The following is a 62,432-nucleotide window of genomic DNA, read 5'->3' on the forward strand; positions in this document are numbered from 1 at the left end:
TGATCTTGATCATTCTTGGGGAGTTTTGAGGTTATAATGGGTGTGTGGGGAATCTTCAGTCTAGAGCGGGTGACATCATCAGCTCAAGTGGGAGAGGTTGTCTGAGATTTACACGCTGCTCCCAGCCACAAAACACACTCCACACACATGATTTTTTCCACATTTGTAGATGAACTTATTGTCTTTCTCACAATGTGCTGAGCAAAGCAGAGAGACTGACAGAATTTGAATAATGAGCCTCGGAGCGAGCCCAGTTCCATCCAGCTGCCCCTTGACTCCGAGACAAAGTTTTGAGTCGATTTCAGGAGAAAAACAGAAGGACGTCAGTCTTTTAGCTTGTGAAAGTTTTTTTTAAAAAGTGTTTACTCTGGAAAACCAAACCAACCCTAACACACACACACACACACTTAGGTAACCTCATGTGATTACAGTTAGGGATGTTTACGTACGTAAGCCTGAGTTTTAGAAGTACACTTGAACTAAATCTCACTAAGCAGGTATCATCACCATGTAAGGAACGTCTAGGATGTTTGTGGTTTGTGTACTTTATGATCAAAGTCCAGCACACGCAAATGCACACAGCAGGCTGACAGCTCTATCTGGTCAGTGTTCAGAGAGAGAGATGATCGTGTGTCTCTCTGGTTAGCTCTGTCTGTGCAATGTGTGACTCCGGTCATGGGTTTGATTCCCATGTTGACAGGGATCACACCCTGGCATCTCCCCCTGTGGCACTGTCAAAAAATGTGTGCGAGGACATTTTCCAGCTCAGATTAATACGCAGGTCCTGACCTATGAATCTCTGTCTCTCATGTGGTTGAAATTACATCTCCCCTGCAGCGGCGCAGCGCCTGTTTGACAAAGACTTCAACCAGTGTTTTGTATTTATTTGAACAGCACGCTTGACATATTTTGACATTGTGGATGTTGTTTGGTATTATTTTGGTTGGGCTTTGTTCCTCTGCCTGAACACTTCCAGCTGTTACTTCCTATGTCATTTGTTTTATTTTGAGCAAATGAGTAAAACTCAAAACTAAGACTTTAAAGGGGAATATAACATTCAGCATAAGGCGCATTTAAGTTTATATATTATGACATTAGTTTAAATCATAAAGGTCTGTGACACAGACAGTGGATTTTTTTTTTTTTTTTTTTTAAATATGAATCAGTATTATTGTTATTATTATGCATATTAAAATAAAATGTTGCCATGACTACCTGCCTCACTTACTGTTCACAATCAACCTTCATTCCGGTCCATCCTTATAAACATAGTTATTTCCAACTCTCTCCACCACCTTGCTCTCCAGTGCAGAGCCCACTGCGCAGGCTCCGCCTCCCTGAAAACCACATGCGTCTCCCCACTCTGCTCTCTCCGGTGCCAAGGCAGAGAGATGCGCACACCGAGGAGGAAGACCGCAGCACAGAAATGCGCACAGCTCTCCGTACGTAGCCTGACCCGGCGTTAGCTCCGCATCCCCGGCACCCCTGACCCGTCCCCCAACACAATGGGTTAGAGGGGAACATGGCAAACTTTGACACACTTTGCATGACATGGGAAATGCCTCGCGTTGTCTGGAGAGCTGCGTTGCCGAGCGGCTGAATTGAGAGCACAATAACATAGAGACTTAAAGAGAAAGAGAGAAAGAGAAAGAGAGAGGAGGGGACCTGAATCCAGTCATTTCTAATCCTGGCTCCTCTCCCACTTTGCTTTGGAGAGATGATCACGGAGCTGGTGTGCACCGCCGTGGCTGTGGGTCTCTATCTGAACACGCTGGACGCTGATTTCTGCTACGATGACAGGTAGGTTTCGCCCACAGAGCTCCCACCACCACCACCCGCTCCTCCACTTGTCATCTCCTTGTTACCTCCGCACGGAAGCGGGAATAGGAGGAGGGGAACGGGACATTGCGCCTGCCCGCTTGTTTGCATGTGCTTTTTGTCCGTAGCCTGTAATAAATCACTGCTTATTTGTTAGGCTGTAGTGAAAGGCACAACCACGGGGAGAATGGAAAAAGGGGGGGAAGTGTAGTAGTAGGAACCGGGAGCTGCGGGGTGAAAGTGTAGTAATGTAACCAAAACATGCCAGCAAGTGGTGTAGTCCTGCAACTTGCACTAGTACTGCTCTTTTGCAGCTCACATTGCTCCACACAACAATTTGTAGCATGCAACATTATGTCACCCATCCATTAAGATGCTGCAGAGCTGACAAAGCATCCTCACTGGCATAGTTGAATCATATCCACATCACACACATGGCTCATCTTCATGGTGATTAACAGTAGGAAAAAAAAGAGGTGAAGTTCAACATGTTGTGAACTGGTCCCTTCGCCTGCTGTGCACATGATGTGGTTCAGATGTTCTTTGTGTTGATGAAGCACTCTTGCCTCTTCTAACAATGCCCCGGCCTGAGGGGAATCCAGCTAATTTAAATGGTGGAGGGGAGTGTTTTTTTTTTTTTTTTTTTTACAAACAAACTGCTGAATAAACACGTGAACACACCACTGTGGAGGGACATTGAGAGAAAAGCTCTGCTGAGAAACAGTGATGTACCATAGAGGAATCTGTTCCTGTAACAGATGTGCATCTTTTGTTATCTGTTCATTTTAATGAAGTAATTGTAAACTGTTGTTCAACCTGGTCTCTACAAATTCACTCTACGCCTAAGATTTTCAGTTTGCAATGAAAGAAGGAGTGGATTGGATGAACTGCAATCATAGAATATTTGACATTTTTGCAATGAAATATCCTAAGAAGTATGTTTTTTTTCCCCTATTTTACAGCATTTAAATGTGAAATATAGCGAATATTCTGACCCTTGGGGATCGGATGATGCTTTATTGTGCTTTGTCTCATAGATCTAGAAAAATAGGCTGTTTGAGTGTGAGCGGGTCTGCCTTACATTTATGCTCCACAGCTGTTCCCCTCTGGAAATATTGACTAGACAGGTAGTTCTTCATTGGCTGTTAAGTACTGTATATGGGCATAAGGGGTTTTGGCTCTGTCAGAACTGATATTAATTGGTCTTCTGTTATCAAGTATTAAATCATAGAGTGAAAACTACTGATATGCATGGTATGTGGTAATTTTTTCTTACTGTGGATTAAAAGAATGAACAGACAGTGAACAGGTCGCCTCCCTTTCGTCCACAACTCAGTCTGGTAAGCTTCTCCAGGCACTCAAAGGTCAAAGAGCCCCCCGCCAACCCCCCACCACCCACTCTACTTTTCAGCACCATCGGTGATCCCTCTTGTGTGTTGTGTGTGTGTGAGCAAGACAGAGTGTGTGTGGAGGTGAAGAAGGAGGCGATGTAGTGGAGAAACGTAGCGCGGTGGGAGAAATGAGCTTCGTATGCCTCCATGTCTCCGGTTACATCACACCTCACCACGTATCCCCCCGTAAAAGCGGCCCAGCGGTTCTTCATCTATCAGGCTCGTCCGGGACATGTGACCGTGACACTGCCAGGTTGTCAAAAAAGCCCTCGGTGACAGATTACCCGTGGCACTGCCCCTGCCTGCTCCAGCCTACGCTTGCACTCCATCCCCTCAGTGAAAGTTCAGTATCTGCCAACGCCGTGTATCTATCAACGTCACAGTGGTAATTTACACTCTGGGGGGACAGAAACTGAGGTTTCGGTTCAGAGCTCTCAGATGGAGGAGGTTGAATACCAATCAGAGGTCTGACCTTTCATGGTCGTTCATCAAACGGTGTCCTCGCTCGGGGTCAAGAGTCGTGAGCTCCCGGTCTCTTCCTGTGGGGATTAGAAGAGAGTTATGAGCTAAAGGTTAAAGCGAGAGAAAGATTGTAGCGTGGAGGAGAGCAGCTCTAATCATTCTGCTCTGGAGTTGTGTTAAAAAAAAAAAAGACTGTCTTGGTTTGTAGACAGATTTGTTTTTCTGCATTTATCCGGTGAATGGAGGTTTATCTGACCTTTCACCTTGTAATCAAATTCTTGTTACACATCACATGCAGCTCTTAACATCCTAGACGAGATGGCGAAGCTGATAAGTCGCCTGTGTCTGTGTCTCTCCGACTTGTGGGGATGTTCTGGCTGCTCTCTGCTTTTTCAATCATGTCAAGTGTTTTTCCTGGGCACTGCTCCGGGCCTGGCCAAGCACTGTCTTGGCCAATGGTAATCCCGACGAGAAGCCGATGACTAACTTTTACGGGAGCTGGGAAAGAACTTGAGCCAGACCATTTTTGATTTTGGGGGGGAAAAAAATCAAGATGTGATCTGCTGGTTTACAGTCAGGCTTTTCTTGGGTTTAGTCAAATATAAGGGCAGGCTTTTTTTAACCAATGCTCTCACACTATGTTTGTCCAGGCTTTTGGATTGATTGCCTTGGCACTGTGATCACAGATTGGAAAATGTATTTACCATAACCTCTGATCTCGCTTTTGAATACCTATCATTGTGGCTTTTGACAGGTTAACAAATGAGACTTTGCATGATGCAGACATTGCAGTGATATTGGTTTTTAACAGCACCTTCTGACAAATCGATGCGGTGATGGATGTCTTTACCATGAAGACTAAGGTATTATTCAATAGACACCAAACGTGAAGCAGGGAAGAAGAGATAAAAAAAAAGGCAGCAATGTGAAATGAAATGCATCCTAAGTGGTTTTTGGCGTTCAGAGTGGTGTATCCTGAGACATCTGTGACCCCAATCACGTCACAGTCTCTCTGTGCAACTCAGAAATGCATTATGGTTCCCTGGGGGATTGAAGTGAAAACATCTTCCCTCTTTGTTTCAGAAGAGCAAAACAATTTAATCAGTGGGTGAAGGTCCCGGTATGGAGGAGTTTGGTGGGTGAAGCTTGGATTTCTCTCACTGGCATATTTCCTTTTTACAAGCACCGTGAAATTTAGATTCATTCTCTATCGGAAATATCCTTGCTGTTAAAACTGAAACTGGTCGACCCAAACCGGGATTTAAACAATTAAATAGGCCACGGAGTAAAGTGACTCAAGTGAAGTGCCACAATGAAGCAGAGGATCAGAGAGTCTGTTGGTCGCAACATCTGTTACCTCTCTAGCTTGGTTTCTGAGGTTAACCGATAAATGCATCAATATGGGATTGTCTTAAAGAAGTGTCCTTTCATCATCGGTCAAACCATAGTGATTTGACTTGAAGTGCTAATCAACTGCCTTTATGAATGTTAATGGGGCACATGTTGTTTAACCCATGGAACACACGTATGACACTATGTATAAAACTATAAGTATAAACAATATCTCTATGAAACCTTGCAGAGAGCATTCAGATATGAAAGGAACTCTTTTCTTTCTTCCTCATTTTGATCATTCATGCAACTTGCAATTTGTCCTATACCCGATGTAATAAAAAAACACACTGGGAGCATTTAGCTGCTATAGTGACACATGTTTCCTTGGGACAGTTAACTAGAGCAGGATGTTAACACGGGGCTAAAAGGGGAGCAAACAAATTCAATTCAACAAAAGGCAAATGTATACTACTGTTGTTCTATCTCTCAATTTGTAAGCAGTCACGTTGTGCCCCAAACAGCTTAGCCCTGCATGATAACATATAAAACTCCAGGCCTCACAGTCACGTATCCTCTTTGTTCAAAACCAATAGGCCAGGCCTATGACTGTAGTGTTACCAGGGACTAGCTAAAAAGCTAAAAGATGCAACAAGAGAAGTTATTAGGGTTTTCCATATTTTGGCAGGCAAACTGCTTTTCTGGGCCAAGCTAACATTTCTTCCTCCGAAATGTCAAAGAAAATCTGTTAAAATGGATTAGTAACACAATTATTGTCTAAACATGTAAATTTTAATCTTTTACACCTACTTAGTATTATAATTAATGCACTGCTGCTTTTCACCACAAAGTGTTGCGTGACATTTCGTTTGAAAACATTAATATAAACTTGATTTTTCCTCAAACCACTACTTTTTAAAAGGAAAAAATGTGTTGAAAAAGATATTAGACCACAGCAGTGTTGTTCTATGTTAATTCAGCAGCTCACCAAACATCACTCTGCTCACTTGATGCTTGTATTTGATCACGTTCCACCAAGAGGACCCATATAATCTCTGAATCATCTCTGTTATTGATTAAGGCTCATGTTGTCTTTAATGGGTTGGCACTTCCAAGGCTGACTGTGTTATGTTTCAGCTCACTCTTGTAGATGTTGCCAGGAATTGAGTTTCATTCTATTTATATTTATGAATCATAACATACATTGTCTCAAGGTCGGGACCTTACAGTACAAGCAAGCAGTTGTGGACAGTTGAGAGGAAAATCCCCCTTTTAACATGAAACTGGACTCGGAGTGGGTGGCCAGCCGACTGTCTCGACCGGTTTTGTTGAGAAAAGAGAAAAAGGGGAGAAATTCTCGTGCCTCTTGCGGAATAATTACCTAAAACATGTGCCCCAGTTGTGTTGAGGCTGTTTAAGTTACACTATGTGCTCGGAGCAGACAAATATTGAGGGAAGAAGTAGGCTAATGAAATGAGCGAGTAAAATGTCTTTGACTGAGTTGTGTGTGTGGTTAGTAATACTGTTGAGGTGTAAAAGCTTGTGCCTGTCAGGAGGAATTTTCGCTGTAAGCGTTTTAAAAATGAGTAACATCGCCTCGAGACGAGCAAAAAGTTAAAATGAACAAAGTGGTGTGGATAACCAATGGAAAAAAATCTTCATGAATAATAGTGTGAGATGGTTTTGAGGTAAGAGGAAGAGGTTTCACCGATTTGCGTACATGGGAGGATTATGTGTTTTTGAGGAGGAATGGGCAAACCTCACGAAAAATGTGGTGTGGTGGTGAAAGCTCATCTGGTCATCTGCCACAATTGTATGCAAGTCAAGAATTAACTTATTCTTTTATTTACTGACCATAAGAGTAATGCTATTGATGCATTGTTTTCTTTTGCATACTGTAGCCTCCTTAAATTTAGGGGTGCAGGGCTCAGGCTACCATTCAAACAATAGGAAGGCGGGAGGAAAAAGTCTCTTCTTGATTAGTAGCAGATTTAATTCACGTAAGCAGTTAGTGGTCAACTCAGCAGATGTGGCTTTGAAACTGCTTTAAAAGCCACAAATGAAGGCTTCAGAAACCAGTATGTTGAATGGGCTGATTTTAGAAGTTCTCTTTGGGTTTATAATGGTGTCCAGTTCAGTGCTTAAGGAAAGAAATGGCAGCAGTTGTGCTGAAGACAGGATGAAATGTTAAAGCCCATCTCCTTGTGCTGGGATGTGCTCCAGCTTCTGCAATCCTTAAAAGGGGCAGGAAAAACACTCCTCTGGCAAACACAGCAGCCTGCATGGCTTGTTTTTCATAATGAAAGAGTGGTGAGGCATACACAACCCAGCTTTCTTTCTTTATCAGAGGCATATTATGAAAGGTATTGTCATCATAAGCCGAATCTCTTTCATTAATAAGACGAATCTCCTTCATGTATAGTTCTAAGGTCTGCTGCACCTTGAACTTTTGACTTAAGAACATGCTGAGGGTTTGCGGTTTCTTCCCGCTCAGTGTCCCTGCTTTAATGATGCACACTGATGTGGCCATGGGGGGATTTGTATTTTTGATTTTGAGGTATCTTTTTCTCCTAGCACTTGCTCCAGTTACTTTCAGGGAGTTTTTGAACATTTTTGAAATAATCAGATTATCAGAAAAGCTTCCAGCCAAAGTGAGTCACAGGGTTATATTCACAATCCCTTATTGTTTGTGCTGGATGGGGTCTGGTAGCATTCATAGATGCAACATAATGTAATTTTAGTCAATTAAATTATTCAACAGTGCTTGGTCATTGTCAGCTTGGTGTATGAAGGGCAGAATTTACTCAAGATGAATCAATAAATTGATAAAAATCTTAGGAATTGTTGGTTGTAGTCATAGATTGAGGACTTTGATGAATTTCACTGCTAGGCTTAATAAATGTAATACCTCACAGAACCTCTAAGAGATGGATTTGTTTATTTTTAGTTTGTCCCTCCTTGTCCCACTGGGTCCCAGCAATACACACTGCTGTTTGAGGCTGTTGCTAACCCTTGGCTGGCCTTTATGCTTACCAGGCCACAGTCGACCCACCCTTCTGCCAAGACATGACCGCCAAACCTCAGTCCCACGACCCTCCCTGTATACACTCCTTATGTAGAGATCCCAACACACGGGTATCCACAGACAACATTGCCAGCATCCCGGATGTTACACAGGGCCAAAGCCGTACATTTATCATGTAACACCCATGCTAGATTTGGGGGAATGCAATCCGCAGAACCGCAGATAAAGTGGTGAAAACATAGTCTCGCAAAGCTTCTTATCTGGCCAACTGCATGTGTGTTCATCGTGCTCTTCTTTAACTGAGACCCTTCATAACTGTGTTCAGCAGTGTGGGGTTGAATTTCCACCACAGTGCACTAAACTCACTTTGTAAGCAAAGCTCCTTTTTGTGGCGTTAGATTACACTTCGAAGGCTGGCATCCGCTTTTCCCCTTTAAACTACGAGGTGGACTAAAACAACTTAGAGCAGTTGGGGTGTAATATAAAACCAAGCCCAAGCTGGTGATCACACGAATTTCAAGCAGTTACCCTTTCTGCCTTTTGTAATCAATATCCATTCAGTATCGTCTTTCAGTGACTGTGAAGTTTTTTGTCTGTGGCTCAGAACAGCTGTCAGAACAGAAAATCAAATGGGTGTTTTTTTTGTTTGCTACACTTGACAAAGTGCTCGTATTTCACTACAGCCAACATTAGTTGTGACTGTGAAAAGCACTCTAAAGTCAGCACTGACTTTCATGAACCACTCTGGATCTGAATCTGGAGTGGCCTGTTTGTACATGAGGAGGTGGTTGTGCACTGACAGCCTCTCGCTGGTGATGGTGAAGCTGCTGTTAGTGGATGGTGTAAATGATCAGGTTGACAGAGCAGGCTGGTTTGTATGACCTCTGTGCTGCACATTAGTTATTGGAAGGTGTTGGTGGGTTCAAGGCGGAGGAGGTCTGATGTGGTCAAGGAAACATCTGACATGAGATGTTGATTGATTTGGCTTAGGCTCAACTTAAATAGGTTGAAATTTAGAGAAACTTATTTGCTTTTTTGCAGAGAGGCAAGGCAAGACGGATTAGCATTGCTTACTGTAAAGACAGGAAGCAGGGGAATACTTTAAAAGTATTGGCAGGTGAATTTTGTCGACTGCACCAGTAGGCTATGTGTTCTCTCAAAACTATCTTTAATTTTTAATATTTTAAATTTTTGCTAGTGCTCACCATTCAGAAAATTTAGTTATGAAGAGCTCAGTGAAAGCTACACATAAAATCTTGTGTAAAATGTAATGGGTGTTTAAGCTCTGCTAACATTTTAAGATGACTGCTTATCACCTGCAGCAATAACTTTTTCCAACAGCCTTATGCCTTATGCATTCGGCTGAGTTGGAATAAATTGCTCGAGAAAATAAAATGATATAACACAGTTTCTTGTACTGCCAAACAATTTTTTCGGTATTGCTATAATGTTATGAGGTAAAAGTCATTTTTCAGTGCACACTATGATGAAACTACCATTCATCTCAGCATGGGACACTGAAACTATGCTGTGCCGTAATTATAATTCTAAGTGCCAGTTGCTTCACAAAACCAATACCAATAGAGATTCGTTAGCTCGGCGGCCTTGGCGATGAACCTTAGCCGAGCACAACGCACACTCTTTCCATCTTCATGCATGGCTACTCCGCCTAAGTCTTGTAAAATATACTAATATGCATAAGGCTTTCTGGGTCAGAACTGGGCCAACTGTGGAGTGGCTGGTGTGTGGGGGGAAAATCAGTTTGTGCTTCTCACCTCATAAAAACCTGAGAGGGGGAGATTGAGAGAGTTGGTGTGAGGGCTTTAGGGATTTAAGGTTCAGCAGAGATCAGATGACAGCCCCGCTAGCTTTACTCTAGAGTACAGTTAGTGTTTGCTATTGTGATGTAGGAGGAGTGAAGTGATTATACTGGACGGTTTGTCGCTCAAGTGTGCTACAGTTGCTATTTGTTTGCCCTCAATGTCTTCATAGCATGATGTCAGACATTTATTGCTGAATGGAGGTGGACATGGACATCATACAGATGTTAGGGTATAATTCAACCACTGAACAACAGCAATCAGTCCTCATGTATCTTCTTTTTTTTCCCCTTATCTGCCCAAATTCTCTGTTTCTGGATGGATAAATGTTTTATACGCCATATACTGTGTTCATATTTCATTCCCATCCATTTGATTTACTCTGCGGAGAGAGATAGCCTTACTCCATTTCCTGTTTCCTCCTGATAAACGCCTATAAGTGGACTACCACAATAGATGTTACAGATAGAGGAAGTGTGGAGGCCTCAGTACAGCTGTGTTGTTTTGCTTCCAGCCCAGCGACAGTCAGGCCCAGAGGCATTATGTTTTCAGGTCGTCCATCCATCCCATTCTCATGAACCCAATATCTCTGCAACACCATGAGAGAATGTCTTTATTTGGCGTAAATATTTACTTGGGATTCAAGGATGAACTAACTGATTACCGTGGTCAAAGGTCAAGGTCATAGTGACCTCAGGAAACAGTTTCAGCCTTGATATCTCAGCAATGCCTTGAGAGGATTTGGTGCAAACATCAAGATTGAAGAAGAAATTGACTAGATTGCTGATTACAGGTCATGGTGAGTTTGTAGTCTCATTCTGATTAGTTGATTTGTAGCTTTATTCTGATTGGTTGGTTGATTTTTTGGGTGGTTGGCTGCTCAATGATTTGCAATGCAACCAAAATTGTAGGAGCTGCAATTTCTTCCAATGTGATGTTTTTTTGCATATCGTGCAGCCCTAGTTTATTTATTTGTAGCCATATTTTAATGTGTTGGTTGGTTTGTAGCTCAATTCTGATTGGTTAGTTGGTTTGGTTTGTCTTCTTATAAGTTGGTCAACTAACCAATTTGAATACGGCCACACATCCATCCCATTTTCATGAACATGATATCTCAGTAACCCACGGAGAGAATGTCTTCATATCTGGCTGAGCTGATTTTAGGTTTTCAATCACGAGGCAGCATTTCAAGTCTAAATTTGTTGTGGCAATGTGGCACAATTAAAGAACGTGGAAATTTCTGTTAAAAAAAAAAACAACAACTATAGATTTGTTCAGTTAGAGGCAATCTCCATGGCTGGATGCTAAGCTGCACTCGGTTGGAAAGTGGATTGTAATTTCCTGTTTAACCATATAGCCGCAGTTTTTTGTTTTGTGGTACATCATTTCCTGCCCAATCGAAAACACCAGCTCATTCAGGTCTGGCTCAGTTGGGAAGTTATTATTCTGTGTTCCGAACCATAAAGCACATCATCCTTCAAGTTAACTATCCGCCCTAATTATCTAGGCAGGGTCAGGAAAGATTTAAGCCAATTTTCCCATTTTGATGCACTGCCCTTTTAAGCATTGCCCAGTACTCTGAACCCCTCATTTCTGCTCAGCTAGTCTGGCCATGGTATGAGTGTCTCATTTTTTCAGGTACCTGGAGTTTGCTGGAGATAAGGTGAATCACAGTTTAAGTAAACATGGCAGGTCTTACTGCGAGCAACCCACACTGGAAAGCAGCCTTGATAAATGGGACAAATCTGCATTTGATAATAGCCGTTCTCCCGCCTCGGTCGGCCCGAGATAAACCAGCCGCCGTATTTATCTTGCTACAGAACGTAATTTGTTTCTCACCATCATATTGATATTCATGGATCAATGGCTAGGGAAATGGTAAGGTTATACTGCTTTTATGAAGAGCTATGACAACACTGTAATTTATTTTTGATGCATTTTGCGGGGGGAATTTACCACACCGCACAGTTTTATCTCCACAGTTTACTCTTTCAATTTATTGTTATCTTTTAATCTGGTGGACTGAATTGAAGGTCACTGAATTATGCATGTTGTGCGTTTGAAAAGAAAGAACATGACCAGTTTGTGCTCTGTGGTGCATTTTCTCTTTCATTTTGATGAGAGACATGCAGCAGGGAGCTCGGACTGTCGATACTTTGATTGGGTTCCCCCCATGCCTAAAAAGAAATTCAGTAGCCAAGGGAATCAATCTTTCTTTTTCATGTGAAACTGAACTAAGGAAACATCTAAGGTTGTTTCCCTGTTGTAGACTTGGATCCGTATAGCCACAGTTTAGAAGTCACCACCGAGTGACACGGTGCCAGCTCATCCACCACACTGAGTACAACGCATCAAAAAAAAAAACTACACACATTTTCCCCTCAAGGCTCCCTCCCTTACCGTGACACCACATCCAGTACATCCATTACTGAGCAGCCTGACAACGACAATTTAATCTTCACTCCTTGGCTTCACTGTTTGTTTTCCGTGCTTTGACCAGCAGCATCTTCTTACCGATAGTGTTATCAGAAGGAGAGACATAGGGCTGTACCATGTGACGCTCCTTGTTGCAGACAGGGAGAAGATATTTGTCTGGGAAATGAAAAGACTCGTCCTCTCTCGCCTCTCTCACACACAGATGTGAGGATGCTATCATTTGTTTTTCGAACGAAATGGCTTCCCAGTGTGTTTGCTCCAAACTGTTTGTTCTGCAGCTGTGGGAAAGTTTAAAGAAAAGCCAAACACTCACTTTCTTGCAGGGAGTCAAGATGAGGAGATAGATGCCACTCTGGTGTCATATGGGGATTTTTTTTCCTAAGTGGGTATTAAACCGTTCCTGTGAGTAAAGCCTCATGTCAGTCCTCTTTAAGTATGGAGACAAAAGGGAAGTGTTCAGTTTCTTTCCGTCAGTGCCTTTCGATGCCTGTGATTTGTATGTATATCTCGAAAAATAAGATGAACAACTTGGCTACAAACACTTGTAACCCAGTCCACCATGCGAATGTCGTGATGTTGTAGCATGACATCATGTCTGCTTGTCCCTCCAGTCCATCTCAGGAGGGAATACAGTACTTTTATGATGTTATACGATGCGTTTTATGGATTCATAATGGAGTTTCCTGCTGCATTTTAAACAGAGCCATATATTTTGGAAACCATGCCGATAGTTTGACAAACTTGGATCATATTAACCCTCACCCCCCCTGTGGGGAAGTGCATTTCACATATTTTATTATTGCACTGGATTCTGTCAGTCTCATAACTCATAAAGGCAATAATTATTTATGCCTGCCCTTGTGCCATTGATATAGTTTGTATTGCTAAGTTGTTTCAGAGTTGAATGAAAACATGGCTTGAGTTAAAGTACCCCTGAATCACTTTAGCCAACTTTAGCTTTGTCCTGATTTAAGGGTCAAATGGATGGGGTTTGAACCTTTGGGATGACTTCATTAGCTCCAATGTGAGAGTCGAGTTGAGGCAAATGGTTTCGTTGTACCAGCCGTGTTCAACAGATCACAGATCAGAATTTGAAAAGATCTTAGATAATTAGCAGAGATCATTGAAAAGAAGACAGATTTGGTCGGGGTTGGCCCCCGTGGTACCCCTCTATAGCTGCCGTTTCTCTCTGGCTAATGCTGGAATGTGACAACTGGTCACGGCAGAAGAAAGGGAGGTCTATTCTGGATTGGATACAGTCCTGTACGGTCTTTTAGCGCGGCATACTTGGCCATTACAAATGCTGCGTGTGAATCTGACCACTGAGGGCTTCTAAAGCAGAGAGAGGCCTATAGCTGCCCCAGAATGTGCCACTGCAGGGTGTTGTATTTTCTTGTCTTTACGTACAACGCAAAGGTACAAATCCTCCACATTCTCAAAATAGCGGCATTTGCGATCGGATTACAGACCAATTCTAGTGGAGTATTAAAGTGATTTTTTTTTTCTTTCTATAAATCGGAGACAGAAGGCTTTTGAGCAGAAACAGAATGCTGCTTTGTTTCTCCAGCTGCTCCCCTGGCAGCTCTGCACCAGTCAGATTCTCCTTTGGCTCTGTGATTTGTCATCAGCAATTAAAGTTGTCCTCATTATAATCTCCGCAGCAGATCAAAAATGATCCGGTTTCTCAAAAGAGCTCCGAAGTTTGAGCAGTTGTTCGCTCTTCACAACAGACCGGCATCGCAAAATATAGAGCCCTCATATCCGCATTTGATTAGCCCTCAGCGAATGTACTCTTTACTTTTTTATTCCTGTGTGTCAGGGGAGCACTATTGTTCAATTTTTGAAGTTTGACTTTGACTTGTATTCTTTTTTTTTTGGAGACTGTGAGAAAAGGAACTTTTTTCCTTGGAAAGGAGCAGCAGCTCCAGCTGGACGTGGTCAAGGTTGGCCGTGCTGTTGGTGCTCTGCGTCCACACCTGGTGCTCCTCATGTGTGAGCGTAAATTTGAACATGTGCTCATGCAAATTATTACTGCTGGACTGAGGTGAAAAGTGAGCCGAGAACATTGGCAGTCCTTTTCTGAGCCGTGACTCTTCACGACCCACTGACATTCAGCTATTCCCTGTAGAGATAAATCAATGCCAGGCACCGTATTTGTCCCCGTAGCGGGAGTCGTCGTCACCACCCCTTCCAATTTTAATTCAAGTAAGGAAAGAGCAGACTTCCATAATCATGAGTTTAATCGGGTAGAGGTTCACATTTTTATAGGTCACTGTGCCAACACCCGCAGCTTTACTGGAACTAGGCCAGTTGAATTGATTGTAGGGGCAGAAGGTGGAATGAATTAAAGAGGTGAGGGAGAGGGAGTTGTACCTGGCGCTAAGAAGAGACAGGATCACGTGCTTTATGGTGAAATGGAGCTGTGATGGCAGCCATGGCAGGATATTTGGACAGAAAAATGATTGCCACATTTTCCAGAAACAATAAGTTTGAATGAATTCTTTGTTTGAATTAACTTCACGCAACAGTACGTGTCCGTGTCTGACATCACTCCCCATTTATCGCATACTGACTACAATTTCCTGTAGTATATTGTGAGTGCCTTTGATTTCTGACTAACATAAATCTAGTGTCAGATGGTCAAAATTACAATTATATTGATTGAATGTGTAGTTTTTCCCCCCATATTAACACTTTTTAATTTCTAATGTAATGTAACAGGACTTTTGCTTGTTTTTGTATATTATGATTAGACAGGGAAGCGGCGGATTCAGACCGCACTAAAATAGGATAATTGCACCTAAATTCCAGCAGAAGCAACAGTGTTGTATCTGTGGCAGGGAGCTGAGATACAGGAACATCTGTCTGGAATTTTAAATCATATCCCCAGCCTGTACACAGCTGTGAGTTTTGTATTGTTTGGCTAAGTCAGAGAACGGCGCTCGGCCCGCTTTTAATCAAGCATCACATTTATCACCGTGGATGCAGACGACTCAGGGAGGCCACCCTAATTACCCGTCCGCAGTCAGACGCTGTAATTAACTGCCGAGACCACGCTAGATGCAGAATTTTTGGACAGACTGATTGGCTGCTCATTTGTTTTCTTGCAACGTGCTGGAGGTGTTTTTCTGGCTGGATCCCACCGGTGGGATTCATGGATGGATGGATGGATGGTGTTAAAGTTGGCTGCGGTTTCACTGATAAGAGCTGGATGTGTTGAGAAAGCCACATGGATTTAAGAAACCATATAAGTCTCAGCATTCACTGCTTCTGGATATTGGCTCATTTGAATGTGTTTCTCATTATGGATCCCACCGGGCACAGTACCGTACTGTAGGCATAAGGCATATTTACTGGGTGAGACATTTTTAAAATACCTTTAAATTTCACATTATAAGGGCTCCTATCTTAATGCATGAGGGGCAACATCTGTATGTAAGGAGCTTTGTTCCAAGCAGTTCCTGGTGGTCTTTGGGGTGTTCACGGAGGCGTGAAACTGTAATATGCTCTTGAATTCAACTGTTACTACCCCCAACCTCTGGTTTCTTATGTTTTTCAATTTGACTGCATTCGCAGATTTAGATTTAGATAGCCTACAAATACATACACAACATATTGTCATAAAACCTTGATTAATTCTAAATAATTTTCCTGAATCCCTTAACTTCTAACCCAATTTCCTCCTTCACTGTGTCTGTTATATTTACGCCCTGTGGGAGCGTAGAGCATTAGTTTTATTAGCCATTGATTTCCCGCAGCCTTCCCCCTGGTGGGGCTGAGGATTCATCAGAGCCCTTTTATCGACACCATCACTCAGGGAACGCTGCGGTGGGCCTGGTCACCTTTTTATTTTTTAGCTGAGGCGGCAGTGGTGGCATAGTTGTCAGATCACCTCTATTTTGTGCAAGCGCCTAATGGGAAGTGATCAATCAATCACTTAGATGGAGATAAAGACGCGGCAATCAATCTGGTGAAAAATAGATGAAGGCGCCGCACTCACAATGATTGGGTTCATAATTTTTTAACCACTTGAAATGCAGAGTACTAAAAATGTCTTGGTAAAAAATTAAAATATTTCAGCTGATGACAGTGGACTGGTTTTTAAACCTGAAGTTTCATCTCCAGGTCAGGTGAAATATCGGACAGCTCATCATCACAGGAATATTTTAAATGTAAGCCTTTGCTTTCTACTGATAATGATAGATATTAGAAATACTGATACCACTCTCATGTTTGTTTCTTTAAGAAAGAAGCTCGAAGGTGGTTAGCTTAGATAGCAGAAAGTCGGGAAGTGATTCTTGGTGAAAGCTAACTCCTGGGAATACCAGTGTTGATTTTACATTGTTCCATTGTGTACTGATAAAACAAATGGGATGTAATGTGTTAATTAATGAACTTAAAAGCTATTAGATAATTTATGTGGACTTTGGACAGAGACAAAGTGTTTGCACCTGCTTCAGGCCTTGCGCTAAGCTAACTGCCTCCAGGCTGTGGCTAAAAGGACAGGCCCAAGAGCTGTAGCCTATAAATCTTTATCTAATTTTTCAATAAGAAAACTTATTGTGTTTCCTGCGATGTTGATAACTCCCACTATTCAATACAAGTGCACAGATAAACGTTCCAAATTACTGTTCTGGGATTTTTGCTTCATTATCAGCAAAAAAATTAGGCATGTGTAATTTTTAAACCTACAACAGTCTCAATATTTGGAAGTCCAGGGATGTGAGTCAGTAACCATTACAAATTCCCAATACAGCACTGCACATCTTTTAAAGCACTCTCCATTCACTGATTGTTCCGGCCTCCAGCTGCTAAACTCCTGGCTCTCAGTCAACGCTTTTCAGACTAATGAAAGTGAGACCATGTTTGATATTCACTTAAAGGCCATAAAACTGGTATAAATAATCGTTTATTTGTCTTACCATTGATTTTAAGACATTGTCGATGTCTGTTTAAGTGCAGACTGTACATTTAACAGTGAGCAGCACGGTGAGTTGTCTCCGGCCTTTTCAGAGTTCGCTGTTCAGCTAATCAGGAAACCGGCTTCACAGGGGACATGAAAGAAAGTCCGTGGCCTGACAAAAGAGAGACAGCCAACTTCCTGACGCTTTGCTCAGACCGTTTCAGCCTCTTTGAAGCCGAGAGCCCCCGGAAGAAATCTGTTTGTCCCGATTGGGACTGAGGATGTAGAGGAGACTTTATCTTAATCAGCTCCGAGTTGAAGCTGTTGATGATGAAGCTAAAACAGCTGGATTTTCAGTGATGAGGAGCAACTATACAGACGTGTGCCCCTTTGATCACTGCAATTAAAGTCACAAATTCTTATGTTACTCAGTTGGGCTTGGGCCAGATGTTGATGTGAGTGGAACGTAGAAATGTTTGTAACTGTAACCTACTCCCTCTGCATAGCTGCTGCCTCCAGGCACCTCTCCACACTCTCTTTTTGTGTGTTTCTGGCGGGTGAGTGATGGCGCTCTGTGTGAAACCATGAACACAGGGGGCTCTGGATTGTGGTTGAGACCTTGGTAGCACTTTATTGGCCGGAAGACAAATCTCATCTCTGCAGCTGTGCCCCACACTGGCTCCAAAACCTTACAGGGTAAAGTAAACAAAGCATATTCCATTGTAAAAATAAACGATTTGAAACTGAAATTAACATATAACCTTAAAATAAAGATTAGTGTATGTTTAGAAAAACCACAGCACTTGACAAAATGATTTACTATTGTGCAATACATTACCGAATAAAATATACAAACAAGTTCTCAACCAGTGTACAATAAGATCTCACCACTCAATCTTAACAAACACTGTGCTCCTGATATTTTATGGTGATATATCCTGCCTTTGTTTACCTTATGAGGTAGTGAAAGTTAACTCAAAACATGGAGCCCTACAAATATCAGAACTACGGTGTCTTGGGAGGGTCAAAAAGCAAGGGAAGCTGGATTCTCTAGGGATTAGACAGCACATCACCATGACCTAGCAGTGGAGGCTAATGCCCTTCAGAATGATCCTCCCTCTTTCATCAAGTTGAATGAAGTTATTCAGCATTTTTGGAGCATTGTGTGTTCTTTAGTTGCTCTTGTGCAGCTTGACAAAGACAGGAAACTGATTTCTATTAATAGCTTTCACAGCTTTCATCACAGAAGCTTTAGACTACATTCACATTCATTGAAATCTCCTCCTATTAAATGTGACAGCTCCAAATTGATGCTTTTCTTATCTGTTGTTTAGACAAATCAATATTTTATTAACATATTTTGACTCTTTTATGGCTTTTTACCAACAACATTATAGTTGTTCAGTCACAAACAATATCAGCAGATTCATTCATAAAGAAAATATTAATGTGTTGCAGGCATAGACTCTGTTTAGGTTTGAATAATATTAACTATTTGACTAATTTAGTATGTTAAATCCATAATAAATGGCAAAGAAATACCATATTAAATGAAGTAATATACAGACAATGACCAAAAACTACCACTGTAACTCTGATTCCAGATACAAGGTCAAATATCTATGTGAGAACATGTACTGTGCAATATTAGCTCTGCTTTAAGCCTGCATGTAGGAGTGAACCCATGCACCTGTTGTGTGTGAATGAGCCTGTATGCTTTTTGTGCGCATTAATTCTGCGCTGCAGACAATGACACATGACTCAGTCGTATTTTCATTGTAATGCAGAACTCCAGACAGAGGCGACAGACTGTCCTGTTCTTTGAGATGTTTGTGCGAGTGTTGTGTATTTACATAGGGAAGTTGGCTGCATCTATACAGTAAATATTCATTCAGTAAACACTTGATCAGCAAGCATTTCCTCAGAGGAAACATGCATCCGTCGCATGGATCTGAAAGCAACAAATAAAACATTAACCTTTGCTGTAGCTGCAGCTGTTTAGCAGAAATAAATAAAAAAATCCACTGTCTAAATCCACGGACTGCTTTGTGTAATTTAGTGTGCTGCACACTAATCTTTAGATGAGGACTTAAAGTAAGTCATTTAACTGGTCTATTCATTTCCCCAAACTTCTCACTGGTTATTCTGCACCCTTGGGAAAACTGCTGGGAGCTGCAGGATGGGCTATTTTTAATCAATGAAAAGATGAATCCAGTGAACTGAGCAGGAGAGAGGAGAAAAAAATGTAGGTTAGTGCTTTGAATACAAAGCAAGTTTCATCCTGTGTGTCTCAGGTTTATTTTCAGTAATATTATAAAAGAAGATCAAAATCTTGCCAGCGTTTTTTCTTCTTTCTTTCTTTTTTTTCATGTGATCGGCGCCCAACCATGTTGAACACCACCCAACAGCAGTTTATCACTGTTCACACGTTTTGAAATGATGTGGAAAGAAACAAATAATTGTATCTGAGTCGGGGCATAAAATCTGCCAAATTAATGTCAAATTTAGTCGGGAAGGGGAAGAGCACAGCTAAGCATAAATCTTTCACAACCAGGCCGCTGGCAGTATGACAGGGTTTTTATGAATGCTATCTGGACATTTATGCATTTTCCCCTCTCCTCCCATATTCGTGCCACATTCGCGTGGGACGGAGTGTGGGAAAGCAGTGGTGCCACTTCAGCTCGGGGTATTGTTCTGCCAGTGGTGTGGTTTGACGTATGATGTTTGAGCACACCCTTAATGCTCAGTTCCTGACCTTTCAGCATACAGATACATAAACTAAACAGATACAAGGAGTTGATAAAAAAAGGAAATATGCTATTAGCGCCTTTTATCTATCTATGAGGAGCCTACAGTGGAGCCACAGTAGAGACACTACTAAAGGATAAAGACATGAAATCATAAAGGAAGAGCTCTGGATCTCAGTCTTTCATCTTCACTATCTCCTCCTTGCCTGCCATTGTGCTGTGGCCACATACTGGCAGGATTATAGAAGCTGATAATGAGCCAATGAATGAATCACTCAGGCCCAGCCAGCAAGTGTAATAGCGTTACACATGATTATTCAACCTTGCATTATGATGGATGGGTAGGCACCTCTAGGACTGAAAACAGGACCAGATCTCCATGTGCTCAGTTGACTCATGTGGTGCGGTACAATATGCTCCCTGCAAGAGTGAAATTTATGCAATTCTTTTTTTTGTTCATACTCAACCAGCTGTGGAACAAAGCCCTGAACTGTGTTTTCCTGCCAACTGCAACACCACATGGAATAAGGACTCTGCATCGTATAGATTACAGGTTGTGTTGTTCACAGTGTGAGTGTGGAGCCCTGAGCGCACACACACACACACACACACACACACACACACACACACACACACACACACACACATCACACACACATTGACACAAACACTACACACAACCTTAAATCTGATTACTCTTTGACCCCCGACCTCCATGCATGTCTCAGAAACTCTATGCACTCTATGATCACTTTCTAATCCTTTTAGCATTGGATTAACACAGAGGTGATCTGGACCCTGACACCCACCCACACATGCACTGCACTCCCTCTAGTTTTAATAAACCGGCCTAGTGCTCGTGAGACTGAATCTCAATGAAGGAGGAAGAAGTCAATAATTTGTGGCGAGCATCTTCCCATTGGAATTCATCTCGGAGCATAAAAAAGAACTTGGTCTAAACAAATCCCTCTCCCTAGCAACCATTCCCAGCTCCTCCTGGGGGACCCTGAGGTCTCCCCCTGCCCATATGAGTCATACAGTCTCTGAAGTTCTCAGTCTGCCCTGGGGCCTCCTACCAGTTGGATGAGCCTAGAGAACCTCCAATGTCGTCTTAGCTCCCTCCGGATGTCTATAAGCTCCTCACCCTGTCTATAAGGAAACTATAGGAAACTCATTTCGGCTCCTCGTATTTACGATCTCACTCTTCCAATCACCCAAATCCCATGAGCACATGCAGGCGAGGGCCGGGATGGAGATCCGCTGTTAAATTGAAAGCTTCCAGCTCAGCTCAGTAGGCCGGTACGATGCTGACTCTGCACCAGTCACGCTGTCAAACCCGCGCTTCCTTTTATACAAGACAATTCGAGATAGTTTAACTCCCTCACTTGAGGCAACAACCCACGCCCCAAGCTGAAGGGAGCAATCCACCGTTTTCTGACAGAGAATCATAGTCGGAGACATGGAGGTGCTGACTCCCATCTCTGCCGCAAACCGTCCCAGTGCGGCGCTGGTTGTCACGGTCCGATGAAGCCCTGATGCTGTCTTATAGTTTAGTGGAAATAACAGGAGAGAGAACAGAGAATTCACATTCGGATGATTTCAAATTACAGCGGCGACTAACAATTACTTTCATTATCAATTAATCTGCTGCTTATTTTCTTGATTAATCATTTGGTAAATTGTGAGAAGACTGGAAACAGGCGACGGATGGATCCAAAGAGTGAAAGACCAATTTACAGTCATATGACAAAGAGAATGACTGAATCTGAATCTCTGCATTAGAGAAGCTGCAATCAGTGTTTAGCAAACAATGGCCTTGATTCCACTGCTTGCCAAATTACTGAAGATAGTTGATTAATTTTCTGCCACACTGATTAATCAGCTAATCATTGCTGCCGTTCCTCAAACACCACGATTAAACACACCCCTCATTATTTTTCTGTTTTTCTGTGTTGGACTAATAGACCAGCTAATGATTTTCATGATTGATTCACGTGGAGATTATTTTCCTCATTAATCAATTGATTGTTTGGTCTAGAAAATGTCCGACAATAGTCCATCATCTTCAGATGTGTTGTTTTGTCAGAGCAGCAGCTCATGAACCATACATCCTCACTCAGCTCGGATTAAGAGAAAACAGAGAAAACTCAGTTATACAGTCATATTTTATGTAGATATAACTATCAAAATAGATCATCTTTTCTGCCCATCAACCATTTGCCAGTCTTTTCAGCTCCAGTTGAAGTATTTTAACCATTTTATTGTGGATGGAAAAGATACTGTAGATTTCCAGGTTACATGTTTTCATATTGTGGACCTGCAGGAACCAGAAGTCCAAACCGTTGTGGTTTATTGGGAGTAGACGTAGGTCCAGGAATTATAAACTAAGAGGAATTCACAATGGTGCTCAAATCTGTTGTTGCTGCAGGTATCTTTGTACCTGCAGCTCAATCCTCTACTGAATATAACCTATGAAGAAAATACTGCAGGCCCCTGAGACAGCTCCTCCTCCTCTTCCCTCAGACCTTCTTCACAACAGTCCCTCTGTTGTTTGTGCAGCAAGTTGCAAAAGGCCCATATTGTTTGGGCTTTTCCTAAGATAGAAGCTGACATTTGTGAGAGGGGTGTGATGATGAAATCTTTAGTGGGGCAGAGACGGCAGGTCCAACAACCGCTGATTAAGGTCTTTGGTGAGCAGAGACAGCCCGGATAGTTACAACCAGTTCTCACAACTCAACCTGCCACCTTGTCAGAATCAGGACATCCTTCACGCCCCAATCTCCACTCACTGTTGAATGTTGTTTTTCTCTATGAAGATTTTTTTTCTTATTTATAAAAAGTTGGCAGCTGCTCTGTAGTCACACCGATCGTTAGCGGCTCCACCTCAACACCTCAAACTCTGTGCTGCCGCGATATGGATTTGTTTTGTCCCTCCAGTACAGAGACTTCTCTCTTTTTTTCTCCCCCCACTTCTCACACAGTCTTAATCATCTGCGTTCCTGTTACTCCTGCACAAAGCCAGCAGCATCAGCGCTGTGTTTACTTCAGCAGTGCGCCAGCCCAAGATTAGCATTGTGTGAATAGGCCTGTCTTCCACAGCTCTGCGCTATGCTAATTAAGCACTCAGATTGCTCAGTAAGGAGATGGAAATTTAATAGATCTTGGCCACATGAGGTGCTCTCTAAAGAGCTCGGTGCTGAAGCAGACTTCCACAGCAGATGCGTTTAGGGAGGGAGGCGATGAAGAGATGAGAGAAGGAGGGAAGGGAAAGGAGGAGAGGAAAATATGGGAAAACTTCATGAAAGCTACTGTAGAAATGAAGAAAAGAAGATGTGTGGAAGTAGCATCGAGAGAAAAAGGACGTAATGATACCCATGGAATAATGCGACCGGCCAGTAACTATTAATACTGCTGTGTTTTTTTTATGATGATTGGCTAATTCACCTCATTGCTGCTGTCATGGAGCAGGAGGATGCACTCTGCTAGAAAAGGCTGTAATTCAGCCAGTGCTGATTACGCGAAGTGAGGCAGTTTATACCGCAGATGTTTATTAGAGCGGAGCAGAGCGACCAGTGCACACAGACAGACCTGCAGACAGACAGACAGACAGGCGGGCCCAGATGTTTAAAAACAGACTCGAGTTCCTCACCGAAACATTTCAACTTTTTAAAGCTCAGTCAGACCACAGGGAGCGGGAGAAGTGTGTGCGTGCGTGTTGTCTCAAATCCGTAAACTAAACTTTACAAGGATGCAATTAAGGAAACAACTCGTTTTATAGGATGCAGTCTCTGACTCGGGCGATTCATGATTCCAGCGGAGGGGGAGAGGGAGTTAAGACGTCTCCATGGCCCCCGCTGCCTCATGGGAGTTGATTAGAGGAATAATGAGCCAGGCCTGAGTGATTGAAACTGCAGCTGGAGTATTTCATAAACAACTTAATGCACTTGATTAAAAGGCCAGGGAGATTTTATAAAAAAAAAAAAAAAAAATAGTGCAATGATGTTTTGCACTAATGTCCTTTCAACATGCACACAGATGTAGATCCACTTGTCTGGTCTATAATTCCACCTCACTGAAGACTTCCATTTATTAGAAAACTAAAATCATGTTGCCATCTTGTTATTGTGTTTAGGACAGAATCTGTAATAATCAGTTGATTAATCCACCATCTGATTTAATCGGCTGATTGGAGCCTTTCAGAGACGTACCGTATTGGTATCAGTGTATGCATTGGTCAATAAGAACTGATGTGTGAAAACTGTGAAAACTCCTCTTTTTTTGTACCTTCATCAAACAATGCAAAAACCAACATGTAAACATAAGGAATGTGGACAGATGAATCAATTATCTGGATTATTTATTCCCTAATATCAGTATTGGAAACAGTCCTAAAAATCCCATATGTTTGGGCCTGATGATGGGTCTTCTAGAAACATCATGGTTATGTCATTCAAAATAACAACTATTATAAATATATTTTCTTAGTATATGGTGAGAAATCATAGTTGTAGAATAAATACAAGTTGCATTGATATTTATTAATATATGTGTGAATAGTTCTGCTTGTGTGTGGATAGGAATTGCACTGGAACAAAGTAGGGTTGCGTAATCGTGTGAATGTCTGGACTCTTGTTTTCAGAAGTAAAGGCCCTTAGAGCTGGGTTTTTTTGATCAACTTCTTTTTTAAAGCCTATAACAGACATTCACGTCTAAATCAGTAACAGTCAAAGTTTTTAAAGAGGCCTCCTCAGTTTTTATTCATAAAGGTCCTTCCACTCAGAATTCTTCTAGTTGTGTTTATCAGGGTTGTGCGGGTGGGGTTGGATTAGACGTGACTCACACTGGCCCTGGCAACATACTGTAAGCAAACAACCACACAACCATCACCAGATTTTAAATAAGATGTTGCTAAAAAGAAAAAAAAAAACCCTGATTGGCGCAGGAAGGACTTGACATCAGCTTCTTCTCACTGAGCTCCACCCTCCTAATGAAACTAGTGGGGAAAAAAACAAAAAAAACACAGAAAATAGTTCCTTTATGTGAAATCCCACCCGTCACAGTCAAAGTGCTGATTGAGAAAAATATGCCAGGAAGTGATCCCAGAGCTGAGCACTCACTAATTCACCTGCTGGTGATGAGCTCATTAACATTAATTGTTGGTGACAAGCTGAAGCTAGAAAACACAGTGGTTGTGTTGTCGCTGCTTCCTCTCAAACAGATGCAACATCCGTATTGACTAAAAAGATTTTTTTTTTTAAATGAAATGACTTGAATTCATCTTGGATTCACCTCAGTAGTCGACAGTGTCTCTTTATCCTTTCTGTGTGCAGGATTATTGGCCCTACTGTCCCTTAAAGAGGCCCAGTGAGCTTCTATAGGCGACCACAGGCACAGCACATGAAAAAGCAAATCACTGGTGGTGAGATCACTGTGGAGGGAGGGAGGGGGTGGGTGGCCAGGGATGAGGGGTGGTAGGGGGAGTGATGCATTTGCATATTGAAAAAAGACACATACCCAAATACTGAAAGACGGCCAATTTTCTCCTCACTAAAAGCAGCGGACAGGTGAAAGAAGACCTCACCCTCTTTTTTTTTTTTTTTCTTCGGACCCCAGAAGGAAGAAAGAAGAAATCCCAAACCGCTAATGTCTCTTTTCAGCCTCTGATGGAAATCCTTCTGAATTTACCTCCCCTACGCCCCCCGACCACCCCTCCACCCCCCACCCACCCGCCAAAAAAAAAAAAAAAAAAAAAAAATTGAAAAGACCAAACCCGTCCTGTACTTTGAGGATTGTGAATGGAGTGCCCCCGCAGCCTGCCTGCCTGCCCCATATACGACGACTGAATACAAAAGACCCCCCTTCTGTAAGAGCAATCACTCCGGGAGACCACTCTATCTGCACCGCTGCAGCGACGGGCCTCAATGGAGCCATCAGCACCGACTCTGTTGACACACATGTGCACGCACTCGCAAACACAAAAGACGGACACCTTGCATGTAACTGTTTATTCACACACTCTCTCTCTCACACACACCACACACACACACAGCAGTACTTTCAATCCATTCCCAAACCCTCATGGCTAATGGATTCTTTTCATCCTCCAGTGCTGGGCAGGAACAGGGAGGGAGATGAGTGGCTGGCACTGATTTGAATATTTAAATTATTTATCACTACAGAGTATTGAGACCCAACACATGCCAAGGGGACACGAGGGAGCTGGGTCAGGTTAGTTGTGTAGCCATGTTTTGGATTTGATTATGTCCTGTTATTGCCACTGGGGAAACAAGGCCACACTTACGTATACTGACTGTGATGGACACAAGATTTATGCTTTTTAGTAAAGGCTCAAAATCTTTATGTGGATTCTGAGGATAATCACTGAGCGTGTGTTGTGTAATGCGAGCCTGGTCTGGTTTATATACACATAAGACATTATTATACTCAACGGAAATCCAGCATTAATAAAACTCTCAATGTTGATAATCATTATATATCAGGTTGTGTTTATTGCTCTTGTATCCTTGAGTCCTCCCACCCTCGTAACATCATACTCATGCGCTGTGTGGGGACTGTAAAACATTTTTTATAAATAATAGCTCAATGTTGGACTACAGTGGAAGAGCTTTGTAAACTGAGTGATGTAATGCGCTGGGTCCTTCACAAATATCGGACAGGGGAGAGTTCCACTTTGGCTTCAGAGCCTGAGAAACACACACACTCGCCTTTTCGCTGATGGAGAGAACAATCCTGGGAAATGGAGGAATTTACTACAGCTCACGCGATGACAGGGCTGCAGGCTCGGAGGAAAAAATACTGAAATTAAATTAGGAATAATTCATTGAGCAATCATCGCCTTGACAGCAGACCTGCGCCATTTTCTCATTCTTTAATTCTGCTTCTTAATTGTCTCCTTGTCAGTCTTTTGCTTTTACCTTTCCACTCCAGACTGCAGCTCCCTCTCTCTCTCCTTCTCTCTCTCCCTCTGTGCACTCAGCTCTGAGTTACAATCTCTAGACAAAGGAAGTCCTCGGCTCGCCCCCTTGTCGCTGTCCTCTTCCTCTTCAGCGCTCCAAACACAGAAACCAACGCTAATGACAATCACAACCTGAGAGAGGAAGGCGCTTTTGCTTTTTTAATGAATCATTGCTGCACTCGCTTTAATGTGATTTTAAAAGAAGATTTTCTTTGTTTGCCGCAGCACTGGAGTCTGCATGAAGTCACTCATTAGTGTCAACTTAATAAAGGCCCGTGATACATCACATTGCATCCAGTTAACTATTATCTTCTGTTTATGTGAGCGAGAAGCCTGAATGTGAATTAAAGCTGATGAAGGATTCTTTACTCGCGTTATTAGGATTGTTTGAATAAGTTTAAACCTGCACTTGTAACTTCATTAATTGTGGCATTCAAAATGAACCTCAGACACTTGTATACAATCAACAGCTTGATGACTTAGTTCATGAAGCTCCTCCATTTTGGCCCAAAACACATTTCCCAGAACCCATTTTATTCTTTTCTTTGTTGTCTCAGTGTTTTCCTCCGTCAGGCTTCAGGAAAACAAACTCCACCACAGTCCTTTTAATTGACACTCAGCTTTTGCACAGTGGCTCCTGGCTCTTGCATGACGCAATGTGGCTGCATGCAGTGGTTTGGCTATTTAATTTTATTTATTTTTTATGGAATATTAACATTTGACTGCTGTTCTTTGCAGCCTCAGGCTAAAAGCTTAAACACAGCCAATACTGAAACTGCTACAGTGACCAGACTTTCAAAGAGTGAGATCTGAAGGTGCTGAGCAGCCTGATACCTGCAGAGACACTGATAAGATTGTTTGTCTCCCATGGCAGAACATTGAAGAAAAATGAAGTCCTTATTGACCTGATAAAAAAAAAAAACACACAACTTAATAAAACTGTACTTTTTTGTTTATTTTTATATTAAGAATTTGAAATGATAAAATAATAATATGGACTTTATTTCCATTTCATATCAGTGCTGTACCCTGGTGTCCATGCATAAGAGGGCATTGCCTACCTACAGCTTAGTGTAGTTTAGTTTGTATAAAGCCTGAGGCCACTGTTTTCCATTCAGCCCCTCAGAGACGCACTCTTCTGGTTCAGGCTTTTAAATCTCTCAACCTTAATGAATTTCATCTTCAGTCTTTAACTCAAACAGTCTCCACCCAGTTTTTTTCCACCTCAAAACAAATCTGAAATTGTTTGAATAGTGGGAAAACACATGCTTTATATAGTGCAGTGTTAAAAATGCACCCCACATAGGAAACACAGATTGTTTTTCCCACTTTGCCCCAGTGACTACTTCCCTTTGGCTTTGTTTTATTTGGTGTTTGTTAGTTTCCTCGTTGGCACCGGCTTCCGACAGGCCACCCAGAGTCAGTCAGGAAAGTAATATCTGCATATATATTTTTTGTATTGACACAGTGTGAAATGTATAGCAGCTTCATCACTGATCGGATTTCAGATTTAAAGTTCGTCCTATGGGCGTGGATTCACTTACACGGCCCTGAATTGTTGTGTCTGCCCATCCCATTCATCACTCTACATCCCCGTGGTGAACTCATTTGTTGCAGTGTGCGAGTGCACGCGCACACAGCTCATGTCCTCAGTAATGATCCGCTAATTATGAGAACCCACAGCAGCCTCCGGGGGTGTGAAACCACCACCTGTCCGTGTGTGTATGTTTGCGCACGGCTACCTGTGACATATGTGCATGCTGTGTGTGAGGGAGAGCACATGTTCGTGGAATTCAATCACATACTCAGCGGCCTGTTTATTACATTTGGTGTGCTCGTTGCATTTGTCTATTAAATTTTGCTTATGAGTGCATCATCAGGAGGGTGGAAAACACTCCTCCGCATGAGGCTGTGATACACATCCAGCGTGTGTGTCAAGAGGCAACGAGATGAGCCATTTAAAAATAACAGATATGCGTATATTCAGATGGTAAAACGCTCTGTTTTCTAATTTATTGAACTGAAAACTGCTTTTTTATTCTACCGCATGATCACATGACTACTTGTACGCAAAAGAAGGTTACTTATTGTGACATAAAAGAAATAATAATCTGTCTCTTAAATTCCCTGGAGCTTTACAAAGCTTTATAGCTACTCTCAGTTTTCAGCTGTTTCCTGCCCAATACAGAAACACACATTCAAACAAATGCTAATTTTACTAGGCAAGTTGGCATTAAAGGTGCATGGTGTAAACATGTCAGTGTTCAGAGCTTTCTCCTGCAGCCCCCGAGTGCCCAACAAGGGCACTTTGTTAGTCTGTGCAGGTTTGAAAACACAAAACCATACAAAATATGCAAATAAGGCCTTATGAAATGATACTACCTCCCAACAACCTGTCAACACAACACAATATATATGAAAAACAAACATGAATTAACATAAAATAAATTACATTTGTGTCATAGTGAAAAGGTTGCATGTGATTAAGGTCATAGTTGACACTGGTTTCTCTTCTGCTCCTTACAGCCGAGCCATCAAGACCAACCAGGACCTTCTCCCTGAGACTCCGTGGACCAACATCCTGTACGATGACTTCTGGGGCACCCTGCTCACTCACAGCGGCAGCCACAAGTCCTTCCGTCCCCTGTGCACCCTCTCCTTCCGCCTCAACTACACCCTGCACGCCCTGCGTCCCTGGGGCTACCACCTGCTGAACGTGGCGCTGCACGGCCTGGTCACCGCGCTCTTCACGGCCTTCAGCCGCCCGCTGCTGGGCGCGGGGCCGTGGAGCCTGCTGGCCGGCCTCCTCTTCGCCTCTCACCCGGTTCACACCGAAGCGGTGGCCGGCGTGGTGGGGAGGGCGGACGTGGGCGCTGCTCTGTTTTTCTTGCTGTCTCTCCTCTGCTATGCGAGACACTGTGGACTTCGCAGGGATCTGCACGGGGCCTTGGAGAGCGGGAGATGCGGGAGCAGCTCGGCGGCGGCCCGGTGCTGGGGCTGGATGCTTGGAAGTCTGTGGTGCGCGGCGGCCAGCATGCTGTGGAAGGAGCAGGGGGTGACGGTGCTGGCAGTGTCGGCTATTTATGACCTCTTCGTGTTCCAGAGACTCCGATTTCGCCAAGCACTTCTCCTCCTGTTGGGAAAGGTAAACGAATGCGTGCTGCCGGGGCCGGTGTGTGTTCGCTCACTCTCGTCTTGGCTTCTCTACATATCCAGTTTCCTCTTCCTTACCTCAGAGGCGAACCACAGCCAGCCAGCTTTTAATGGTTCCTGTGAGGTGGATTCATTTTTCTTTTGTGTGTGTGTGTGTGTGTGTGTGTACTTATGGTTTTGTTTGTGTGGAAATGGCGTGTGTTTGCTTTTCATTAGGAGTGTAATTAGAAAAGCTGTTTGCCCATGCAAACCACACAGTTGGTGCAGGGGAAAGTAAGCCGTCCTCATTTGTCATCTGCAAATACTGTAGGAAGAAAACTGAACGCAGAGGGGGAAGTTTTCCACTTCCTCGCAACACTGCCACCAACTTCCATTTGCCACTGTAAATAGATGCACATTAATGCAAGGAAACCTAGATTAGGATCTCTGGGTGTTCATTCATAGCCACAGAAGCTGAGCAGGAAAAGCAATTTTCAGGGTGACTTGTTATTTCATTTTGAGGTGACATAAAGGTATGTGTAGGAAAAACAATAACACAGCCTGCTCTGGTAAATGATTTGGCACACTTGTCGTGTAAGCTGTCCAAACATACATGAACGTACACGCACACAAACACCTTATGCTTCCTCTGCAGGAGGACTCTGCAGGACTCCATTTTCTCCTCCAAACTAAAGTTATTCGAGGAGGACAACCTTGGTGCAGTGACTCATCTGATTACGGGAATCAGTATTTGAGTGGAAAGCCTGCTCACACAGGCACTCCACATTTGATTAGAGAAACAGCTCCTTAGCCAACATGATGGCCCTCGTAAAATGCATAACTAGCGTAATAAAAAGTCCCCTTGGATTTACAGAGCAAGGACAGTCTGGGCTTTGTGTATGTGTGTATGCGGATCTTTTTATAGAAGTTTGTGGAAACATCTATAAATACCTCTGTTTGTTGCAAGGTTTGTGATATAACCTTGTGTTGTGCGTCCTGCCGTATACGAACTAAGGTCTTTCTTTAAACTTTGCGTTCGTGACTGCCAAATGAAAACACGTCCTACCTTTGAATGTCGGAGACTTTAGCGTACCTGTGGGGCAGCTTCTCCAGTAGTTGTTTCTGGCAGAGTGATAACCCACTACTCTTATTAAAGGAGTTGCAGTGAGCTGCCCAGAAAGATCAGAGAAAGCCGGGAAAGAGGGAGTTATGATGTTTTTTTTCTCTCTCTCTCTTCTTCATCTTCTCTGTGCTTGGCAGGAATGACTCACACGTGTGCTTTCACAACGGCTAGACCTGAGCAGATGCAAAACAACACCTGTCTTTCAAATGTTACTGCTAGCAGAGCCGCTAAATCGTATTAGAGGAGCGAGACGCGGCGGGGAAGCGGATGTAGCTCATTTGCTGATGGAGCGGTAGGTAAATGTATAAAAAAAAAACGTGTTGTAAAACAATAACAATATCAAACGATGACATTGGCCTGTGCTGGGATTGTGTTTTATCGTCAGGCGTTCCCATGATTTTCTCCGCCTGTGTAATCACACACTAAGCGACAAAGCCTTGGAACCGAAACCCCAACCTGAAAGACGAGGAGCGCTACGTGCTCCCATCTGTTGCATTAGAGTCTGGAAGATTTCATCACCCTGGGTGCTTGTCAGGAGCCATTATGAAAAATCACATTTCCCTGTGTATTTATCACGGCAGCCGAGCAGGGCTATCATCGGCGGCAGCCCTCCACCTCTCCGCTCAGACACAATAGACCCTGGCCGCAATCCCTTGTGCCAGGCTGGTGCCTACCCCCACTCGCACGCATGCACACACACAGACACACACACCCAGCAGCACCAACACATCTGGCTCGTTTATCACTCTGGCAATGCCCTCTTCTGGTGCCCCGGTCACGGTTATCTTGGCAGGGTGCTCGTTATGTGCCGGGGCCAGGCATGAGGGCAATCATTTCCTCGATTATGAGCCAGACGTCTCGTGACGCATGGGAACACAGAAGGGAGAGGGATATCAAGAGAGAGAGAATGAACGAGAAAGAGGGAAACTATGCTCTCACTTCCTTTCTTTTATCTACTCTTAGTCTTTCTCACCCACCGTGCGCTGAAAGCCCTTTGCCCACTCGGCCTCTCCCCCATCACCCTATCAGTTTCTATTGAACTGGATAGCAGGTGGAGAGATTGCAAACAATCGTGGTAGACAACAATGCAACGTGATGTTTATTTTCTCATCCCAAGTTTTCCATTTATTTCTAAGATGAAGCAAAAAGAATTGAAAAATCCTCCACATCACATTACCTGACCACCGTAAGCCACAAACAATAAGAAAATGCAAATTAGCTCCAGTGTAGCAGGGGGACAGCTGCGCTCCGACCAGAACTCCATTTCTCATCCTATTAACGCCCTAATCAGACCGAGATGAGATTTCAAATGAGACAAGGTAGGATGGAGTGAGAGTTAGAGAGTGATGGATGGAGACAAAGGAAAGATGTGGTGTTAGCTCTGCAGTCTATTGAGAAAGCAAAGCGAGTGTTCTTCGCCAGCATCATAAGAGCATAATGTCTTTGTTCTTTTCACTTTAAGTCAGCGGCAAAAACAAACTGCCTGATGAATGAGGCTCCAGGCTTTAGACAGGGCCCGGGGAGATAGCTCGCTTTTGTCTGCATGATGAAAAAAGTCAAAGACCAGTCTGCTTTGCCTGAGGTAAACTGCGAAACCTTGGCAGACAAGATTGATTTCATTAGAGGGGTTTGTTTAAATGGAGAGCAGGGATTTTGAGCATTTACTTGATCAAAAAACAAAGATGTCAGCGATGATGACTGTCGGTCCGGCATGAAAAGCTCTAACTCAAAGGTGTCAAATTAAATATAGATCCTCAAAGAAGACTACGACTGGATTAGATCCCTCTTCCTAATCCCCCATCGTCCACACCTTTTTGGATTGTTGTCACTACCTAGAGCCAAAATGAAAAATGACAGTTTTACTGAAGGCACATGGACAACGGAGGGATTTGATAGTGTCCTTACCAGTTTGCAATTAAAGTGTTACAGACTCCTTGTCCTCGTTTGTCTCAATGAGCGCTGCAGGCCCACAGATTAAGTTCAGGGTAACCAGCTGACAGCTTGATGAATGTTGTGCCAATTATCCTGTAGCAGAAGCAATCGGCTGTGAAATGATGCCCTCTGTTGCAAGTTCTGCAGGATGCTCTTTAGTTAACTCGCATTCATGTGCATGTCGGCGAGTCGGAAACAGTGCATCTTCATTCTTTATGGCGCATCAAAACATCACATGTCATGCAAAAACATTCTTCTGCACTTTAAACCGGCCTGCTTTTCTCTGTGAGATTTAGTCATCATTTGAGTGTTCCTAGTCGGCTCTAGTATCTGTGAGATGTGATCATCAGCATAGTTTGTGCACAGCTGCCAGTTTTTAGTCAATTTGTGGGAAGGTTTCATTCAGAAATTTGTCAGTGGAGAGTAAAAGCCAGAACAAACAAAAACATAACAAAGTCAGCAGTGCCACATGTGGTGTTAGTCCAGACCGGATTAGTCCCACAGAAATAATGAAGCTAGATGCCAATGAATGTCTTGCCCAACATCACCTCATGCCTGTTGTTTAAAAGGTGTAAGTGCATCTGTTTCTCTAAGATTCACTTTTTACTCCTCCTGTAAAGGAACAAAAACACATGCAACTGTAGAGAAGGTGCAGCAAGACATTATCATTTGACTATTGAATGTATCTATATTAGTGAGGTAGCACATGAGAATAATGGACTTCCTGTGCCATTTAAATCTGTCCCCAGTGGTTCCTGCATGAAGTTCTGCTATAGTTCAATATGACAAATAAATTGATGAAGTAACCAAAAATTGGTATAGCAAAGCTAAATCAATGCCTGACCTGTCACTGAGAGATCCGAGGAACCCTGAGTTCCATTAAACCTTCCTCTCATCCTGATGTCCCTGCATTAGTCAAACAGGATCCTCTCTTTAAATGTCAAGTTAACGCCGACAGTCCCCCAGCTTTGATCAGCTGTCCAGCCTGCAAGTCGTCAACCTGTGACCCATCTCATTACGAGGCCTTGTGCCTGCAGCAGCAGCAGCAGCAGCAGCAGGGACAGAACTATGGGATAATTAGGTCAGTCTATCAAAGTTAGTGCCGACCATGCTGTCTGATGGCTCGGGTGAGTTGCGCCAAGTCAGCAGAATCGAGAACACATTAGAAAGCTGGAAAACGAACGGCTCGCATGCCTCATTGTAGCTTTCATCGCAGTTTAGCATGTCGCTGGTAATGCAACAAATATGAGCACGGCTGGATGAGTGTTGTGTGCAAATGCGCCGAGTCCAAAGACCTTTCCATGCACATGTCAATGAGAAAGAATTACCCCACAGTAGGCCGCTGGGCTCCCAGTGTAGCCGTAACTGAAAGAAGTTGGCACTTAAAGTTTTCGTCTGGAGCTTCTTTCCAAGACTTCCATTATCAATCATCATTTTTTTTGGCAAGTAACAAGATTTTAATTTAAATTTCTTAAACAAGTTGTAGAAAAAATCCCATGCATGATCAGCCTTGAATGTTGCAAAGAATTACGAGCAGTTTAAATTGGACATGACTTTAACAAGGAAAGCCCGGAAGATCGTTCCCCTGCTGTCTTGCGTCAGTCCACAGCAGCTTTTAACAGTGCACACATGAAGTCAGCCACGTCCTGCTGTTTCTTCAGACATGGTTTAAACACTCTGCAAGCTACAGTGTCAACAGGCGGACCACACACTTCTGGGATTAATAAAATACGAGCTAATGATGAATAGCATGGCGAAAAGATGAAGGCTCGGGAGCCTAATGCTGGATGTCAATGTGTGGAAAGAGAAAGGTGAGGAGAATAGGAGAAGGGTTAATTCAAAAAAGAGGGTGGATAATAAAGTAAAAAGAGAATAAAAAGTAGCTGAGGGAAAGCCACGGCAATTGACGGTGAATTTCCAAATGAGGATCCAAAGTGGAGGAGATATGTGGAGGAGAGTTAGGTTCAAAGGCTTGGAGAGTGTACGGGATGTTATGTTTGACAGCTGGCTGGGGATTATGCCAGCCATCCTCCATGGATACACACCGATTTCATGAAGGTCAATCAATCATAGCTGGAGCCAGGAATTTAAGTCAAGACACCAGTAAAGCTAAAAACAGTGAAATCTTTACTGTCTCTTCTGTTTTGTGTTTTGCTGGTGCATTCTTGATTTTTCCCGCTGGTAAACTTGGATGTAAATATGATGTGAAATGAAATTCAAGAAGGGAATTTGCACATTATTTCATTTTCTATTTTTATAAATATTTAAGTATATTCAATTTTATATACTGCCATAAAAGTCCTATTATAGTATTAGCATTCGGTGCATGTGGCATAGCGAGCCTTTCCTCCAAAAAAAACCCCAAAACCAACCACAACAGGTTATTACGACCCATAGTTACATAGTTACACAAGAGTGTTTAGCACTTCTTTTATTAAGGAGCATTCAACAAGGAAGTACTTATTTGAACCGAAATAGTGATGTTTTTCCTGAAGCTAACCATGTTGTTTTTGTGCTTAAACCTACTTAAGTCATTGGTAGCCATGATGGCTTTTGTTCTGCTGGTTCAGTGGTCTGTTTATTATGGTAATCATGCCAACTGGGGGTTGTTATTCCTGCCACTGTAGTTGTGGCATTTTGGGAGAGGGTTGAAAAACAGTCTGTGATCTTTAGCCTGCAGTTGAAGCAAAGAAATCAGGAAAATAATGTTGTTTCCTTTTTCCTCACAGGAAGAGGAGGCATTTATTTTCTCTGTGTTGAACACCGGTGTAGCCCATAACCTTAATTAGTTCTGCCCTGGTGCTGCCGTCCACACTGTGATTAGTTACACCTGTGTAAAGGTCTAAGCATTGTCCAGTATTTTGTCCAAGCTTAGCTATTTTCCGACCTTAAATCCCAGAGCAGATTCAGTGATAGCCTGCCCGTTGGCGCCTCCATGGTGATGGTCGTATTTCATTCTTGGTATTAAGTCAGTTTTCTGTATGGATTTATGCACAGTTAGAGAATCCACAAAGCTCAAAGCAATTGATATTAACGGGCGTATTAGTCAGGATAGCGCCCTGCCAATATTCCTCCTACCATATAATCACAATGGAAGCTGGAATTGTTTGGAAAATCAATAAATCAACAGCTAAGTAGAAGTTGAAGGACCTTTTTAGAGCAATTAGATGCTGCAGTTGAGTGGGGAATAAGAGGGTAATGCTAGATCATTGAAGACCCATTTTCAACGGAAAACAGAAGACTCTACTGAGTGGAGAGGAAAGGTCACACCAGACTTCCTCAGTATTGGTTTCCACTCTTAAAGAAAAATCTTTCCATTTCTCGCCGGCTTCAGACGACCAACCTGAACCTGCAACCTGTTGCTTCTAAAAGCAAACTTAGTAGAACTATTGTTGGCTTGAAGATGGTACGGTTATTTACTGCTGAGCCTGTGAAATCATGGTCATGCATCATTTGAAAAGCTGAACCAGCCTCCGCTCTGCAGTGTGTGTGTGCGTGTGTGTGTGTGTGTGTTTGTTTGTGATTGATCGGGAAGTCAATTAAGGAACGATTTAGAAATAGACAAGGCAGCGAGGGGTAAAATGAAGCTCATTCACCTAAATACCACAAATGACTCTCTTGCTGGAATTGGCTTATCCTCTGATACCAAGCAGAATTGGATTTCTCAGACAGTTTCCTCCCTTGACAGACAATATGGGCTCATCCATCAATACGTCCACTGCCCCCCACCCTCCCTTTGTGTATAAGACACTCTCTCTTATCCTTTGTGTTCCACCTTTCAGCTTTCAGATCAATATCCAATTTTTTTTTCTTCCACTCTCAGTTCCTCACCACCTCTCATAGTGGCTACTTGAACTGGCCTTTTTCCATCTTACTACTGACAAGTGGCTTTCTGTAACTAGCTGAACTTCCCACCTCTACCTCTTGAGGAACACGGCGTTCCATGTCAGACCCGGGGAAATCAATAACTAAACTGGAGCCAGGGGGTCAGGCGAGTCAATGCTAAACCTCTTACTCTAATCCTAACATGGCTTTGTTATGGATAACTTGTGTTTTCTGTTATGGTTCTTGAAAGTGCTCACATGAGCTTATTCATGGGTTTGAAAAAAAAGGGAATATTGCGGTCAGGTTTATTAATGAGACGAATGAAAGCGTGTTCTTTGTCCACTGTGTGGCTCTAAAAAAAAGATTGTATCTGCCTATTGTGCAATTCATTTAAAGTGGATTATACAGAGTCTAAATTATAACCACAGTAGTGTAAACTCACTTGAGAGATAAAAAGCTGAAGTCGGGCTTCAGAGGATCAACACTGTGAGTTATAGAGGCTCTGATGTTGAATATTAAACCCAATACAGATAACACAACTACTACAGCACTAATATGTAAACGTCTCCTGTCCTGCGTAATGATACTACACAGTATAAACAGCACTTACAGTACACAAGCATGCACACACACACACGCATAGCTCTAATTCCCCTGGGACCGGTTCAAGTGGAGTTCATATTACACTGCTGCTTGGAAAGAATAAGTGGGCCTAGAAAATAGGAAGTGAGCAGCATCTCTGTGATCATCACTCATGATGCTATGTTGTATTTAGTCCACTTGGTAAACTCACTTTGGGAGAAACATGATTAACAAGAACTTTTCTTTTTCTTTTTGGTCGGGGCTGCGCCAGCCTGTCTCTGTCCATAAGTCTTTGCTGATGTGACATTCCAGTTTAATCAGTGTTAAGCAAAAGAAATGAAATCAGATTTACTTAATCTGGGCAAAAAAACAGAGGCACCGCTAAATTGGATTTAAGCCGTAATTGATTTCAGAAAGTATCATATCCAAACGTGGTATTGAAGGAGTCTGACATCAGAGCATCTGATAGACAAGAAAACCAAACTTGTGCATCTGTATCAACATCCACGCCCTCCCATTTCTCTCCCCACTGACACTGATAAATGTAATTTAAGAAGCCAGCGTCCAAAGGTCAACAGGTCATCATGCAATCGTGTCATGTCTTAGCAACCGTAACGCCACTTACAGGCTTGCAGACATGTACACAGCTCGTGGTGAAGCAACTGAAATGAATTATACTCTTGGCCCTGGAGAGTATCACAGAGTACCCAAATTAAATTTCTCCATCAAAGATATTTTCCTCCTTTTTATTTCAACAGTCATCATCCACAGAACATCTTCTATATATTAAGTATCTATCACTGCAGCCATTAAGAGTTTTAACATAATTCTGAGCTTATGCTATTTAAACTTGGAGGTTCATAAAGAGACTGTTGAGCTGAAGTCGCAGTGAGTGAGTGCCCGGGTTGGCTTGTGACAGTTCGGTGAAAGGTGTTGCGTGACAGCGGACCTAATGGTGATCATGCTACAGCATTAATGCTCTTATGAGATGTAAACAGCATCTACATACCAACACAATGAGGCCTAAGCTGATTACAAGTCACACTCGCTGACAGGCAACAAGGAAAGTCTTAGGAGGAAAGCCTCTCATGCTTCAAATTTACTTCAAAGTTGACCCCAACTAGGTCAGAACTGGAGGGAGGGAGGATTACTTATGTATGGAAAATTAAAGAAGTAATCCTTACTTCACATCCATATGGAAATGTGTTGATTTTGCTCTCCTATTATCTTTAGACTTGGGGATTTTCCCCTGTTATCCTTTAATAAAACGTTCTCGACATCTAAGAATTCACTGGCAAACCAAAACTGAAATTCAAAATAATGCATCTTTCATCACTTTCAATGTGACATATTCCATTAGAATTGAGTATTTCTTGATTCAAACAAGTCTTATTGTTGCTGACCGAAAGTGACAATCCATTACGGTGCACAGCTGTCCAAACCCCAGTGTGTCTTTCACCAGTTTCAACATGTCGTAATTTACTATTTTCGTGTAAACAGAGCAGTGTTGTTTCTGGCTGCGGTGCATTTTAATTTTGAGAAGTATGCCAGTGTTACAGAGAATTGTATAATTGTACATGAGCGCGGTTTAAGCCCCAGACAGCTATCGAAAACATTCCAGAGATTTCTACTATACTACACCAGCAAAATGATAAATCAAGGAGATATGTTTTTTTTTTTTTTCCTTTTGCAGAGGCGGATTTATAAATCAAATACAAAATGCTCATTCTGATGCACATTATCACAAAGAAAGGAATGTGTGTCTTCATATCTTGCAGTCTGCAGAGATAAAAAATACATTTATAGGACCACTGTTGCTTTGCTCCACTACTTGAAAGACTTGACAGAAATTAAAAATAGCTCTCTAAATGAAAACAACATCAGGTGCCCTGGAATGCAGACAAAACGCTGTGGCTTGACTGAAGTTTTTTTTTCTCTCTCTCTCTCTGCTCCTGACTTCCAGAAAAAGAACATCAGTGTTTTGCTGAGTCTTGGTATGCTGGCTTCCTGGGGAGTGATTCTGCTGTCAGCTCGTCTCTACTGGATGGGCAACAAGCCTCCCAACTTCTCCAACTCTGACAACCCTGCAGCTGACTCGGCGCATTTCCTCACGCGAACGCTAACGTTCCTCCACCTGCCCGCCGCCAACGCATGGCTCCTGCTCTGCCCCGACAGGCTCAGTTTCGATTGGTCCATGGACGCCGTGCCCTTGGTCAGATCCATCGCTGACTGGAGGAACCTTCACACCGTTGCCTTCTATGGTGGATTTTTCCTTCTGTCTTTGTTTGGCCTTCGCGGTCACTCCTCCTCCTCCTCCAAAGCCAAGGAGGCCAATGGGAAAGCCCATGTCACTAATGGGAAATCAATCACTAATGGGAACGGTTTCCATGCTCTTGACACAAACCATAACACAGACCATTGGCCGACAAAGACCACCATGAACGGGTCAGCTGGACATCACCACTGCCCTCCACAGATGTCCCTTCCCCCTACAGAAAACCTTGTACTATTTTCATTAACCATCCTGTCGTTGCCTTTCATCCCAGCCACCAACCTGTTCTTTTATGTAGGTTTTGTAATTGCAGAGAGGGTACTATACATACCCAGTATAGGCTTTTGTTTACTGGTTGCTGCTGGTGCAAGAGCCTTATATGTCAGACTGAGGACTAGAGGCTCCAAGGCCTTGCTGTTGTGTCTCTGCATGGGACTAGTGCTGCTGAATGGACTCCGAACTGTTCAAAGAAACAGGGACTGGAGCAATGAGGAGAATCTCTACAAGTCTGGGATCAGTGTAAATCCTGCTAAAGGTAAGAGAAAAGCTCTGGTTATCAATGGGATGAAAGCTGGGATTTAATTCTCTGCCTGATTCTTGTACATATTGATTCAAAGACAATGTAACTAAAACATAACATGTTAAATCTTATTGAGACTCACTTCCTTATGAACACCACCGACTAGTAGGCCTATGACCATGAGCTCATAGCAGCTAAATGTTAGCTATGTTTCCTAAACTTTCCTGTAAAGCTGATATTAAGATTTAATATCAATCCAATATCAGTTTTAAAGGGATTTCTACATGTTTACTAAGATTAACTAACATTATCTGAAACCGTTTACCGACATTAGCCACAGAGCTAGCTGACCCACAGTGACCATTGCAGTCAAAAGTGTTTCTAAATTCCCTGACATAATTGGTTTTGTTTGGAGGCACAACACAGTAGGCTGATACCCCCCACCATTATTTCACTGACTTACACAGTGAAGAATAGCAATGGCTGGTTCCTAAAAGACTGCAATATAATAAAGGCAAATGTAAACAATGTTTGCATCTTAAAATCTATCTTTAAACTCTGCTTTGCAAATGTTTAAAGGGATAATTCACCCAAAATTCAAATTTCACTCATTATCTACTCACCCTCAGGTCGACTAAGGGCTGGGTGAAGTTTCAGAGCCCTCCGTGCCTTCTCTGAGTTACAGTGGGGCTCTGTGCAGCACTGCATGTCCATATGACGGTAGCAAACTTTTCTTCGTCCAAAAAGACACCAAAAGACCATTCAAATACCTCCATAGTGCTCGTCTGTAATGTCCCTCTTGTATTGAAGCCTCAACATGAGAAATTGTTCTGAAAAAAATTAAATAAGTATAGGTTTTAAGCTTGTTTGTAGCGGAAGCTCCCAGTGTTGCTCTGCCGGAATCTCGCGCAATTTGCGGAGCCGTGAATGGGTGTCAGTGCAAATCGCTCGAGATTTGCACAGAGACAGGCAAAGCTGTGAACTGAGACACTGGGAGCTTCTGCTACAAACAAGCTTAAAACATAGACTTATTTAATTTTTTTCGGAACAATTTCTCATGTTGGGGCTTCAATACAAGAAGGACATTACAGACGAGCACTATGGAGGTATTTGGATGGTTTTTTGGTGTGTCTTTTTGGACGAAGAAAAGTGAGGCCCGTTCGCAACCGTCATATGGACATGCAGTACTCAGAGAAGGCACGGAGGACTCTGAAACTTCTCCCAGCCCTTAGTCGACATGAGGGTGAGTAGATAATGAGTGAAATTTGAATTTTGGGTGAACTATCCCTTTAATGAGGAAGGCAACACATTTAGACCTCAATGATAGATACAAGGTGTTTTAGTGAGAAACAGATGTTTACAAGAGAACTCCACAGAGGGTCCTTCAAAGCAAAGGCCTTACACCACTGACAAAATAAAACCATTTGAAAGATATGGCCTATTTTGTTAGATTGGAAAAAGGTGTGCAGAAAACTACCTAGCAATTTTCAGAGAATACCCAGTCCAGTTTTTTATGTACGGGAAAGTGGTGTCAGACTTTTGGACCCCACTGTACATATCCTCAGGGTGTCTTCAGAAACGGACTCTAGCCAGGCTTGTTTATGATCCTGAACGATGTGGAAAAGTAGGCACGAAAAAAAAAGAATAACACAGAAAACCATCTCAGAGCCAGAGAGCTGCAATAGAGCCCATAGAGAAAACAACAATATGATACTCACGCTCATTCACGCAAGACTGACTTTTAAATAGTTATTTAAATAGAGAAATAACAGTAAATAGATTATATCAGTGAAAATAAGCAGTGTAACCATGCGATCAAGTAAATAAAAATCATTTATGATTTAAATTGCTGGTTGCAAATGTTTATCTGGGCTAAATGACAGCAGCAACTGTGTCTTTTAAGTGAATACCAACCATGTGTTTTTCCACTGACAGTCTAACTTTTGACTGACATGTCTCCTTTAGCCTGGGGAAACTTGGGGAACGTACTGAAGAACCAAGGCAAGATGGCGGAGGCGGAGAAGTCGTACAGAAACGCTCTGCACTACCGAGGGAACATGGCTGACATGCTGTATAACCTGTAAGTGCTGAAGATGCCCGTTCCTCCTCCTCCTCCTCCTCTTCTTCCTCGTATTTGCAAAGTCTTGACACGAAGTTCTGATTCATCCGATCCATCACTGGAGATGGCAGCCGCAGAACAAGAAAGGCAGGGAAGAGGAGAGAGGAGAGTGACAGACGAGAAGAACGTACTGTATAGAAGGCAAAAAAAACAAAAATAGATCTAATACAGGAGGAGAGATGCAGCTGAGACACGGAGCAAGGTATGATGCAAGAGTACGACAAAGAGGAAGAAACTTTCTGTGTCTCAGGTGGCTCTTCATCTAAATCCTGCTACTTATTTGATTAGTGGTGGTTTGAAGAGCATCTGGCAGAAGATAAAGCCACATCCAATCCTCTAACGTAAGGTGTCAAAAAGTGCCAAAACCTCACAACAGCCCTGTGTGCCTTTCTCTCACGCTGACACTGTTTTTCTCTCTAGTCGTCTGTTCCCTCTCAAGTTACGGGTGCCAGGAAGCTGGCAGAGCCACATAGAGAGAGAGAGAGAGGAAAACCGAATGATGATGTTTTGCATTCTTTTAAACAGAGGTCCTATTTGAACATGATGGATGGTTGGGTATTTTGGGGTAATGCATCTTGGTATTTTTGGTAAGGGATACAAGCTGTGGTCTTTTTATTTCGTAGCTTTCACCCAAAGTCCCCTCATCAACTTGACGTGCTGTAATTTTGGTCGAATCGTACTTTTTTACCCTCGCAGCTTTAAAACTGCGAGACAAATTCTCGGCTCTGCAGTTGGTGGCGTTGTAAAATGTCTCACATTTTGTTGTTTTTTGTCTTTGTGCATCAGAGGTTTGCTGCTGCAGGAGAATGAGCGTCCTGCTGAAGCTCTGCATTATTACAAACTGGCCATTGCAAGTCGGCCAACACTGGCATGTAAGTAAAGTGAAATGATGTGGTCATGAAGAGGTGAAGAGTCGTCATTAGATTAGATTACTGTTTCTCGACTTTGGCCGAGCCTTTGTTTGGATTAATTAGATATGAGCTAAGGAGTTCATCTTATTATTTTTTTTATTGGATCATCACCGTGCTCCAGATTTAATGCTGAGTGTTCTTTTACCACGGGGACATCCAGCAAGAGGGCCGCACTCGGGCCGTCTCAGCTTGAAGGGGACATGATGAGATTCAATGTAACACTTGAGTGCTCGTGTGCCATTTACTGTAGCAAGGACAATTTTCTGAGAGGACAGGTTTCTACTCTGCTTGATAACCCTTCAATTCCTCCCCAGTTCCCCTACGGCTTTATCTCTTTTTGGCCTGATTTATTTCTATTTCTTACTTACTTTTCTTATGGTAATTTTATCTGTCTTACTCTTTTCGGCCGTCTCCCCACACTACCTACTATACTGTATGAAGACCGTGCACATTTCGCCCTTTCTTAGATACTCAGTCAAACATTTGTATTGATATATTTGACATTCATATTTATTGTAACATGGCTCACTGACCATTGTTCAACAAAATGAAGCTGTATTTAGTTGTAGTCTGCTGTCAGTGTGTATATTAGACCTGAAGACCTGTCAGTGATTGTGCAGGCGACAGCAGGCTCTAATGTGCTTGTGTCTGTGTTTTGAATAGTATCCATCTTGCTTTAACACCCCCACCCCTCTCTCTCTCGCTCTCTCTCTCTTGCAGCGGCCTACTTGAACACAGGAATCATCCTGATGAACCAGGCCAACCTGGACGAGGCCAAACGCACCTTCCTCACTTGTGCTGACATTCCTGATGAGAACTTGAAGGACCCCCACGCCCACAAGAGCTCGGTCACCAGCTGCCTGTACAACCTGGGAAAACTGCTCCATGAACAGGGCCAGCAGGAGGTTGGTGTTTGTAGTTTGTGCAGCTGACAGAAGATATGCGGTTAAATAATCAAGTAAACTTTCCTATGTCGGACTATAAGCTCAGCCATTTAGCCTTGAAAATGCAACTGTGTAAATAGAAAGGCCTGTTTTGCACAAAATAAGAGTCCCTCATCAATTACGAGGCCTGCGTTAATGCTGACGTTAAACAAGAACTGGACTTGCTAAGTTCGCTGTTTCCCCCCTGCCGCAGGAGGCCCTGTCTGTTTATAAGGAAGCCGTGCAGAAAATGCCCAGACAGTTTGCACCACACAGCCTTTTCAACATGATGGGTAAGTCGCTGTTGGACCCTGTTTCACCCCCGCTGCAATGGCAGGATTAAAAATTCACTACTTATTTGATACCTGCTTTGAAGTGTAAATGTGTTGTATTTTGATGTGGTAACATCACCACACGGTGCATGTTGTTAAATTTGCATCCGCTGTATAGTCTGTGGTTTTTTCTATAAAAAAACAAAACAAAAACAGCACTGTCCTCGGTCAAGTTCGGCCCCGGCTTCAGTGATGAATCTTCCATGTTTGTTTCCATTTCAGATGTTGGTCTTCCACTTTATCTGAGCTTTGAATTGAATTAAACAAATTGACATGAACTCATTGCCAAACAAAACCTTCGTAGGACTTGAACCACCTGTTGGATTTCAGAGCCGAGGCTCATAAATGTGCGGACAGGCTTTGTGTCCTCTTGAAGAGGACTGAAGCTAATCCATGTAATAAATCACATCCCTCTCTTTGTTATTGTAACGCTAATTACATTATTGGAAGCTCATCCTGACGGCATAGCTGAGATTGCAGGGAGATGTCTGCATGGGCTCCATGGACACGCTGGATGAGAAAAGGAAGTGTGTTTTGTCAGATGGAGGGAGGGGTTGGAGGAGGGCAGTGTTTGTGTTACTGCGATGTCCAGGGGAAACTTTGTTGAAGCTCGTGTCGTTTTTACCCCGGGGGCCGACAGATTGTCGTTACATCAAACAAAATCTCATAGGGCTTCAAGCACAACTATTTTTCTTGCAGAGAAAACGGCGTTTGGGGTTTATTCAGCATGTCAGGAATGCTGAGTTCAAGGCCCTTTATCTGCCCTGCACCTGTTAGAAAACACACTGTTAATATTAACTGTTCATCCATGCACCAGGGTAGGGAGAGTCAAAAGATAAAAATCACATTTTTTTGAAATGAAAAAACTTCTTTCTTTTTTTTTATCAAAAGATTAGAGAAAAAAATGAGTTAGGTCAGGGTTGAGTTTGCTGATAATAAAATAAATGAAGAAAAACAGCCAAAGTTCACATCGTTAATCAGAAATATGGAAGAAATTATAGTAAAAAGATATATAGCAAAATTCTCTTCAGTTGGAATTGCTTTTATTGTGTTTTTTTACTCAAATAAAATGTTTTTCAGGAGAGGCCTACATGAGGCTGAACAGGCTGGAGGAAGCTGGCCACTGGTACAGAGAGTCGCTCAGGGCCAAGCCTGACCACATCCCCGCCCACCTCACTTACGGCAAACTCCTGTCCATCATTGTAAGTCTAATTACACTCACAAACACACAAAAACACACACACACACACAGAGGAAGGGAGGGGGGGACCATGAAACAAGACCAAGCATTGTCTTATTAACGATTTCAGTGGTTAACTACCTGGCAGAGTGTAATTAAATGGAGCCTGAAGTGGCAGAGTGGAGTGATGAATAATGCATATTGAGTGACTTATGGGACATTGCAGCAAGGCAAAGCCATCCCATCGATTCCTCCGCAGAGCCTGAAGAACTGCGATAATTGTTATGAGGTGTGTGAGCTTCAGACTCTGAGAGGTGCATGCTAAACAAACGCCGCTCCCTCTGATCAGACGTCAAACACAAACTGTGCTGCATTCATGAATAAGGTGTTTGACCTCCAGCATCACCGGTGGAATAGGTGAGGAGGATAACTCTCCGGGAAAGGAGAAATTAAGACAGAAATGTTGCATTAAACAGCTTTTGGGGCGACCTTGGATCGACCCCCTGGTCCAGGACTGAAGCCAACCGGCTATAAAGAAGCTTCATAAATTCATGTCTGATGTCTGAAGGTCACGGTCATGGGGAGTTTGTCTGGTGTAGATGAAAGCTATCTCTCTGTGATTGGATGAGTTCCAGATTATCTGTGTGTTTTTCTGCCCCACACTGTGCCTGTATATATATATATTTATGTGTGTGTGTGTGTGTGTGTGCGTCAGAGGATCAGAGGATATCAAGGGCAGGCAAGTTTGCCCAACTTCCCCCAAATGTTTTTTTTATTTTATTTCGTGCACTTCCTGTCCACCCGGCACCTCTCCTTCTCCTTAAAAAACAAAAACACATTTATGTGACGGCAGATGTGTTCACAGCTGAGTCAAGTTTAGTTTGTGGGGAGCTGAACCGTGTGCCCTTTTACAACCTCTCTAGAGATGTTTGACCTCTTTCGCTTCCACGGCCTCGGGTCTATACCGAGCAAAGACGCAACCGACCTGCCGCGCCGTCCTGTGACGCTCTCGCAGCTGCAACCCTCAGCGGCTCTAAACCTCAGTGTCGATTATTTCTCATCTTTGTTGAAAGATTTTGAAGATATACATAAGACACACACACACACACGCCTTGAGCACAGAGCACAGGTTCAGATTAGAGTCGCCCGGTGTGGCTGGACATCTGCTGTGCTCCCTCAGGCTCGGGGCTCCAGATCCATGCGGGGACCTGACTCACAGAGAGAGCCCCCCCCCCCCCCCCCTCCCCTCCACTACTACAGGGCTTAAGGAACAGGAGATTGGATGGACCCCGGACAATGGGCCAGTGGACAGGCTTATAATGCAATTACTCTGCTTCCTTATTGAATCACTCCATCAGCTACATTTTTTTGGCTGTCCCGCCGAAGTCAATCAACAGCACAGGCATGGGGAGGGAAAGGTCAACCTGGAGTCTTGTACTGTGGTTCACCCCAACCATAGTGCTGCAGTGCTGTTTGGTCAGTCAACAGTCAGCTGACTTAACTTAACCTCAGCTTTGTATCTAGAAACACTCAGCACTAATGAAGACCACCGCCTCCCGTTGTGCTTGGTAATGCAAAAACAGAAGAAGCCCATACGGCCATAAAAAATAACACTAAAGCTGACGTTTCACGAGTCTGTTAAATGATGACTCGCACCAACCGAACTGGACCGAACAACTCCGCTCTCAGTTCTGATGGATGGCCGGGGAAAAGGTTTAATTGAATGTAAAGAGAAAAGAGCCAAAGAAAATGTGAAATAAGCCATCCAGGTCCAATATTCCCTCACTCATTTAGAGCGATCGTGGGCACGGGGGAAAAAAGGTAATCAAGCAAACCTAATATGCCCAGTCTTCTCATTTCTTATTGCATGGCAAGTCCAATATGGCAATGTGGAAGCAATCAGTGCTGAGACATGAAAGAGAAGAGGTGGAGAAAGCTGAGCCTCGTGCGTAGACGTAATATCTCGCTCAGTTTGGTTGCAGGTGCACACACACGCACACACACATGCACACCTTGGAGGTTTTTCTTTAAAGGACAGATGTGGGAGGAGGGGCATTGTGCTCTTTATGAGCATCAGGCTCCTGCTGAGAGCTAACAGCAGGATTACAATGCCTCAGCCGATGCATGTCAGTGCACATTTCATAGCAGATACAGTAAAATATCACAGGCTTTTTGTATCACAAGATACCCAGCTACACAATATGTTGTTAACGCTGTACAGTATAATTTGTAGTCATGTTATTTCATAATCCCATTAGGCTTAGCCTTTTTTTGTTGTGGGCTACAGTTAATCATAAATTAGCTTAGGGGGAAAAGGACTTATATGCTTCTTCTGTTTAAATGGTGACAAACAGAAGAAACGTTTGAACACTTAAGAATTAGATGCAAAGTTATTACGTGAGAACAGTTGTGCTGCACATCTGGACTCCACGTCCTATTTCGGTCTAAGGTCGGTGGAGGTCTTGATAGTAGCCTACGCGCTGAAAAGTGACAACAAAGGTGTCTTACACCAGCTGCTCAGTGATGGCCTTTTCCTCCTTGTCATGCCTGCACCTTCAGTTCTGAGTTATACAATAAAAGGTTCCTACAATTTCTTTCCCTGGGAAAAAATTAAATAAATAAATTATGAGATGTAAATAATGATTTCCTTCCTTTTTTTTCTTCCAGGGGCAGAAGACAGAAGCAGAGAAGTACTTTCTCAGAGCTATTCAGCTCGACCCAACAAAAGGAAACTGCTACATGCACTATGGTAAGAGGAGATTATAGACATTGTAAACCCCTGTTTAACAAAGCCCGTTTTAAAATTGGCATTCAAATCAGAAATATATGGATGTGCTTGACAGAGCGATAAAAAATTTCATCTTGAGTCATTAAATATACTAAGTCCTTGGTGCTGGATCCAAGCTCATTGCTTATGTAGCCTGTCGTTGTTTTTTTATCACATTTCCTAAAAAATGGTTGCGGTAATGCCCTGTCATTTAATTTATTGGTTGGTATCAGTGCTGGGAGCGTTTGGAGCTGTCTGAGGCTTTGCAGATGGCGGCGAACGCGTATACAAACAGGCATGTATGCTATGTTTATCTGAGCTGAGGAGGCAGGATCAGAGTACAGTGTTTACCATTTGTAACACATGATACCACGTTCCTCCTGAGCCGTTGTTAATGCTGCGTTTCATATCGGTGAGGAGGAACAGGCTTCTCGCTGCTCCGTGTCCCTATCTCCAGGATATTCATAGGAAATGAAATCTGTCCTGTCTCGCTGAAAGCACCATTGTGCGTTGTCCCTTTCTCTTCTTCCTTATCGCTCTCCATTCCTCCTGGTGCTTTCTCTGTGCTGGATATCTTGGGGTTTGAGTTTAGTTTTCTCCCTGGTGAGGGGTGTGTTGCTGTTTTTGGAATGAGCTGTTTCCCCTTCTTCCAGTCTTTCCCATTCTCTGCCTATCTGTTTTTCTGTGTTATCTTGTAACTTCTTGCTATAGGTGATGTTTATTTGGTCTGGTCCTCTCCTTTTATCGCAAATCTGGCTCCTTTAGCTACCCGAGGTCCACTGGATGAGCTCCAGGTGTGAGCGATGATATCTGTCCATATTATAACACAGCGGATGCACACACAAAGACACACACATGAGAGCGTGCAGGGAAGTGAGGACACTGAGGGTGATAGCTGAGACAAGCCCCCCCTTTCCTGCCATTGTTCACAGCAACACATTTTAATGCAAACTGTCCCTTATACGACCCGGTTATAAATAAATCAGCTTCGGCTGCATCCAAGCAAAAGCTTTCAGTGTAAGAGAAGCCAACGGACACACACCTCAACGGAGCCTCCCCACATTCCCCTCATCCCACAGTGAGCAACATCTGTGCCCAGGCTCTCCTGATTTATAGCCACTGCGGCAGGCACTTGTGGGTGCAACACCAGGTGGCCGCTCTCCCACAGGAAAACACAGGGAAATACCTCCGTCTCATCAGCGCTCTCACAGCCGCTGTCCAACAAAACAACAACCCATCACTTTCTCGCTGTCTCGCTTCTCCATCGCTTTTCCCTGACTCCTTTTGCATTTCATGTGGCGTCGTGCCTTTTCGCCACATCCAGTCATCTCCCTTTGTCTCCTCCATCAATCTCCATCTTTGCCTGTTGTTGCTTTTGTTTCCTTCCCTGTCCCCTCAGTACCATTTCCATGCAGTTTAGTATAACATATGCTGCGTACAATTCACAACCCGGAAAAAAGAGATGTGAAAAATGAATAGAACAGCGTCAAACTCGAAAGTCGAAATGATAAGCATAAATTGCTGCTGCAAATATTTTTCGTGTTCAGCAATCAGCCACAATATGCCAAACTTCTTTCGGGCATACATGTTTTTCTCCTCTGAGTTAACCCGTAGTGTGAACGCTATGTTGTCGGAAATTTCCGAGTTGGAGTCCTGACTTCTTCGGTACATCCAAGTTGTCTTGAACGCAGTAATAGCCTAATACTTAAGTTAAAAGTTAGAAGAATTAATGAATATTTTTCTTAGCAAACAAACAAAAATCCTATGTCTAGGCCCATGACAGTGCCTCTATCTTTGAACTAACTTTCAATGTCAGCATGCTGATTTTCAGGAAGTAGATGGCTTACCATTTAGCGTTGTATGCCTTGTAGTATGTTTGTAATGCAAATGGCATATTTTAGTCTGGACTTCAGTGGTAATCATCAATCAATCAACAGATCATTGTTGCCTTCCCTAAGCTAGCTGACCAACTATCATGGCTAAAAGACTAAGCAGAACTGCTATGACCAACACTTCTATCTTTACACATAATGCATTTTTAGCATTTTAATTTAGAGTATACTAAATACTAATATGTTGCTAATGGTTTCTTGTGTAGAGATACTTTAGTCCAGTTTTAAGGGGTTAAATGACTAACAAACTAATGAGCCAACAGTGTTTCCATCTGTAAGGCTAAACTAACTAACTAATCTTTGAACTAAAACTAAATGCTAATTTCAGCATAATGCTTACAATGATAAGCAAGCTGATTTTCTGGAAGCAAAGTCTTTACTATTCTGGCATCTTAGTTAAGAGTTTCCAAATACACATGGATTATTGTTGCCATCCCCAAAGCAAAACTAGCTCAGGGTTTAAAGACTTCTGCTGTGCCCCAGTAACAAGCACATCTTTCTGTTTTTCAGGTCAGTTTCTGCTGGAGCAGTCTCGTCTTGGCGAGGCCGCAGAGATGGCAGAGAGAGCTGCGGAGCTGGACAGCTCAGAGTTTGATGTGGTTTTCAGTGCTGCTCACATGCTAAGGTTGGCTAAACCGCTGACATACAACAACAACCGCTTACAAATGGAGTTTCCCTACTTGAAAGAGCATGCAGTGCAGAAAATTGACTGAGCTTTTACTTCAAGAAATTGTTGGGGTTCTTGAAATACAGAGTTTTGCTGCAGTGCTGCTTCACTGTTTGTGGGGTTTATTTTGTACCACTGCCATTTCATAACCAACTTTGAAATATAAATTATACCTATAGGATGTATGTTCTCTCTTTGCAAATAGCTGCCATAAAACCTATAATGTATTACACATATAAACAGAATTACAGGTTCAGTTCATCATGGTGAGGTATCAGTCCGGGGATTGTAAAGAAAGCATAGGAGAATTTTCCCTTAAAGTTTGGCAAGCACGTGCACAGACAGCTTATAAGTCTTTAAAGGTGTCAAAAGAGACTGGAAATGTCCTCTACTCCTAGCAACTGAAGGGAATATTGGAGCAATGTGCCTTAATTCCTTTTTGCTCTACATATCTGGTAAAGTCATTACTGCTCTCTAGCATCCACCATGAAAGCAACACCACAGAGGATTTGTAAAAAGTTAAAAGTCTCAGGGTTTTGGCTGAGGTTTGCTCTTGGAAACGTTAGGAGTAAATCTAAATGACAGATTATTCCACTGTGTTCTGGTCTGACTGCTGAGACTCTCTGTGACATGAATCCAAATGGATTAGGATTAGAGTTTCATAAATACGACACACACCTGTCATTAGCTGGATTTAACGCTAAAGCTGCTGCAATGATAATAAAAGTGAGTTAGAAATCTTGGCTCCTTTTTTAAGTGGACATTTGTATATTGACTGACTATAAACAGGAGGGTCCTGTAGATAGAATGATGGCAATGTGTTAAATGATTTAACAACAAAGCTGTTTATTTTTAATTGCATGTTTAAGATTAATCCTACTGTATTTTCCTCTAAACCTGACTTCCTGAGTTGGACACTTTAAGATGATGATTATGATATTAGCCGAACCCAGTATATCGAAGACATATTTTACTTAAATCCTAATCGTAGAAATGTTATTAACCATGTCAGGAGAGAGTGATTTATTTGACTGTGTTAACTTTGGCACATTCAAAGTCAGGCTCATGTACTCTCAGGATGAAATCAGATGTATGGAGCACATTAACTGTTGCCTAATGTGGTGAATCGGTGCTCCGAAATGAGCTTTAAACTGCATTATCAGCAATTTCACATGTACTTACCAAAGATATTAATCACTTGACACAGTTATCTAATGGCTCTGTTAGAAGCCAAAGTGTTCTACAAGCCCACATCAAAAACGATTTACACATTGGCGCAGTCAAAGAACGAGCTGTACTACCCATTGGCTAACATATTACTGGGTGTACTCGTTCATTTATTCAGATGTTCCTGAATTTTAAAAAAAAAACTCCACACTTTTAGCATTGTGAGAAACAGCTTTGTCTGTAGGATCAAATACTAAGATGTGGTTATGATTTATTGTTATTCAGTGAGAAATTAACCACAAATTTTCCAAAATATATGAAATCTCAGTAAAGAACAAAGACATTTGATGTAAAACAACTGTATGTTAATAAAATAATAATAATAACAATTGGACATTAATGAATAAATAGGTATCAAAAGGATATACTGTCATGTGGTGTAATTATGACTATTCTGTGATTGAATACAACGCTAAATGTTTACATGTTGTGATAAAGTATGCAAAAATTCACAACCTACAATTTTCATGGACCATATAGATTTTTTTTCCAGTAGAGGGAAGTGACTTTAGATGGAAACAATATGCTTTATTCCAAGTAATATTACCAATTAACACTGGCAGTGAATGGTGGACTCTAATTACAGTAATTCATGTGATTAGTTGTACTGTATAAAATTAATGAATACAATTATCAGTCATTTTTTTATTATTAGTGGAGTATTATTCATATGAATTGAGTTATTACGTGCACAGTTTTATTCTCTCTACCTTCTGTTCATCCCTCTCTACAGGCAGGCCAGTCTAAATGAGGCAGCAGAGAGGCAGTATGAGCGAGCAGCCAGCCTCAGACCAGATGTAAGTACCTGGACTGGCGAGCCTGTTAGCACTTATCATGGATATGCAAACACAGACACACACACACACACACACACACACACACACACACACACACACACACACACACACACACACACACACACATGTCTGCACTGTAAATTCCATTTACAACATACTATGTATTACCCATCATTCTGACATTATGTTATAGTGCTGTTGTTCCTGGCAAAGTGATAGAGCTGCATCTGAAATGGAAACTGTGCATACTTCATTCCTGTGAGCTGGTGCCTCGATGTGCTTATGCAAACACCAACATCCCAAAGAGAAATGTGGTTCCCGTCACGCACCCAGCCTCGGAGTGCACACTTGATCATCATAGTATAGTTAAACAGACAGACCCTTATGCGATATCATGTCAACACATGCGCTTGAGGAAGTCGGGGGCCATTATATCCCGTCTCTGCCTTATATGAATCAGTCACTTGAAAGGAAACGGGTGCACGGGGCCGGTCTGGGAGCGGCTAATTTAGAGTCATAGAAATCCCTGTGTTTTAAGACGAGACTGAGATGGAGCTTCCTGCGCTCATTTGTCATGTTAGTCTGCGTGGTGACGGTCTGCTCTGTGATTTATGTTGCCAGTTCAGTCAGGAGAGAGGATTAGACTTTCATCTTCATGCCCTTCACTGGGGTAACTAGTCTTATATCGCCACACCCTGAATGTAGCAGTGTTTCTGATGTAACCACACGGCTCTGTCAAAATGAACTCAAGCACCCCTTCCCACCACTTGTCGTCTCTTCTTCTTTAACTCATTTTAAAATAGATGTTTTTTAACAACATCAAAATTGATGTTCTGCTTAGTTAAGCCATTTTTCACATGGCTAACTTCAGCTGTCATCTGTTTCAATCGTTCATCTGTTATTTCTCTAACTAGCTTCAACTGTTTAGCATTCTCTGCTAGTTTGCTAACTAGTTTTGACACACTCTTAAAGGTTGCAGATCGCGTTGTGGCGTTTATTTCAGTTTTCTACAAATTAGTGCAGCTACTCTATAGTTTCTCCACGTACCCCCAGCTGCACAGCGAGTATACCCCGAGGGATTATTGCAAGTTGGGATCATGCTTTATAGCATCTGGCTCTTTTTAGATTATGTCTGCCTGTCTGTTTATATCCAGTTTAAGCCTTAAAAGCTGAGTAAAACATAGGGGAGAAGAATGCCGGTTGTCCATTTTAATTTTGGAAAGCCCAGTGTTTATATCTAATTCTTTAAAAGAAAAAATAGGATACATCACAGTCACAGTCATTGTAATTCAGTGTTGGCGGCTTCATGTGCACATTCAGACGCACTGAAGGCTCCTCTTGTCATTTGTCACAAGTAAAGCAGCTCTTGTCTATGACATTTTCCCTGCACACGTCTGCTTAGTGAATGACAGTCTCTCAAATATCAACTTAATCCAGCGGCTTTCAGGTCATGAAAGATTCAGCGCTGGCTCTACGTGCTGAGAAAGGCAATAACCATGTGCCTCCAGAGAAAGGTGCCGGGGAGTTTTTCATTTTACGCGCACAAGACTGAAACGCTTTATTGACAGCACTCAGACGAAGGTTCAACTCTCTGAGCAGAGAAGGAGATGTTTACTGACTGTGGAAGATGAATAGTTGGCCTAAAGCGTGTGCTCTTCCGTCACAATGAACTCACATTGGAGTAAAGTTTTTCTTTACAGCTCTAAATTCTAATCCTTAAGATTTTTGTCCTAATTAATTGAAACTGTGGTTACCGTGGGAACAGCAGGTACAATTTGGAACGACGAGCAGACAGACAAACACTTTATTTTAATGAGGAAGTCGGTAAAAAATAATTGCAACAAAGGTCTTGTGTGTGGAGCAGCAAGTTTGTTACACAACAGCAGTTGGTTCAGTCACTGAGGAGTTTGGAGGTGTACAGACTGTCACCTGCAGCTCAACATCTAACACCTTCCCTGCAGTTGCTCCTGGTTACAATTAAAACTGATCTACTGACAAAGTGCTGAAAAAGTAGAAAGTATTTCATTTGAAGCAGCAGCAGCAGTAAGTTAGTGCCGTGTCAAGAAAGAAAACAATAAACAAAGTTATTCTGGTTACATTCAGAATCCGTCCCTTACGATGCCACCTATAAGAAAGGTAATTACAGAATGTAGATACATTTAATGCTCATTAAAGAAAAAATGCAGACCATAATCACTACCAATAGTTTGACTCCAATGTGACTGTGGCTCATAAGGCAGGGTGCATCTAAAAAGCTGCAGATCAGAGGCAAATCTTATCTGAAAACACTAAATAATACATAAAAAATACAGCATATCCAGCTCACTGAAGGTCAAGAGCATACATCTGTTTCATCTCTGTGAGCAAAGACTGACCCACCCCTCAGAAGTACTCTCAGTCAAAGGAGATACAGTACAAGGAATTTACTGACTTATTGCGGGCTGCTTTCTTCCATACACAGAATACGTGTAAACACGGCTCTGTTTCGTCTGTCCCCTGATCCCTTCTGGTGTGATTTAGCCCAGATTGTACACACTGTTTCTCGCTCAGTTATTTAGAATGACAAAGGGACCCTCATTTGTCTGGCTTAGTATGTCTGGACTGCTTACAAAGCTCCTCAGTGGTTAAAAAAAAATCAGAGCAAGGTTTTGAAGTGCTCTGAAATATAGCTACTTAATACATTTATTCTTTGCACTAGGTGAGAATTTAAAAAAAGAAAAAAGTATTGCAGCCCCTCTTGCTGTAAAACTGCATTCATTTATTGATTTTCCATTATCTTTTGCTGGGAATCTTCCAGCTCCGTAAGCATTAATTTGTTATATTGGATGAAAAAACAGCCACTCCCATCTTGGCTTTACCGCTGCTTAAGAAGTGGAATGTGGACGTGGATGAGCGAAACATCAGGGTTAAGAAGAGACGCACAATCTGTGAACTGGTTGCCAAGTTGTTAAGCATATGTCATGCAGTGACGACGCAGGCCTGGGAACAAGGCCCGGGTCTGGGGGGGGATGAGGTGCAGATGACTTTTAGGATGACATTTGGGTGTGTTTGTTATGTCTTGCTGGGAGTCATGTGTATGACCTGGATTTGATCGCTGGTAAAGTATTCAGGACCAGATGGTATTTTATTAAATGGAACCCCAGAAACACGCCTCTAAATGGGTTTTTACCAAAAAGAAAAAATAGCTACTTAACACTTGCCCACACACAACTTGAAGCTTATTATTCACTGCGGCACTGTCAAAGGACATATTTTGTCTTTGGCCATGGCTGCTGCTGCGCTGTGAGTGAGATTCAGATTGCAGTGGGGTAAAAAAAAAAAGAATTATAGCCTATTAGATTTTCTTCATTTTAGAAAAGTGCATTAATGTCTCACATTACTGTGTTAGATGTAGAACTGAGAAGGGCGAGTTTAAAATAGTCCCCAAATAGATAAATTCAAGGTCGACACAGCTCCCACAAGTGCAGCGATCCTGTTACTCAGCACCCGAACACCTCACCATCTTGATAATTATAGCTTTATGTTTTGACCCTCTGCCCTCTCTTAGTACCCGGCTGCTCTGATGAACCTCGGTGCCATCCTCCACCTGAACGGGAAACTTCCTGAGGCAGAGGCCAACTACCTGCGTGCACTTCAGCTCAAACCCGATGATGTCATTACCCAGTCCAACCTGCGTAAGCTGTGGAACATCATGGAGAGGCAGGGACTCAGGACTAAGCATGGGCTCGGGATGCACAAGGGCGACCTTTGAACGAACGGGGAGAGTGTTGCTGCACCGCTCCCTCAGCGGTGATGTCGAGTCCTGCAGAGAATGAAGCAGGACGGAGCTGGAAGCTAAAAGCTCTCTGTACGAGACAGGAAAGACAGTTCCTGTAGAGTTGTGGCCTGTCATGCTTGTAGGAGACAGTTTGATGCTCGGCATGTTTGGGAATCAAGCGGCAGGTTCTGCCAAAACAGTGCATTACCATGGCTACTGTATGGTGGCTCAAACTACTAAAACTAATGTCATCTTTTGTATTGCATTTTGTATTGAGATGCTCCGCTAATACAGTGAAGTCAAAGGCAAATAGCTGCAATGTCCAAAAAAAGAATAAGCCGAGGTAGAAGATCTCACATATGAGCTATAATTAAAATCTTGGGTTTTAGAGCACTTAATCTGAACAAGGATGTAGCAAAAGTATTTAACTTATTTCTGCAGAATGGGTTAGGTTTAGTGTTGTTGAAGTTGTCAGCACTGATGGGTGAATGACTATCATTTGCTGGGTTGTCTTAAAGGAGAACTCCTCTGGTTTTACACATCAAAATCTTGTTACAGGTCTTGGGGAATAAAAACTACACGTGAAAACAAGAACTGTGCAAAGTCTTCTACAAAGAACTCGACAGATCTCTGCAACCAGCTTAAGGTTCAGTGAACCGTCAGTGGTGCAGTCAGGTGCCAGGTTTTGACAAAGGAAGAAAGGAAGAACTTCTTTCGTGAAATCAGAGGAGTCTTAAATTTAAAAATAAAAAAGAAGAAATCCCTGATTCATTTCTCTCAGGGTGACCAAGCCTTGAACTTTACTCTTAAATACATAGCATTAAAGGCATGCCAGTGCTGAGACATCTTCAGGTACTACCCTCTAACACAGTGCTCTGTAGTACATTAGTCCCACCTGATAAAAACAAGTTAAATCATAATGCATAATAGCCAAGTCACCACAGATGGTTTGCACCAGGTGCATTTTAAACGCTTGTGACTGTAAAAATGAAGACAGATTATAGAAAACTCCTCAGCGGTGCCAAAGCTTGTACTGAGTCGTTCCGCCTCTCGTGCCAAGCAAAGAACTGTTGTCACTTATGTGTCGTGTTCCTTGTGTCAAATGAAGATGTTTCATTTCATGTGATCAAATGATCAGATTTAATTTATTAATACGTTTAAAGAAATGTTATTTTATGTGAAAAAAGCCAACACTGTGCCATTTCACTGTCACATTAGCCCCGCCCACTCTCAGTCCTCCAAATACACTCGTAGTAGGCAACATGACAATGACATTAAAATGTTTTTTTTTTATCATGTGGTTTTGTTTCTCTCTGCTCAGGGACATCAGGTTGTGGTTCCTGTCACAGAATAAGTTTTGTGACACAGAGAGAGCTTCTTAAAATGATATTAGATGTTTTTTTGATGATTGTGATTGTTTGGTTAAATTATAGAAAATGTATAGCTGGAAATGTGTTGTGTTTTGTAAAGAAAAGTGAAACTTTTTCCATAATAAAAACATGATTTTTTGTTTTTGCTCTCAGCAGTGTGATGTGTCCAGAGTTATGTCACCCAACATCAGCCAGTGCATGGACATACACTTTATGTGAAAACACAGAGTTAACATTTGTCTCCCTCTGACCCACTTGTGACGATACTAACCAGGAAATGTGACATCACCGGTCCATCACAGTCCATGATTCTATTGCCACTTTTTATTTTGTTTATCTAACAGGGACAATGCTCAATACATGTATTGTGCCAGAATTGGCTATATGCTAATTTGGCTGCACAGACAACAGTGAACAATATGAGAGCAAGGCAGGCGTTACTAAAACCTTTCATACTGTACATGGTATCATTATATTCCAAAATTTGAGTTTCCATACAGAAAAATGAGAAGAATAGCTAGTCAAAATACATACACCTCAACTACATATCCTACATTTCATTGCCTATCCTACATTCATGCCCCCAAAAGTAATCTGCTTTCTGTATTTTGAATATGAATTTATATCTCTGTTATATACCAGTACATTTTTTTATGTATCCTTCACATTTAGGTTTTGGTATTGCTTCCTGGTTTGGAGTTTTAATGGTTTTGACTCATCCCTATTTATTCTCTTTTCTAGCTCAATATCATCTTTCTTTTTTTTACATGTCCGCTAAACATCCGTCACAAAGAGTCCATTCCTAGATGAGAAAACACAGATTGAACCAATCAGAAAGAAGATCATTTGTACCTTCAGCCATCTTTTTTTTTTATTCTTCTGCAAATGCTTGATGAGCTGTCGACAGACAAATGAATTTCCTTTTGGGGATTAATAAAGTAATTCGTATTCGTATGTGAGTGTGACTATTGAATATTAGGTTTACAATGAATTGCTTGAAATTAACAGACTGTTAAATAGTAAAATAAAAAAAACAGCAACTAGTGAGACAGATTTGCTGCAGAGAGAAGAGCTGTTTACATGCCTTAAAGCTAATGTACACCAACTTTGCAGCCTAATGGCTCACAGCACACAAACTTGCAGTTGAACCCAAACATGAACTCAAGGATATTAATGCTAGAAGAACAAGTGGCAGATTTGTCTGTGAAGTCAAGCAGGTTCTCAGGATCTGAGAACAGCTGAGGTCCCAAGGTGCCGACAACAGATTTGTACAGATGTGACAAACAGCTGATAATGAGTGATGGCAGAACAGAGCGACTTGGAGCAGCTAAGGTACAGCACTATTTATAGTACTATTTCCAGGCAATCTGGCATACAAAATACCATGGCAACAGCAGCAGGATTGAGTTTAATTCAGCATAAAATTAGCAAAAAATTAATGCAATGGAGCAGGAAGAGAATTATTGACTGCTAAAAAATCTAATATGATGCAGGGAGAAGAGCACCATCCCTGAGTACTATAGCAGCAGTAGTTGATTTCCTGAACTGAGATTACCAGATATAATATTTTTTACTGTTTCAAATGTTAAACACATGTGGAAAGAAACCCATTTTCCAGTCGTGTTACCCAGTCTTGGTTCCACTGTAGCTATATAACAGAATAGCTTATCTCTGTCTCTCTATGTGACACACTCTTACTCAGTTCTCTTAGAGGATCCACTAATTAGACTTGGTCGATTCACAGACTCAACATGTTGACATCATCTGATCAAGCAGACATCAAAGAGTTTCTAATCACACGCCAGACTTGGAGCACGCACCAGGCTGGGAATATTTCAGAAGATATCAAATTTGACTCAGTTATTGACATGCAAAAACTCAAAGTCCCACTTTCAAATGTTTCAAAGTTTATGATGGGACAAGTTCACAAAGACATATTTTCTATGTAATGGTAATACTCAGGATCAATGTGTTTGTCATGCGTAGAAAGAAGCGTACTTTGAAACACCATCTGCAAGTCTCATCAGTGAATCTGTCCAACTTACCCATAGGACCAATTAAAACATCTCAAGTAGTTTACAGAGAAATGATGGCCTGGCTCTGGAAAACAGTTCCATTGATAAAAACTATCAATATTGTGCCAATAAAAAGCCACATAAACATAATGTGCACTGGGCTATGAAATGTTGCACGCTATCTGAGTATGTGGAAGTCATTTTGATTTTCTTTGCTATATAAATTATGCATCTTCTTCTTGATATAAATTTCACTGGACAGCAATGTCATATTATTGTTTCTTAGGGTTAGGGTTAGAGTTAGAGGCTAAATAATGTAATTTAATATTTGTAATGTGTTAAATTCTTATACAAAAATTATTATCTCCTTTCATTAAAAATATTACCAAAAATTCATAAAATCTGAAATCTAGTGTGAATTTGGTAAGGAATTCACACCACAGTTTTACAGCTATTGTCTATCCAGGAAAGATCATTAGAATAGTACATGAAGCCAATGCCTTATCACCATTGTGTTGAAAAAGAAACAGATTTTCTCTATTTATTTGTCCGACTTCATCTTTCCTGTGGATTTCCCAGGTCACACTAACTTAACACCCAATGAGGAAACAGTTTGATAAACTCTTGCTCCTGCCAGGGAGTGGTGCCTAAGAGAGGGGAAATAGCCCACTGGATCCTCTCTTGTAGAAACCAGTGAAATCTTTTTCTTGTTACTCGATTTTACGCCCAACTTAACTGTAAAGCGCCTCCGTCGTGCAGGAGATCAAAGTTTGTCACACATGGCCACATCTGTGAATGGGGGCTATATATCCGGTAGAAATTACTTCTAATGGTGGGAGCAACACCTGCACCTACATGGTTATGTAAGGCACTAAAACTATACTATAGGGAAGGAAGTTACGTAGGCCCAGGACAGATGAAAGATTTCCTTCCACTACACCGGCAAGGTATGCATGTGTGGACAAGGGGAACATATGGCTGGTGCCTTAAGTCTTGATGTTTCAGCAGACTGAAGTGCAGGGACAATAGATAAAGTTCAAATGAAAAGGATGGCAACATAAACACAGGGGCGTGATATCAAGCACATTAAAAGGGAACAAACAACTCTGAACTAATGATTTGAAGGATGGTCAGGCAAGTCCCTGCATGCAGATCATTTACCCAATCGATCATACAACAAAGTCCAAAACAAAAACAACAGCTCAGTGGTTCAAAATGCAATTAAAGTGAATCAAGTGGAACAGTAATAGTAGTCATTAACTCATTGCAGAGACTCTGCTGGAATAAGGCACAGCTTATCTATGGTGGCCCTTAGTGCTGCTCAAATCCTTCAGTAGTTAAGTGTCAGCTTTTATTCGAAGGACAGAGAAACTCTTAATGTAACCACATGGAAGACGTGCTCAGTTCTTGATAGTACCAATACATCAAAGTGGAAATACTACATGCAATACAAGTAGAGATATATTTTCAAAAAATCAATTTAAAGTTAAAGTAGCCTACTCATTTTGCAGCAAAAGGGCCCCTGTGAAATTGTTAATACATCAGCACAGGAAAAGTAGTTCTAGTTTATTTACACTTGAGTGGTTTAGGCCCCTTGGTTCACAACCAGCCCCTCCAAAGCATCACAAATTAAATCTGATTAGTTGGGTTGGAAAAAAGAAAATACAAGCTTGTGTTGTACAATCTGTTTTTATTTCGTTCAACTGTTCAGTAATCTTTGCTTTTCTTAAGAAATATTGCAAACTTTAACCTCTTTGACCCTGAAAACTGAAATGTGAATTTAAACATCACGAGGGGAATGTCTCTTTGGTGGAACTCCTCAGACATCTGCTTTTTTGTGAAGAGTCACAAGCCAGGAGATTTGGGGCTCACTGTTTTAAAGTCAAGCAAATACATTTTTAAAAAAGCATGAACTTATATAAAATGAGGTGGAGTGGAAGTATAAACTTGCATAAAATTAAAGTACTCAAGTAAAGAAGAAGCGTGTCAAATTTGTGTTTAAGTGCTTGAGTAGATGAGCTTAATGATTATGATGCCAGCATGGAGTTGCACTGCTGGCTCTTTGAAAATATTTTGATGAGCTGCTGACTCACCCTGAAGGAGTTTTGTGCAGGATTAATGGCAGAAATGTGCCATTAGAAACCGCTGCACATAATGTAGACCAGCCAGTGGAGAGCTG

The 62,432-nt window shown here is 42.2% G+C and overlaps 1 protein-coding gene across 1 annotated transcript; it reads left to right on the forward strand.

Moving 5' to 3' along the window:
- The first annotated feature begins 1,367 nt into the window (after positions 1–1,367).
- On the forward strand, positions 1,368–58,377 carry tmtc2a (transmembrane O-mannosyltransferase targeting cadherins 2a). The gene is made up of 12 exons (XM_085768865.1): positions 1,368–1,800; positions 29,437–30,055; positions 39,468–40,311; positions 42,262–42,376; positions 43,202–43,287; positions 44,047–44,231; positions 44,464–44,542; positions 45,662–45,783; positions 48,429–48,510; positions 50,931–51,045; positions 53,048–53,111; positions 56,659–58,377. The coding sequence occupies exons 1-12, from the start codon at positions 1,718–1,720 to the stop codon at positions 56,860–56,862; spliced, it is 2,598 nt and encodes an 865-aa protein (XP_085624991.1). The 5' UTR covers positions 1,368–1,717; the 3' UTR covers positions 56,863–58,377.
- Positions 58,378–62,432: the final 4,055 nt, after the last annotated feature.

This window comes from Trachurus japonicus, chromosome 23 (assembly GCF_045865225.1).
Source record: "Trachurus japonicus isolate A0001 chromosome 23, Traja_1.0".
Lineage (NCBI taxonomy): Eukaryota > Metazoa > Chordata > Actinopteri > Carangiformes > Carangidae > Trachurus > Trachurus japonicus.

Excerpts from the sequence above, each read along its gene's own strand:
- tmtc2a (XM_085768865.1), top strand. The coding sequence starts at position 1,718 with ATGATCACGGAGCTGGTGTGCACCGCCGTGGCTGTGGGTCTCTATCTG. Across the intron at positions 51,046-53,047 it reads AGTGCTGCTCACATGCTAAG|GCAGGCCAGTCTAAATGAGG; the intron begins GTTGGCTAAACC and ends CCCTCTCTACAG. Across the intron at positions 53,112-56,658 it reads CAGCCAGCCTCAGACCAGAT|TACCCGGCTGCTCTGATGAA; the intron begins GTAAGTACCTGG and ends GCCCTCTCTTAG.